At 46.5% G+C, this 71,696-nt stretch overlaps 1 protein-coding gene across 3 annotated transcripts; it reads left to right on the top strand.

Annotated features, from left to right (window-relative positions):
* The first annotated feature begins 29,501 nt into the window (after positions 1–29,501).
* On the top strand, positions 29,502–59,884 carry TMEM72 (transmembrane protein 72). 3 transcript variants are annotated; one of them, XM_053586260.1, is made up of 5 exons: positions 29,503–29,912; positions 48,335–48,401; positions 51,830–51,901; positions 53,439–53,578; positions 54,761–59,884. In XM_053586260.1, exons 1-5 carry the CDS (start codon positions 29,843–29,845, stop codon positions 55,237–55,239), a joined length of 828 nt encoding a protein of 275 aa, XP_053442235.1. In that variant the 5' UTR covers positions 29,503–29,842; the 3' UTR covers positions 55,240–59,884. The 3 variants fall into 3 exon arrangements, with proteins under 3 accessions (XP_053442236.1, XP_053442235.1, XP_053442237.1); XM_053586261.1 differs by lacking the exon at positions 51,830–51,901 and having other exon boundaries at positions 29,502–29,912; XM_053586262.1 differs by lacking the exons at positions 48,335–48,401; positions 51,830–51,901 and having other exon boundaries at positions 29,865–29,912.
* The last annotated feature ends 11,812 nt before the right edge of the window (positions 59,885–71,696 follow it).

The following is a 71,696-nucleotide window of genomic DNA, read 5'->3' on the forward strand; positions in this document are numbered from 1 at the left end:
TCCTTTTGGTTATTTTCCACTTTATTAGCAATTTCCTTCATTGTTTCCATCATTTCTTTCATTGTTTTCAACATGTGTATTCTAAATTCCCTTTCTGTCATTCCTAACATTTCTATACTGGTGGAATCATCTTCAGTAGCTACCTCATGGTCCCTTGGTGGGGTTGTTCTAGACTGGTTCTTCATGTTGCCTGGAGTTTTCTGCTGATTCTTCCTCATGAGTGATTTCTTTTATCTGTTTCCTTGCCCTAATTTTCCTTTCACTTCCTCTTGCTCTTTAAGTTCTTGTGCCTGTGGACTAAAGGTTACAGGACCAGAAGGGTGAGAAGGTTGAAGAGCAAAAAAAAAGGGGATGAAAGAAAGGTGGACCGAGTGATAAGAAAAAAAGAAAGATAGAGAAAGGAGAGGGGGTGGGTATAAGGAATATTGACAAAAAGAAGAGAGGCACAGAAAGAGGGAGACAGGGCAATATAGGTGTACAGTAGGGTACTTTGACACAACCTTAAAAAACCCCACCTTCTGGGGGTGCCCAGTTGCGTGGTTCCCTTGAGGTCAGTAGCTCTTTGCTAACCTGATCAGACACAGTACCCCACCTCCACCAAGTAGAGAGGAAAGACAAAAATGCTATAAATCAAACCAAAAGAAGCAAACAGAAAACTTTACAGGGATAAAATTGGGTGAAAAACCAAATTATATCGGTAGAAACACTAGCAAAAATGAAGTTGAAGTTATTAAAAAAGGCAGCAATGGGAAATTATAATTAAACTAGGAAAATTGAGAAAGAAAAAGGGATCTGTGTGGAAAAGATTGAGATTAAAAAAACAAAAGAATATTAGCAACGTCAAAATAAACAAACAAAAAAAACAACCAAGCAAAAAAAGAAAGAAAAAAATACACAACCAAAAACAAAGCAGTTTGTATATGTTATTGAATATTGTCTGGGCAACACGTGGTCTTCTGGGGTATGAGATGTTAGTCACAGTTCAGATACGACTGGAGGCTGCTGATTACTCAAACCCCAGCAGGTAGACACCCTGAATCTCTCTTCAGCCTACTTAAAAGGCACTTCGAACTTGTAAACTTGTTGAGCAGAAGCTTTCCCAGCTTTCTTGCTGGAATCGCTGCTGAAGTGGCTATCCACTTACTCAGTGTGCCAAAACCGGTCTCACTCTGCCCCTGAGGGTTAGGGCTACAAGGCGGCTCAGACCCCACCCTTAGGCTACTTGGTTGCTGGGTTACCAGCTCCCACCCGTTTCTAGCTCTGCGACCCTGAGGGCGGAGCTTGCCGGGGCAGATCGCTGACAATGGATCCGTGTGACCCACCGCCAAACACTATTAGCTCCGTCTGGCTCAGCGGCTCAGACTGGGGCCCTAGACAACGGCCAAAGTTCTCGCACTCCCGCTCAGGCCTTCCCCAAGGCAGTTCAACTCAGTGCCAAGTCCAAGGACATCAAAACAGTTCACAGGTAAGGCCTTTCTGGTTTGCAGTCTCGCTGCTACTGAACTTACAGTTGTGGGAAGGTTTAGATGGATTGAACACACGCGACCACTTGCCGGTTTTCCACGGATTTAGTCCTCCTCTTGGGGTCCAGAAGTCTCTCGCTGACTCCCTGTATCCTCATAGGAGTGATGATAGGCAGATCCCACCAGCCAGAGACGCCTGGATTCCTATCTCCCCCGACTCACGGTGCCCAGATGCAAGGAAGCTGTTACTCGGCTGCCATCTTGCTCCGCCTCCCCAGCATCCTTTTCTAATTAGAACACTGAAGAGTATAGGCATAGGTGGCACATTTCTAAAACTGATTGAAGCTATCTATGACAAACCCACAGCCAGTATTTTACTGAATGGAGTAAAACTGAAAGCTTTTCCTCTTAGAACTGGAACCAGACAAGGTTGTCCTCTGTCACCTTTACTATTCAACGTAGTGCTGGAAGTTCTAGCCAATACAATTAGGCAAGACAAGGAAATAAAGGGAATCCAAATGGCAGCAGAGGAGGACAAACTCTCCCTCTTTGCTGACGACATGATCTTATACTTATAGAACCCCAAAGACTCAACCACAAGACTCCTAGAAGTCATCAAAAAATACAGTAATGTTTCAGGATATAAAATCAATGTCGACAGGTCAGTAGCCTTTGTGTACACCAATAACAGTCAAGATGAGAAGCTAATTAAGGACACAACTCCCTTCACCATAGTTTCAAAGAAAATGAAATACCTAGGAATATACCTAACGAAGGAGGTGAAGGACCTCTATAAAGAAAACTATGAAATCCTCAGAAAGGAAATAGCAGAGGATATTAACAAATGGAAGAACATACCATGCTCATGGATGGGAAGAATCAACATTGTTAAAATTCTATACTTTCCAAAGCAATCTACCTATTCAATGCCATTCATATCAAAATATCAACATCATACTTTCAAGATTTGGAAAAAATGATTCTGCGTTTTGTATGGAACCGGAAAAAACCCCGTATAGCTAAGGCAGTTCTCTGTAACAAAAATAAAGCTGGGGGCATCAGGATACCAGATTTTAGTCTGTACTACAAAGCCATAGTGCTCAAGACAGCATGGTACTGGCACAAAAACAGAGACATAGACACTTGGAATCGAATTGAACACCAAGAAATGAAACTAACATTTTACAACCACCTAATCTTTGATAAACTAAACAAGAAAATATCTTGGGGGAAAGACTCCCTATTCAATAAATGGTGTTGGGAGAACTTGATGCCTACATATAAAAGACTGAAACTGGACCCACACCTTTCCCCACTCACAAAAATTGATTCAAGATGGATAAAGGACTTAAATTTAAGGCATGAAATAATAAAAATCCTCCAAGAAAGCATAGGAAAAACACTGGAAGATATTGGCCTGGGGAAAGACTTCATGAAGAAGACTGCCATGGCAATTGCAACAACAACAAAAATAAACAAATGAGACTTCATTAAACTGAAAAGCTTCTGTACAGCTAAGGAGACAAGAACCAAAGCAAAGAGACAACCTACACAATGGGAAAGGATATTTGCGTATTTTCAATCAGACAAAAGCTTGATAACTAGGATCTATAGAGAACTCAAATTAATCCACATGAAAAAAACCAACAATCCCTTATATCAACGGGCAAGAGACATGAATAGAACTTTCTCTAAAGACGACAGACGAATGGCTAACAAACACATGAAAAAATGTTCATCATCTCTATATATTAGAGAAATGCAAATCAAAACAACCCTGAGATATCATCTAACCCCAGTGAGAATGGCCCACATCACAAAATCTCAAAACTGCAGATGCTGGCGTGGATGTGGAGAGAAGGGAACACTTTTACACTGCTGGTGGGACTGCAAACTAGTACAACCTTTCTGGAAGGAAGTATGGAGAAACCTCAAAGCACTCAAGCTAGACCTCCCATTTGATCCTGCAATCCCATTACTGGGCATCTATCCAGAAGGAAAGAAATCCTTTTATCATAAGGACACTTGTACTAGACTGTTTATTGCAGCTCAATTTACAATCGCCAAAATGTGGAAACAGTCTAAATGTCCACCAACCCAGGAATGGATTAACAAGCTGTGGTATATGTATACCATGGAATACTATTCAGCCATTAAAAAAAATGGAGACTTTACATCCTTCGTATTAACCTGGATGGATGTGGAAGACATTATTCTTAGTAAAGCATCACAAGAATGGAGAAGCATGAATCCTATGTACTCAATTTTGATATGAGGACAATTAATGACAATTATGGTTATGGAGGGGGAAACAGAGTGAGGGATGGAGGGAAGTGGGTGGGGCCTTGGTGTGTGTTACACTTTATGGGGGTAAGAGATGATTGCAAGAGGGACTTTACCTAACAATTGCAATCAGTGTAACCTGGCTTATTGTACCCTCAATGAATCCCCAACAATAAAAAAAAAAAAGCAGAATATGTTCCAGCTCCATCCATGTAAACATGAAAGAGGTAAAGTCTCCATCTTTCTTTAAGGCTGCATAATATTCCATGGTGCACATATACCACTATTTATTAATCCATTCATGGATCGATGGGCACTTGGGCTTTTTCTGCGACTTAGCAATTATGAATTGGGCTGCAATAAACATTCTGGTACGAATATCTTTGTTATGTTGTGATTTTTGGTCTTTTGGGTATATGCCCAGCAGAGGAATTACAGGATTGAATGGCAGATCTATTTTTAGATCTCTGAGTGTTCTCCATATCTCTTTCCAAGAGGAATGTATTAATTTGCATTCCCGCCAGCAGTGCAGAAGTGTTCCCTTTTCTCCACATCCACGCCAACATCTCTTGTCTTGAGATTTTGTGATATAGGCTAGTCTCACTGGAGTTAGATGATATCTCAAAGTAGTTTTGATTTGAATTTCTCTGATGATTAAAGATGATGAGCATTTTTTCATATATCTGAAGGCCGTGCACCTGTCTTCTTCAGAGAAGTTTCTCTTCAAATCCCTTGCCCAGCCTGCGATGGGATCCCTTGTTTTTTTCTTGCTGATGCGTTTGAGTTCTCTGTGGATTCTGGTTATTACACCTTTGTCAAATATATACCCTGCAAATATTTTCTCCCATTCTGGGGGCTGTTTGTTTGCTTTACTTACTGTTTTCTTGGCGGTGCAGATCAAGTTTGATCCAGTCCCAGTAGTGTATTTTTGAAGCTGCTTCAATTGCCCGGGGGGGTTCTCCTCATAAAATACTCGCCCAGACCAATTTCTTCAAGGGTTTTCCCTGCACTCTCCTCTAGTTTTTTTATAGTTTCATGTCTTAAGTTTAAATCTTTAATCCAATGAGAGTCTACCTTAGTTAATGGTGAAAGGTGTGGGTCCAATTTCAGTCTTCTGCAGGTTGCCAGCCAGTTCACCCAGCACCATTTGTTAAATAGGGAATCTTTTCCCCACTGAATGTTTTTAATTGGCTTGTCAAAGATCAAATAGCGGTAAGTAGCTGGATTCATCTCTTGGTTCTCTATTCTGTTCCAGATATCTACTTCTCTGTTTTTGTACCAGTACCATGCTGTTTTGATCACTATGGATTTGTAGTAAAGTCTGAGGTCTGGTAGTGTGCTTCCTCCTGTTTTGTTTTTATTTCTGAGTAATGTCTTGGCTATTCGAGGTTTTTTCTGATTCCATATAAAACGCAGTATTGCTTTTTCAAGATCTTTAAAATATGACAGTGGAGCTTTAATAGGGCGTGCGTTGAAAGTATATATTGCTTTGGGTAGTATGGACGTTTTGATAATGTTGATTCTTCCCAGCCATGAGCATGGTATGTTTTTCCATTTGTTAATATTTTCAGCTATTTCTTTTCTTAGAGTTTCATAGTTCTCTTTATAGAGATCTTTCACGTCTTTTGTTAGGTAAATTCCCAAATATTTCATCTTCTTTGGCACTACTGTGAATGGGATAGTCCTTGACTGCTTTTTCAACTTGACTGTTGTTGGTGTATATAAAGGCTACCTATTTATGGATGTTGATTTTGTAACCTGAGATGCTGCTGTATTCCTTGATCACTTCTAGGAGTTTTGTAGTAGAGTCCCTAGTGTTTTCCAGATACACAATCATATCATCTGCGAAGAGCGAAAGTTTGATCTCTTCTGACCCTATATGGATACCCTTGATCGCCTTTTCTTCCTAATTGCAGTGACTAAAACTTCCATTACAATGTTGAAAAGCAATGGAGACAATGGGCAGCCATGTCTGGTTCCTGATCTGAGTGGAAATGATTCCAATTTAACTCCATTCAATATGATATTGGCTGTGGGTTTGCTGTAGATGGCCCCTATCAGTTTAAGAAAAGTCCCTTCTAGATCAATTTTCTTGAGTGTTCTGATCATGAAGGGATGCTGGATATTATCAAAAACGTTTTCTGCATCAATTGAGAGAATCATATGGTCTTTGTTTTTTTATTTATGTGCTGAATTACACTTATAGATTTACGTATATTGAACCAGCCTTGACACCCTGGGATAAAACCATCTTGGTCATGATGTATAATTTGTTTGATGTGTTGCTGGATTCTGTTTGTTAGGATCTTGTTGAATATTTTTGCATCTATATTCATTAGTGATACTGGTCTATAATTTTCTTTTCTTGTTGGGTCTTTTCCTGGTTTGGGGATCAGGGTGATGTTTGCTTCATAGAACGTGTTGGGTAGTTTTCCGTCTTTTTCTACCTTTTGGAATAGGTTGAGTAATATAGGTACTAATTCCTCTTTAAAGGTTTGGTAGAATTCTGACGTAAAACCATCTGGTCCTGGGCTTTTCTTTTTAGGGAGGTTTTGTATAGTTGATGCTATTTCTGAACTTGATATGGGTCTGTTCAACATTTCCACTTGATTCTGGCTAAGTCTTGGAAGTTGACGTGCTTCCAAGTATCGGTCAATTTCCTTCAGATTTTCATATTTCTGAGAATAAAGTTTCTTGTAATATTCATTAAGGATTTTTTGGATTTCTGACGAGTCTGTTGTTATTTCGTCTTTGTTGTTTCTGATTGATGATATTAGAGATTTTACTCTTTTTTTTCTGATTAGGTTGGCCAGAGGTTTATCTGTTTTGTTGACCTTTTCAAAAAACCTGCTTTTTGATTTATTGATCTGTTGTATTATTCTTTTGTTTTCAATTTCATTTAATTCTGCTCTAATTTTGGTTATTTCTTTTCTTCTACTGGGTTTGGGGTTGGAATGTTCTTCCTTTTCCAGTTGCGTGAGATGTCCCATTAAGTTGTTAACTTCCTCTCTTTCCGTTCTCTTGAGGAAGGCTTGCAGTGCTATAAATTTCCCTCTTAGAACTGCCTTTGTGGTGTCCCAGAGGTTCTGATAGTTTGTGTCTTCATTGTCGTTTTGTTCCAAAAAGTTGGCGATTTCTTTCTTAATCTCATCTCTGACCCATCTATCATTCAGCATAAGGTTATTTAAGTTCCATGTTTTTGTATGAGTATGCAGATTCCTGTTGTTACTTAATTCAAGTTTTATTCCATTATGGTCCGAGAAGATGCACGGAATAATTTCTATTCCTTTAAATTTACTGAGGTTAGACTTGTGACCTAAAATGTGGTCAATTTTGGAGTAAGTTCCATGGGCTGATGAGAAGTATGTGTATTCAGTTTTGTTGGGATGAAATGTTCTGTAGATGTCTGCTAAATCCAAATGTTGGATGGTTAGGTTTAAATCTAAGATTTCTTTGCTCAGCTTCTTGCTGGAGGATCGATCCAACACTGCCAAAGGAGTGTTGAAATCTCCAACAATTATGGAGCTGGAGGAAATCAAGTTACTCATGTCTGTTAGAGTTTCTCTTATAAATTGAGGTGCATTCTGGTTGGGTGCATAGATATTAATAATTGAGATCTCATCATGTTGAGTATTACCCTTAACAAATATGAAGTGACCATTCTTGTCCTTCCTTACTTTTGATGGTTTCAAACCTACTATATCTGCAAATAAAATTGCAACACCTGCTTTTTTCTGATTACCATTTGCCTGAAATATGGATGACCATCCTTTCACCCTGAGTCTGTATTTGTCTTTTAAGTTAAGATGTGACTCTTGTATGCAACAAATATCTGGCTTGAGTTTTTGTATCCAGTCAGCTAACCTATGCCTCTTTAGAGGACAGTTTAAGCCATTCACATTAATGGAGAGTATTGATAAGTCTGGTGGAATTTTGGGTATCGAGTTTTTCAAAGGTCCAGTGGACATTTTTAATCCTTTTGCCATTGTGGAAGTTGGAGTTTGATCCGAAGTTTCTGAGTGAATTTACTTTTGTGGTATAGGATTGGGTTGGTCATTGTGGAAGATAGGTCTGAGAATATCCTGAAGAGCTGGTTTACTTATGGCAAATTTTTTCAACATATGAATGTCATTGAAGTATTTAATTTCTCCATCATAGATGAAACTCAGTTTAGCTGGATACAAGATCCTGGGTTGAAAGTTATTTTGCTTTAGGAGATTAAAAGTTGATGACCACCCTCTTCTGGCTTGAAAAGTTTCAGCAGAGAGATCTGCAGTTATTCTAATATTCTTTCCTTTGTACATAATAGTTTTCTTTTGCCAGACTGCTTTGAGAATCTTCTTTTTTATGTTAACTTTAGTGAAGCTAATTATGATATGTCTGGGGGATGACTTATTGGGGTTGAATCGTGCTGGGGTTCTGAGGCTGTCTGCTATCTGAATTTCAGATTCTCTAGGCATGTCTGGAAAATTTTCTTTCGTAATTTCATGCAGAAGGGCCTCTGTGCCCTTCGAGGCCACTTCATCATTCTCAGAAATCCCAATTATTCGTATATTGCTTTTCTTCGAAATATCTGAGAGTTCTCTGAGTGAGTGGTCCATTTTTGCTCTCCATTTCTCTTCCTCTTTGAGAGATTGTGAGCATTCGAAGACTTTATCTTCAATGTCAGAAATCCTTTCTTCTGCTTGCTCCATTCTGTTGCTGAGGGATTCTACTGTATTTTCGTTAAATTCTTGAGACAACTTTTGAATTTCTCCTCGAATTCCTAATTCGATTTTATTAATCTTGTCTGCAATCCAAATTCTGAATTTGATTTCTGACATCTCAGCCAGTTGTTTATGAATGGGATCTTCAATCACATCTGCCGTATCTTTTCTTGGGAGGGTTGATCTATTCTGGTTATTCATGTTACCAGAGTTTTTCTGCTGATTCTGCCCCATGGTTATTTTACTCCCTTTGATTTTTCCCCTGGGGCTTTATCGAGGGCCCATGTTGTGGCCTGAGAAACTGGGTCCCTGTCTTGTGTGGTGGGGCTAAGTGGTTCTGTCTTGTTTTCAGCTGGTTTCTGTTCAATCCTATTGTAACGTTTACTCTGGCTTGAAGTCTCAGCTATGTGGAAAAACCAGCAATTAAGTCACCCCGCCCGCCCACCTCTGGCACTAGTTGGAAAAGGAAAATTAAACCTTCCTACAACCGCATACCCAGGGCACCGCCTGAAAAGTCCTCATTCTATTAGTTCAGTTCAAAAGGTTCAAATAGATTGTCTCAATTGGCACCTGTCTTGGGTGGGAGAGTTCAAGAAGTCTCTGGGAACTGGATCACAGGGGTCTGGTGACTCCTCTGATATGGCTTACTCCAGTGCTGCATGGAGTCAGGAGGAGCCACCTAGCAAATAGATCAGTCTGGGAAGGTTGATGTCTCCTTCCCCACTTTGCCCCTCCATCGGACCTAGTCACTGGTATCTCTGCAGATGGCTAACCCAGTTGCCTGTAGTGAACAGATACTCCAGGGGGTTTCACCTGCCTTAATTGCAAGGAAGTCTGCCAGGCCCCTGCAGTCTGCCGCTATCTAGCAGGAGGAGATGGGGCCTGACATCTTTGAGTGCTTGATGCAGGTGGTGGGAGGGAGGTGTTCACTCAGGCTTAGCCCCGTCCCTGATTGATGTTGCTAACAGAACAGAACAGAACAGACAACTTTGTGGTGTTCTGTCTCTGTTTCTGCTAAAATCGCCTACAGAAGACAGGCTGTTCTGAGTTCAAATGTCTTTGCTGCTGGAGGTTTGTGTCCGATTACCTCTCTGTGTTGGCCCTGCCCTGGAAGCTTCCCGGATGTGTGAGCAGCATCAGGCAAATCCTTTGCTCACTGGTGGCCTCCTCTGGTTGCCCAGGGAGACAGTGGGTGTGGCTTCAGAATATCCAGAAGTGAGCCATTTGGCAGTTAAAAAAAAAAAAATGGCTGTTGATTTGCCTCCAGGAACTGCCGCTCTGGTGTGGGCACCCAGCCAACCCTTTTCTCCTCTGTCTCATGTCCCAGAGTCAGCACTGGGCGGCCGCAGTTTATGCTCTGTCCACATCCCTCAAGAGATCTCCCAAGGATCCGGACTCCTGGGGGGCAGGCCCCCAGACCCCCGAGTGAGAGTGAGGGGAAGCTAGAGTTTCATTCAGTTTTATGCCTGGCCATATTGTTGCCCAGGGAGGGCTGCTGCACTGCACCACATGGAAGTGCCGCCAAGGCGTGACTCTCCCTCAGCTGAGTGCCCTCTCCTCGAGTGCCCTCTCCTCACTCGCGTGTCTCAGAGTCAGCGCTGGCCAGTCACGGCTCAGGCACTGTGCACTCCCCTCGAGAAATTACCCAAGGATCCGAACTCCTGAGGGACAGGCCCCCAGACCCCGAGTGAGAGTGGGGGGGAGTGCTGAGAGCTCAGTGGGGAAGCTAGAGCTTCATTCAGTTTTATGCCTGGCCGTATTGATGCACGGGGAGGGCTGCTGCACCGCACCGCAGGGAAGTGCCACCGAGGCATGACTCCCCCTCAGCCCAGTGCCCTCTCCACACTCGTGTGCCTCAGAGTCAGCGCTGACCAGTTGCAACTCTGGGACTGTCCACTCCCCTTGAGAAATCACCCAAGAATCCAAACTCCTGGGGGACAGGCCTCCAGACCTCAGTGAGCGGGAGGGGAGTGTTGGGGATTCAGGGTTGTCGGCAAAGGATTTTTAAAGTTTTATACAGTTTTATGCCCGGCAGGAGAACGCCATGGCACCCTAGTAGGGTAGGTCCAGTTTTTAGAAGGTCTGTCCCGTGGAGTGTAGTGGGAGGGCCTTTAATTTCTGCCTGTTTGTTTAATTGTGGGGCTCTTGAGCCGGTCTCATGGGGGAGGGTGACTCCCGTCCACTCGGTGGTGGATTTTGTACCTTTTGTTTGCGTCCTTGTGATCACAGCTTGCCTCAGCGGTGTTGATGTGCGTTCTTCAACCTTCTCTCTTGGTGCAGCTCAAATCCACCAGGATACTTACTAAATTCCTGTCCCTTAACTCTCCTTCTGGACGAGAGCCTCTGTTGAAAGCTGGCTTCAGTCTGCCATCTTGTCTCTCCCCTCAGGTTACTCTTTGTTGTGGGATTAAAACAGCAGGAGCTTTACAGTCATGGCAATTGAAGAGTAAAGGGGCCGGTTTGAGAAGTTCCTCTATGATCTCACCTGGTTTCTCCAGAGACCAGGTAACAATTGTGTGTGGGTTTTATTTGTTCTTTTGGGGCCCAGTGTGGGAGTTTAGTCCAAAACACTGGCCTACTATAATTTTTGTTTAACAATGATGTGTTGGATGTGCCTCAAGTTTAAGGGAAAAAAGTAAAAAGCCTTCTCAGTGAGGATCCTGAGTCTAGGGACTTGGTGGAGCTCTGTCTCTGGGGAGGGGAGGCGCTGAGTGATAAAGGACAAAATGGGGCCCATGTTCTAATCTCACAGGCCCAACTTTGCAATTCAGAATTGAATCATTTGCCAATGGGTTTTGATGCCTACTGGGCACTCTGACTTGACCTTGGCTTTCCCTGAATCCTGCAAACATGGCATCTCTGGATCACTATCTAGTGCCTGCCTACCCCAGTTCTGAGCTCCTAAACCAGTCATTCCTCTAACCCCATGAATCAAGTCCTTCAGCTCACCTCTGTTCCCCCATGTCCTGCAGGGGCAGGCAGACCAAAGGTGCTCTATAATTGTTGTAATACCAAGGTCAGCTATGCTGACTCAGAAAACATGATCTTATGTGTTTATGTGGGACTACAGGACTCCTGAGTGAGAGTGGTGTGGTCTGCATTTACCATCTCTTTGGTGGGTGGTATGAGGGGACATCTATCTCTCCCCCACCACCTTTGGGGTGTAGAAATTGTGTAATTATGTGATTAATATAGTCAATGTGTGTTGATCACCTGGATTCTTTGCACATAAGGTCATGTTTTCTGAGTCAGCAGTTTTACTTTATATATATATATATATATATATATTATATAAAACACCATTGTTAAACACAAATTATAGCAGGCCATTGTTTTGGACTAAATTCCTGCCCAACAGACCAAATAAAAATCAAAATGGAATCAGCCATGCTTATATATATATTTATATATCTATATGTATATATATATAAGCCATGCTATTTTATATATATATAAAATCTTCCCTGCCACGGACTTTCTCTTCTGCAAGAAATTCCAATAATGTGGGTATTTTGTGAAATGATTTATTAGGTAGAAAAAAATCTATAAGAAATCTTTGCTTCTCATCCATCTAACTTCTGATTTCATAACTCCTGCTTGAGACCCACTGGCCCCAAGATAGACCCCCACTTAGCTGGCCATGACATATCTCTAAGGTAAATTAGAGTTGAAGATATCTGCATATACTTAGCATCCCCGTGGAAACATCTTGATACGTATGGTTTGAATGTGTCCCCTCCAAAATTCACCTGTTGGAAATGTAATCCCCAACAGAAGTGTTGGGAAGTGGGGCCTTTTGGAGGGTATTGAGGTCATGAGGGCTCCAGCACTATGAAAGTATTTCTCTTCTGCTCTTCTTCCATGTGAAGACATAACATGCAGGTGCCACTGTGAAAGCAGAGAGACAGGATCAAGACAGCCTTGATCTTGAACTTCCCAGGCTCCAGAACTGTGAGAATTAAGTCTCTCTTCTTTGTAAATTACCCAGTCTGTGGTATTTTTTCATAGCAGCAGTAACAAACTAAGACACCACCTACCATGAGTTATGGAACTTTGTGCAACTTTAACGCTGCAACCACTTGAGGGAGACCCCAAGTGAGCCACAAAAACACCTAGTGATGGGCACACCCCATGACAGCAGGAATGAGATCAGCATGACATCCTGGTGCCACATCACAGGAAACAGCATCTGGGCCCAACCCTGGAGTCCTTCAATCTCCATCCAGCATAAAGACAGGAGAAGCTAGGCAGTGCTATGGACTGCGTAAGCATCCTGTAGGTATACTCCATTCATTATGAGTGTATAGCCCTTGAAATGAGAGAAAGACCTTCTTCAAAAGACAAATGACTGAAGCCATTATTAGAATGTTAAACAGAAATGAGATTGTGGCCAGGTATGGTGGCTCACACCTGTAATCCTAGCAATTTGGGAGGCCAAAGCAAGAGGATCCCTTGCACTCAGGAATTTCAGACCTGACTGAGCAAGAGCAAGACCCAATCTGTCCTAAATATGCAAAATTAGACAGGCTGTTGTGGTAGATCCTTGTAGTCCCAGCAACTCAGGAGGCTGAGGCAAGAGGAAGGCTTGAGCCCAAGAGTCTGAGGTTGCTGTAAGCTAGGCTAATGCCACTGCACTTTATCCTGGGCAACAGAGTGAAAACCTGTCTCAAAAAAATAAAATAAAGGAAACAAGATTAATTTTGTAACAGACATGTTTACAAATCAATTCATGCAAGTTCATCTAACAAATGCTTATAGGACATCTGCTATTAATCAAGCATGTGTTGGCCACTGGACAAAGGTGACCGAGTTGTATTAAACATGGTCCCTGACCCCCAGGAGCTCATAGAACAAGGGGTGATCTGTTCAATCCCATGTTTGGCATCTTATAAGTATTCAGAAATATCAGTGGCTAGGACAATGACAATGATGATGACAGTGCCATTTACCATCATCAGTGAGATAAGGGAAACCATCAGGGAACAAATGAATTTTCTGGCAGTGCAGAAGTTAGAAGCTGAACAGCCACTTCCATAGGGGTGGTCAAGGAAGGGCTCACAGGTGAGCAGACAAGGAGACAAGATGCAGAAGACCAGGAAAGTATCTGGGCCAATTGCAAAAGGCCTACAGGTCTCCTGAGAGTTCTAACACCCTTCTAAAGAACTAAGGGGATCAGCCAAGGACCGACCAGAATCCTGGCCCAGGGAGCATGTCAGTTTACATTAAAGCCTTCACCAGCTCCATTTCTATGACTGATCTTCAAGAAAAGTTATGTCATTGTTATTGTTCCCCCAGCCAAGGCCCCTTCCCGTTCCAGCCCTGTGTATTTGATATTGAGTATCAGAAATGAAGGTCGATTGATTGCAAAGAAAAATACTTCTGCACAGATCTGTACAATGTCTACCATAAATCTTAACAATTCTTTGGACATCTCATAATGGAAAACTGCAGACAATTTAAAATGGCATTTTATGAGATTCCAGGGGCTTTTCAAAGCCACGTGCACTCTAATTTTCCATAAATGAAAAGGATGCCTGAATTACAGATTGAATGCTGAGTGTATGATGCTTTTTATTTCATTTTCATGGAGAGTTGTCTCCATCCTGACATGTTGCGATGGTCTGTCCTTCAGGTTCTCAGACTCCACAATCCAAATTGGTCTGGATCCAAATCTGAATGCAGCTTTCCCCAGTGTGCTCAAGCCCTTCCCTATGAGAAAAGGAAGCAATCTCTGTTTGAGGGCCCTGATGTAGGTATGAAGGTCTCTGGGGCCTATTCTGACCCAGGAGACCAACATCATAGAGGATGGGTGCAGTGGGGACAGGCCTGTCCTTCCCTCGTCCTTCTCTTCCACTTATCCATCTCCCTGGCCTTCTCCAGCCTCCTGCATTCCCAGAAGACAGCATATCCCATTGTGTGGACACAGAGCTTCTTTTGATCAGCTGGGTTTTGTTTTTGTTTTACCTACACTTTCCTCTTGCAGGAAGAAGGTTAGGGCCCTAATTTCTTCCAGGGAGCAGTCAAGTGAATGACATCAAATGGTGTGCATACAGGGCAGTAAGAGGGCTGTGACACAGAGCCCAGGCCCTGGGCTGTTCAGGCCACCACACTGGATGCAGAACAGAGCTTCCATCTTCCAGCTCTGCAAGAATGATACTGCAGGTGAAATCAGTGGTCAGGAAACGCAGAACCCCATGTAAGACACAACCTGTGCTCCCTGCAGAGGCCCACAGCAAGGTCTGCACTGGCTGTGGTAAATACATCACAAGCATAGGTGGGGCTAGATTACTGAAGTTGGAAGGAGTTGGGCCCCAGGAGGACCCAATCAGAGAAGGGGTCACCTCTGTGCAGTTACACCTGCTGTCATGGGGATGGGGTTGAGGTGTGATTAGGTGGGAGCTGGAAGGTATTCCAGGTGAGAAAATGGGGTGATCCCAAGTAGGGGGGGACTGTTGCTCCAAGTGCACCTATTCAGAATCCTGGTTTGGAGCAGGAAAAGCCTTGATGCATACATGGCCCCCACTTGCCTAACAGGCAGCCTAAGGCGTTGGAGAATATGGGGACCCACGGAAAACAGACAAGGTGGCATCTGTGCTTGCTTCTTACCAGGCTCAGGGCCAGCCTCAGAGGAAGAGTGTCATTTCCTTCTTCAGTTGGCACAAATATCTTTTATATGCCAGGTCCTGGGAGTATGGGGGTGAGTGGCCCTGGCAAATCCCTGCCCCGAGAGAATGTCCATTTCAGTAGGGGGGAGACAAACAAAAGTAGATACACGAATGAGATATGTGTATATGTTCTGTGAAGGAAATGAGGGAGAGTGACAAGCCCAAGGCAAAGTCCCTGTGCTCTTGTTTACTCATCCAAAACATGGGACCAGTGATGCCACTAGCCCTACAGGACCAGGGAATGACACACCACCATCTATCTACCTCTAGATCTCATCCCCCTTCCCAAGCAGACGCCCTGTCCCTAGTAAACAGCAGCTCTGTACTCTCCCCTGCCCCAACTCCTGGTAGCCTCTATTTTCCTTTTTGTCATTATGAATCTCCCTATTCTAGGTCACTCCCTGTGCATGTAATCAAACCATATTTGTCCTTTTGTGTCTGATTTATTTCACTTAGCTTGACTGAGAAGAGGAATTGCTGGATCACACGGTAATTCTATGTTTAGCTTTTCTAAATTTTATTTAATTTTTATGGATTCATAATTGTACATATTCTGGGGCCCATGGGAGTATACAATGTGCAATGATCAAATCTGGATAATCAGGATATCCATCACTTCAAACATTTATCATTTCTTTGTGTTGAGAATACCCCAGATCTACTCTTCTAGCTAACTTGGAATATGCAATAAATTATTGTTAACTGCAGTCACGCTACTGTGCGATGGAACACGAGAACTTATTCCTTCTATCAAACTGTAGTTTTGTGCCCCTTAAAAAGCCCTGCTTCACCCTCTATCCTATCACCCTCTCTAGTCTCTGAGGTCTATCATTCTGTTCTTTACCTTCATAAATAAGATCAGTTTATTTTAGCTCTCGCATATGAGTAAGATCAGGGGTCATTTGTCTTTCTGTGCCTGGCTTATTTCAGTTATACATGTAGCTTAAGGGATTGTCACTCTGTTTTCCAAGGTGACCACACAATTTTTCATTCCACCAGCAGCTCTGATTCCTCCACATCCTCCTACATCCTCTCCCATGCTTGTTAATTTTATTTTTCTGGAAACAGCCATTGAATGGGTGTGAAGTGGGCCTTTCCTCTCTTTTATGCAATTACAGTGAAACACTGCTGGTTGCTTTCTGCATGTGTCCATCAGATGCTCTCATCACTCTCTTATACATTTATGGTGCCCTGTCTCTGTACTATGCACCATCTCCATACTAAGGCACCATCTCTGTACTATGCACTCTTTCTGTATTATCTGCCATCTCTGTGCTGTGCACCATCTCTGTATTATGCACTCTTTCTGTATTAGCCATCATCTCTGTCCTATGTACTATCTATGTTTTATCCACCACCTCTGTGCTACACACCGTCTCTGTACTATGCACCGTCTCTGTACTCCGCACCAGCTTAGGCTCTCTATACCTCATGGGCAACTGAAGGCCCTGCCAAAGTAAACTCAACAAATTCATAATTGTAGGATTCTTTCCTAAGAAATGGAGGTGATGGGAGCTGCCTGACTGCCTGCCTAGAAAGCTTGGTGAATGTCACTGTTGGTTCTAGGTAGAGTTAGTGGCAGCTCTGTCCTCTCACCAGTGTCCCCTTCCCCAGCCTGACACCTTTGTGCCCCAGAAGAGAAGGCATAAACCGTGCCATGGAGGACCGCAAGGACAAGGGCAACTCCCCAGACTTTGCACTCACATTAACTAATTTATCTTCAAAATAACCAGAATCAATGTGAGTAGATGAAGAACAAGAAAAAAAATTACACCGGGCCCTGTAAACTTTCCCTGGCCACGCTTGCCTGGTCTCCTCCATCTGATCCTTCACATATCTTAAGCTTGAATTATAAATAATCTAAGCCCAAGATCAAGACAATTTCACAAGCATAATTTATATCTCAAAATCCAAGCAGGCACCAAACAGCAGCCGATGCTACGGATATAAATTCCAGCTTGTTCATGAGGTGACCTTCTATGGTGAAAAGAATGGACAAGAAGGTGTTGCTCATCACTAACAAGTTGCACGCCTTCAGATCTCCAATCCTTACAGAGGACACTCTCAGGGTCCTTGGCAAGCATTCTGGGAGGAGAGGGAGGATGTCCGCGTCCTTGCTAATGGATCCTTTCCCCTGCTCAGCAAGTTTTCACTTCATTTTACAACCTCAGGGTATCGGCGCTGGAAGGACGCTTGCAAACCTCATTGTGCAGAAGGGGTCATAAAGACCCAGGTGAGCGGGCTCCCAGCTGCCACTCCCAGGCCTGCATCATGTGTTAAGAGCAGCACCTGCCCACCAGCCATTCCTCAGATGGGCGAGGGCACCCTGAGATCACTGACAGTCCTGTTCTAAGAAACTGACATTTGTGCCCCAGCTGATTTACTTGGCAAAAACAAAATATTTATGCACCAGTTAGGAAGCTCAGACATAATACCTGCCTCTGTAGAAATATGAAATATGTGTATATCATTGTGCTTCAGAGGCCCCCAAAGGAGAGGAGCCAGGCAGGACCAGAAACAAAACTTTCCCTTGTGAAGCATTAGAAACAACCTTGGAAAAAGGCACCACGGCCAGCTGCCCAGAAGCACATGGCCTGCTCTCCCATGCAAGAGCGCATAGGCACACCAAGCTCCAAGGACAAGAGAGAGGTAACAACCCTCTGCAGAGGGCCATGGCCATCCTGAGTGGCCGCTCCAACTCTTCTCCAGGAGTCCTTCCCAATGTCAGGGCACCAGGACCAACAATGGCCTTAGGAGGATGGTCCAGGCTGCCACTTAGTGTGGGCTGCGATTCATGACAAAGGCCAGCAGGTAATGTGCCCATTACCCCACAACATATGATAGGCTTGGGCTGGGAGACAGCAAGTCCACCCTGCCCGCCCCCCAACTCCTCCTCTGATAGAACAAGGGAGAGGAGTTTGCAGGGGGCAAGAAATATTTTGAGCACAGGTGCCCGCTGCTTAGGCAAATGCTATGTCTGAAGAATTTGGGGCTCCCTCTTGAAGCAGGTGGGTTTGGGCACAACCCTTTAAGCTGAGAGCAAGGTGTCCTCAGCCCCAGCACACTCTTTGCCCTGGAGAGAGGTTCTCCTGCTCATCTCTACAGCTGCAGCAGAGGGCAGCCAGCTGCCGGGACCATCCCAGTGCAGACCAACAGTGAGGATGGTTGCTCCCCCCCACAGCATGTCACAGTGGCAGTGCTCTCACATTCATCCTTCAGTTACCAGGTCCTGGCAGGCGCTGCTCCATTTTCCTGGCCATAGGGGCTGCAGAGAATGAGAGTAGTATGATGCCCCCTCATCCCAGCAGGGCAGGCGTATCCTGGCCAAGGAGTCCCCTCACCAGGGAGCTATGACAGGCATTCACGTTCCAGGAACAAGAATCACTTGGTGCCCAGAAGAAAAATGCCACCATCACAGGCTCTACTTGCTGATTGGCAGCCTAGGCCAAGAGAGAATTCGGGACCCCAGAAAGGAGTGAAGTGGGTTCTCCCGAGCTTGGGGATGGGTTGGATTTCTTTCCACAAGTATCTGCAGCCCTGATCAGGTCAAAGGCCCCCACATCAACTTAGCTGAGTAATAAACATTCTATAACTGACTTAAAACACAGCTAATTACTAGCTCACAATTGGGTGGGCTGAGAATTTGAACTAGACTCAGCTACAAGGTTCTTCTTGTGCCACAGCTGCTGGGTCAGCTGGGAGCTGACCAGTCTGGGAGTCCTCACTCAGGACAGCTACCACCATCCCCCCTCCTCAGCGGGCTCACGTGAACCGGCTCCAATGGCCACTGAGTGGGATTCTGGGAAAGAGAGGGAGAGAGGGACAGAGGAAGGAAGGAAAAGCACAGGAACGTGGAAGCCTTGAGGCCAGGCCCAGGGCTGGCCCATCACCATCTCCACCGTGTGCTGCTGGCCAGACCCAGACACAGGCCAGCCCAGACACAGGAGAGGGAAACTGCTGCACGGCTACATCTAAAGGGTATGGACCCAAGAAGGAGTGAGGAACTGTGGCCATTCTTGCCCCCTGCTGCTACAGCCCCAATAACTGACCCTGGTGATACACAGGCACTCACCTTCGAGAAACCTCTGGAGTTGAACAGACAGAATGTCAGAATGCCAGGTGACCAGTGTGGAGTGAACCAGAGGGCCTCTTCTGAATGTCTAGGCCATTTAAAAACCCTGAGATTCTTACTCAACTGGACAGAGTGTATCTTCTGCCACCAGCTCAGTGGTCAGAAGTAAGAGCAGACTGTCTAATTTGGAGAGATTAACAATTCTTATACCCAAGTGTTATGGACTGAAATCCATACTCACTAAAAACAGATGAAGTGGCCTAGGCTCAGAGAGGTTAAGTAACTTGCCTATGGTCACATAGCTGGTAAATAACTGAGCCTGAACAGCCTCCCTGCTTGTTTTCCACCACCACAGCTCATGATTCTACAGGTGCCTGGAGCTGAAGGAGAAAGGCTCACTCACGGATCTTGGTATCCAGAGAACAACCCTCAGTGAGGCATCGATAGCTACAGAGAATGAGGCTGGGTTTCACAGAGCTACACTCGGGTTATTATCCAATGTCAAGATCTCTGTCCCTCGGGGACAGCCCCATACACAGAGAGAACCCTTGCAGCCAGCACCCAGGACTCAGGCCACCTGTGTCCCTTACTGAGGCTGTTTGGAGGCCATTCCCCTGCAGACCCACCTTCCTGCATCCCTGTCTGAGCCAGACATGCAGCAGACATCCCAGGGGGCCCCGCTGAAGGCTTTTCAGTTCCTCCTGGTCGATTTTCTGGATCACATTACCTTTTCAGGGCATTTGCAGCCTGACTGCTGAGGAAATTGAGCTCCCAGTCCTCCAGAGATGGCCCAGAGTGTCTGGGAGGCACCAGCAGTCTAAAAACAACTCCTGGGCAGCCAAGCACAATGCCGGGAAGGCCCAGCTTGTGGCCCAGCCCAGAACCACAGCAAGGGAGGCAGAGCTGGCTGTTCTGGTTTCATCAGGGTCACGTGGAGGACCAGTTAAACCCAGATCACAGCTGGGACCCACCCTCAGGGTTTCTGATTCTACAGGTTGGGTGGAGGCCACAGTCTGTGTGTGTAGTGAGTTCCAGGGGAGGCGCATACTGCTGGTCCTGCCGGCATCCTCTGAGAACCGCTGGTCTGCAGGCTGCTGCTTCCTACCTTTCCCACAACCATAGCTTTTCCTCTGATGTGAGGATGCTCTGCAGGGCTAAATAAAGCCCCTGACTTTGTGTGCTTAATGTCCAGTAGACAATAAGAGTATACGGAGGAGGAACAGAGGGTTCAGGGGAACAGAAAATGTCCAGCTCCTAATCCCTGGCGCCCATGAGTGCCACGTCACATGGACAAAGAGAATTAACGCTGTAGATAGAATTAAGATTGCTAATCAGCTGACCTTCAGATTGACCCAAGTCATCCAAGTGGGCCCAGGGTCACCAGGTGGTGCTCCTTTCCTGGCTGGAGGAAAGAAATGAGATAAAGGAGGGAGGGGAAGCTTGAAGGTGAGAGGGGCCAGACCACACCTGCTCTTCAAAGATGGAGAAAGGAGACCACAAATGAAGGAATATGGGTGCCCTCTTCAAGCTGAGAACAGCCCTCCTCTGGCAGCCAGCAAGGAAACAGGGACCTCAGTCCTACAGCCATGAGGAACTGATTCTATCAACAAGCCTCAGTGAGCACGGAAACAGGTCCTCGCCTGGAGCCTCCAGAAAGCAACACAGAGCCCTGTTTTTGTTTTTTGCAGTTCTGTTAGAAAACTTTTTACTTCTTAAACTTTACTGACAGAATTCTCATTTTTCTTGACAGAACTTCGTCATCTTTTGCAAATTATTTTAAATGAAAAAATCAAGAATGTTCTGAGATGTTATCACTAACAGCACGGATGCAGATGGGAAGACGCGGTGTTCCTCTCCTAACTTCACAGCAGCCCTTACCCTCCAGGGTGGGTGGGCTTCCCTAGGACAGCACAGCCGGTGGGCTTCCCTAGGACAGCACAGCCAGCACCCTCACAGAGGGCCCACAGACCCTCACGCCTTTGAAGCTGATTAATGAAGATACCCTCTTCCCCACAGTGGCAGCACTGTCCACAGCAACTGCATACCTTAGACGAAAATATTGCTTCCTCCACATGTTGGAATCTGCTCCTGCGAGCCTTAGATATTTCACCTCCTAAATGCTACAAACCTAGGCAGGTATTTAGTCTCACTGAGTCCCCAGAGAGGACCAATGTCAGACACCAATTCCTAGAAATCTGCCTTCTTCCAGAGGACTAGTTCCAGGGAATGTTTAAAATCTCCCATGACCACACACTGTAACATCTGCATCTTGACAGCTCCTCCCTGGAGACTGGGCTGCACCAGACAGGGGCGCCTGATGGATGGTCCGATGAGGCTTGCTGGCAAAGAGGTGACCCACCACCTGACCTGCCTGGCCTGGCAATTCCTCACACTGTCAGTCTTTGCTTCCAAAAAGGCTTAATTGAAATGGAGTTCGTAATAATGAAGACCTCAGTTTCAGAGATCCGACTGCCTCTTTGTAAACACAGAAAAACCAATGCCCAAAAGGTGTGGCTTTCCAAGCTCACTCTGACCTTTAGCACCATTTGGAATTCAGCCCCAGGTAATCTGGCCAGAAGAGCACTGCACCATCCCCTCTTCTGGAACAAGGTGGCAAAGGACATCTGCTAAGGCCTCCTCTGAGCAAGGTGATCAGACCCAGTTGCTCCTCCCATCCTCCTGGCCCCATTCAAGAGTGGGCAACTCGCCCTACCCCACACAGGTGAATGCCCAGTGAACTGGGCAGCTCTACCATCCTGGAAACTATAGACTGATTTACAGGGCATCTGACAAGATAATCGCTTACAATAACACGGGTCCTGCTTCTTCTCTGGGAGCACAAGCTCTGCACAGACTCTGGACACTGCCCTCATGGTGAGGGAGGAAACATGGATTGCACCTAGCTTAGATAAGGAAGGAGAGGTGAGGGACAAAGGTGAAGCCCCCTGACAGCATCTCAGCTGTTCACTGTTCCCCAGTCGGACATGAGGCTTTGCCTGCCTCCTCTGGTGTGCTGGCTGAATTGATTCTAAAGAACTGAAATATAAATGGAGGCCTCCTTGTAAAAACCTCCTTCCTTCAAGCATCTGCCATCCCTGAGTCTAAGAAGCTTGCCAGCTGGTGGGAGATGAGAGCTCTAAGCTAAGGAATTCAAATACAAGGTTGGGGGGGCTTAGAGGGGAGATGATAGCTCTGCCGGTGGATATCAGAAAGAACTCTGGAAAAGGTGACCCTGACATGGACTTGGAGCAAGAGTGTGATGGTGATGAGAAGAGAATAGTGAAGAAGGAAAAGCAGGAGGAGTCGGAAACAAGATATTGCAGACAGAACATGAGCAAAGTAGCGTGAAAGCATCTGTGTGGTGGAGGATGGAGGATGGAAAGATGGTGTGAGCAGCTTACAGAGGGTCTGGGATTATGGGCATAAGAATTCAGCCTTTATTCTCTATGCAATGGAAAATCATGGAGAGTATTAAGCAGAGATGTAACACGTGAAAACCTGCCATCTTCAAAAACAGCTCAGGCACCAGGATGGAGGATCAGCTGGAAGGGGGTGGTCTGGGAAGACTCTGACAGTCTGGGGCAGCAATCTGCACAAGAGGTCACAGAGGTCAGAGCAGCCCAGGAGAGGCGGGGAATAAAGGAGAGAAGATCATGTAGATTTGGTGGAATTGGGAAAGAGGAAGAGGTGTTGTCAAAACAGATCTTGGTTTTTCCATTGTCTTCCTCCAAAGGATCTTTGGTGGCAGGGGTAATAATGAGCCTAGTGGCCAAGATATAAAGTCAGAAAATGGAAAAGAATTGATGTGAAAAGCCAAAGTTTGATTTGGAACATGTGGAGTTTGAACACAGAAGTGACCAACACATGGGTGGAAATTTAGCTCCACAGATGAGGAGAGGGGCTAGTGCCAGGATCTTGACTAGGAGTGACCCTCACACCAGTAATGCTCAAGTCAGGGAATAGAAAAATAACCAGAAAGTGGGCAGAGAGTGGGAAGAAGAAAAGAGGGTTACGAATGATGTATTAGTTAACTGATACTGAGTAACAGATTACCTGAACACCTAGAAACCTGAAGCAGCAAACATTTATTATCTTGAAGCTTCTGAGGGTCAGGTACTAGGAGCAGCAGTGGTTCCAGAAGACTCAGGGTCTCTTATGAGGTTGCAGCCACTCTGTCTTCTGGGACTGCTGTCATCTGAAGGCCCAGCTCAGCCAGGGAATCTGCCTGCAATCTCCCTCCTGGGACCGCTGCTGGGCCTCCCTGCAGGGCTCCCCATGGTGGCCACTGGCTTCCCCAGAAAGAGCAATCCATGGGGGAGAAAGTGACCAGGGGAGTTTCTTTTATAGCACAGTATCTGGGTTGATGTTCTGGCCCTTCTGCTGTATTCGGTCATTGAAACCAACCCTGGTACAGTGCAGGAGGGGACTGCGTAAGAGTCTGACTAGAGGGGTGGCAGGGAGATTGCTGGAAGATGCCAGATCACCAAGCAGGGAAACAGCAAAGAAAGATAACCAAAGGACCCACAGAACAAAGAAAGAATGCAAGTTCTGATGTGTGTAGGATGATTACCAAAGAAAAATAGATGAGGGAGATTTTCCAGAAGGAAGGAATGATTTCAAATGCTACCAAGCCTAAGAGGTGGAACTGAATGAGCATGGCCAGTGCGGTCGGCTGCAGTGACGTGGAAACAGGAGAGGTCACACACTGGCAGATGGAAGAGCGAATGGAAAATGGAGAAATGGCAGGGAGTGGTAAGTTTAGACCCCTTTCAACTGGTGCAAAGAGGAGAGACCACGTGTGGTTTGCAGGGGAAAGAAAGCAGGGCTGTGCCCCATAGCTTTGAACTTGGTTCTATTTGTCTGGAGGGAAGGGCTGGAGGGGAAAGTTGGAAGATACAGGACAGAAATAGAAACTGATGGTCCGAGGTCTCAGGGGACATAAAAGGACAGAGATTGAAAGTTTTAGTATAGGTTGAGAGGATTAATTTCTCTTCCTCCAGTGCAGCACTTCTCAACCTGTGGATCACGACCACTTTGGGGATCTCCTGCATATCAGACATTTACATTATGATTCATAACAGTCGCAAAATTATAATTATGAAGTAGCAATGAAAATAATTTTATGGTTGGGGTCACCACAACATGAGGACCTGTATTAAAGGGTCACAGCATTAGGAAGGTTGAGAACCACTGCTCCTCTGGTGGAAGGGAAGGACAGGTGAGCTTGAGGGCATGGTTAGGAGGGATGTGACAGGTCTGCAGGGTGCTGGTTGAAGGGTCTCTATTTTCTGCTACGGACACTGAAATGAGGGGTGGTAGTGGTGCAGGAGTCAAAAGCCGAGATCATCAGGTCTAGGCACAGGCACTTGCTTAGAGTTATCCCAATGACCTGTTACCATTGTGTGGACGCTTCCTCACCCCAACAGCTAAAGATTGACATACTCACATTTCATCTTCTTCTGACTTCTCAAGCTCCCCAGAGCCCTCCCAGACATCTGGAATTTTTGCGCTGCTATCCCTGGTGTACAATTTATATCCATCCCATATGGCTCTGCAAAGCATCCATTTATAGTTCTTTTTTTTTTTTTTTTGTAGAGACAGAGTCTCACTGTACCACCCTCGGGTAGAGTGCCGTGGTGTCACACGGCTCACAGCAACCTCTAACTCTTGGGCTTATGCAATTCTCCTGCCTCAGCCTCCCAAGCAGCTGGGACCACAGGCGCCCACCACAACGGCCGGCTATTTTTTTGTTGCAGTTTGGCCAAGGCTGGGTTTGAACCCGCCACCCTCAGCATATGGGGCCGGCGCCCTACTCACTGAGCCCCAGGCGCCGCCCCCATTTATAGTTCTTAAAAGAAGCTCTAGGCAAGGCCGGGGCCAAGGGAGAGCTATGGCCTGACAGCCAGGGACATTCGTTCTCCAGCACCACCTCAGGAAAAGGTGGGAGCCCTCACTGAATCCACCATCACCCCAGAACTAGGTGCAGCAGGGACATCAAGTCCTCCTGGGGCACCTGCCCAAGGCTGCTGGAGGGTCTTCTCTCACTCTGCAGCTTCATGCCCAAGGCACCTGTCAAACCCCAGCCGCAGCACAGGGGCCACACTGGAGACCTGGCTGAACTCAACCTCCCGTCACTTCTCTGTGTGACCTTGAGCAAATGCACTTGCCTTCATATGACTCTGCCCCTTTACCTGGAAAATGGGAAGAGTAAGAAGAAAAATAGGTTGTATGCATAGCACTTGGCTCTATACCTGGAATGCAAACACCAGCTATTTCAATAGTCATTTGCATCATCACTATCCTGGAGGCAGGACATTGCACTGCCAAATGCCCTGGATTACTAGAGATTTATTAAATCAGCCATCTTCCTATTGTTCCAACACATGAGATTCTGCTCAGAGTGCAGTAATAATACTATGGTGAGCCCTGTAATCTTATTTTAGGCATTGGTGCAGTGGGTGGAATTCTCTCCTAACAAAACCAATGTAAGACTAGCCACGGGGTAGGCAGTTTTGTTCTCTTACGATATTAGCTCCTACTTCCTGGTGTACCTTCTCTAGATAGGTGCTTTTGACCCAGTGCATTAGACCCAGTCAGACACCTTCCAGACACTTTCACAGGTAAAGGAAATTAGCACTGAGTGAGAGTAAGGAAGTTCCCAGGCCACACTGAACAGCAGAGTTGCCATCTATACTCCGCCTCCCCTCCCCACACTGCATCTCTGCCTGGACCCCCAGGGATGGCGTGCAGGTGGTCAGAGAGCTACCAGATGAGTTCTCTGCCCAGCAAAAGCCTTCTTCTAGGTGCACTTCTGAGGATATTTATCTGGGTTCTTTCAGGAATCACAGATGTCTAGCATCACAGACACCCCAGATCTGAATGCCCCAATCAGTGCATGAGAACTGCCCAGAGCACCGTCCCCCACCCGGCACCCACACAGCCCCCAGGAGACATCTGCCCCCCACCAGCAGCCCTCCCTCTCTGCTGCGCGCACTTACTAAAACATCTTCCCAGGCCAGGGGCAGAGCTCATGCCTCTAATCCTAGCACTCTAGGAGGCCTCAGCAGGGGGATTGATTGAGCTCAGATGTTCCATATCAATCTGAGCAAGAGTGAGACCCCATCTCTATGAAAGCTAGAAAAATTAGCCGGGTGTTGTGATGGGTACCTGTAGTCTCAGCTGCTTGGGAGGTTGAGACAAGATTGCTGGAGCACAGGAGTTTGAGGTTGCTATGAGCTACGATGACACCTGGGCACTCTACCCAGCGTGACAGAATAATACATGAATAAATAAATAAATAGAGAGGGCTGTTTCCTGGAGAGATTCCTGCACAGCCCACCAGGCAGCTCTGCTTCTCACAGGCAGAGAGAATATTTATTTATATTTATTTATAAATACTAGTTGTCTATGTTTTGAGATTTGGGGGAAAAAATTAAGAAGAAGTTAACTGATGACTCCATACTGAACCTCAGAGTGAAAGCATTCTATAATAGACATACTCTCATTTGACAATGTGAATGTTACTTTTTTGCATTATTATTATTATTGCTGAATAAAATATAAATAAATTAATTAATTTAATTAAATAAAATATCTTCCCATACTTTGAGTTAAAAACTCCAGCCCACTACTTCTCCCCACTAGCCCAGGTGTGGACTCCTAGGATGCAATGGAAATTGCTTTTTTGTGTAATATCCAGGTCACACCACTGTCCTGAGCAGCCGGCCCCCTGGCACTCTGTGCTTCACAAACTGCTGTAATTTGAGATTCCCTTCCTGCCACCCAGAGTACTTTTCCAGATGCTCTCACAGCCACAGGGCCTCTGTCCTTACCTCTGTCCCTCCTCCTCTGCCTCACACACACCTGTGAGAAGCAGAGCTGCCTGCTGGGCTGTGCAGGAATCTCTCCAGGAAACAGCCCTCTCTCTTTTTCCAGGGCCCATTAGTGACTGCAGGGTCAGGGTTGGGTTTCTGGGGCTTCACCACCTTCTCATCCAAGTTTTATTTCAGGATTCCTGGCTCCCTTTTCTCTGAACTCTGAAAGGTCTGAGGAGTTTGTCTGCCCTGGCAGCCTTCTCCCTGCTCAGGGGGCTCCACAAATGGGCTTAATGGCGTAGCAGAGGCCTCAGCTCTGCCCGAGGGCTCTCTGCGGTTTCTTCAAGAGGGCCCTCTCTGGTGCCTCCACATTTCGCTTTTGTAACAGGCCCTACTCCCCTTCCTTCCAGTGCCTTTTAGGAGGGCAGCCCTGGTGAAGCCCTAACCCTCAGCCCCACCGCTCAGTCTCCCCCAGCCTAAGCTCCAAGACAGAAAAAGCCCCCCGTGGAAAAGGCTGTGCAGAGAGCTCAGCAAGCACAATCCATCCTCAGTCAAGCTACAATCAGAAACCTACCTCAGCCCCTCCCACACTTAGGAACGTAAGTTTAGCAGCTCCAGAACATCCTCTGGTGCCTGCTGGTGCTCACCTCATGGACCATAAGCTAGTCATGCGCCTCGCTGGACCCTCCTCATCATGAGATAGCTGACCATTCTGGCCAGATGGACCCAAGAGGAGGGAATGCCAGCACACACCCCTTTGTTTGACCAAAATTGGGTCACACTGTCCTTCCTAAAACAGTCTCTGGGAAGGTGAAAGCTGTGGCCATGACCCCTGGACTGAGTGGACTCCACCAACCCAGGCCTGGAAAGAGTCCATATCTTCAGAACATACAGGTGTCAGATATAAGACAGAATCAGCTGCTGCTGGCCAGGATAAAGCAAGTGACTGCTGTGTGGCCAGCCAGAGCTTCCCAACCTGCACAGAGAGAGAGGGGATGGAGCTGCTGGGGCTGCTGGCACCCACCCACCCCCCACCCCCCCCAGTGGCTCTGTCTGTGCCATGCATGTGTGTGCTGCAGAGACCAAAATACCACCGTCTGGAGAGCAGGGTGTGTGGTGTCAGGACACATCAAACTTTGACAAGCTTGGAATGGATAGTTTGCTTATAAACACAGTCTGCTAACCCAAGAAAAAAATATGTACATTGTACATTTCTAAGCTCAATCTTGAGGATGAGCCAAGAGATTTTTTTTTAATTCATATAAGGGTGAAAAATACCAAAAAAAAAAAAAATATATGGTAGTCTTTATGGAAAGCCATAATTCCTGATCAAGTTAGCTAATCAAATTGAAATAATTTTAATAGCAAAAAATATCTGCTTATTACATGAGGGAGCATCATCATCAAGGAAAAAGCAAAACAAACTATTCCTGAGTTTTCCAATACTACACATGGTCCTTGACTTACATACCGTGTTCAACTAAATGATCTTTGATTTTACAATGGTGCAAAAGCAATGCACGTTCAGTAGAAACCATACTTCAAATCTTGAAATTTGATCTTTTCCTGATTATAAAAAGGGCTTTTCGTTTCATGATTTTGCCCAGACGTAGGCTAATGTAAGTGTTCTGAGCATGGCTAAGGTAGGCTAGGCTAAGCGAGGGTGTCTGATAGCTTAGTTGTATTAAATGTATTTTTAACTTACAGTAGTTTCAGCTTATAATGGGTTTTATCAGAATGTAAACCTGTCATAAGTCAAGGATTGGTTTGGTTTTTAATTTATGGATGTTTTTTGGTCTATCCCACATGAGCAAAGGGGTAAAATATTTCAGAAAAACACCCAGGAGGAAAACAAAATCTTGGTATCATTCAGTCCAGTATGTCAATTAGAAAGTTATAAAACAGTGAAAGCCCACCATTGTCCAATTTTGGCAGCTGGGTTCCTTGGCACAGCTCCGAGGACACTCATACTTTTGAGAACTACCAATCTAGCCAAAACCTCTCATTTATTTTCTTCAAAATTTACTAAGGCTCACAGATACCTTTGGGTTTCCCCAAGGTCACCCAGTTAATTATTGACATAGCAATTTCCCTCCCAAAGAATCAAAGTAATTTCCCCATCCCATGTCAGAGATTCCTGTCAAGGATAAAGGCAGGCCTCTGGGTGGTATGGCCTGAGCTAAGAACGTCTGGGCAGAGTCCAGACCTGCCCCAGGCTTGAAAAGCTTTCTAATCCACCTATAGACAGAATAATGAAGCTTGGAACTCATTTTACAAGTTGTTTCTCCTGGAGGCTTAAAGACATATCCCTCTGCCACACGCACACAGATGCAGAGCTCCAGGTGCACGGTCCCATCTTGAGACAAACACCCCAGCACCCCTTCCCGAGGTGTAAAGTCCAGGGGTGACTTTCTAGGCACTGCCTGGTCAGGAAGGGCCTGGGCTGGCTCCCCGGCTCCCTCCTCCCAGCCAGAAACAGTTAATTGCCAGCTCCAGGCTGCCTCCAGCCCAGCCCTCACCACCGATCTCAGGCGGCTGCGCCAGGCCAAGCGGCTCCAGGCCAGGCTGGAGCTGCAGAGTAGCAGGGTCATTCTTCCAAGGTAATGATTAAGCTGAGTGCCTGGCAAGGGCACCAGCTGAGGAACCAGGAAGGTGAGCCCTATTCACACCTCGGCTGGGCTGCAGTGGCCAGGACTGGTTTGGAAAGGCAGGGCCCCAGTCGGGGGGGGCCCAAGCTGGCAGCCACAGCCTCCTGCCTGCTCACGGTTGTCCGGGAGCATCCCAGGGCCAGAGCCTCTGCAACCTGCCCTGCTGGGACTCTACCTTCAGCCCCATCACCATGAAGCTCCAGGGGTTCTGGACTGGGCTGGAATACACCTGCCGGCTGCTGGGCATCACCACTGCTGCAGGTAAGACCCACCTCCTGCTGCCACTCCCTGCATGGTGGCACAGCAGACAGAGCTGCCGAAGTGGTGGGAGGTGGCCAGGAGACAGCGAGCACAGGTGGAGACCTCTGTGATTCAATTTTTCCCAAGACTCCCAGAAAAACTGCTCTGCAGAGCAGCAGCAGGTGTAATGGGGTGGGCTTCAGGCCAGGAGCCTGGTGCTGGATCGCCCAGGACTTTCAGAAGTCTCAGGGTTCACATCTGTGAAATGAGTCAAGGGGCTCCGCCTCACCTCCTCGGAGGGCAGTTGTGAGGGGGACATGGGGATGAGGTGAAGGCAAATGTGGTACTCAGGTCCTCCCCTGTACTGTAGTTATAAAAATGGTCAACTGAACTGACCCTGCTTTACTCAAACCACAGTTCTAGCTGAGGGAGTGAGAATTCCCACCAGCCAGCTCTGCCCTGGGACAGGCTGAGCCAGCCTGTACATGGAGGTTGCAGGCTCCCCTCCAAGCCATCCTGGGCCTCATTAACAGAAAACTCTGGAGGAACCCAGGCCCCGTCTGTGACCTGACTACTGGACTCCACTGTGGGCTCAGGGGCAGAGATAGTTCCCTTTGCTGACTCCTCTCTCTCATCCCGCTGGTCACAGGGCTTCCCAACCAGCCAGGAAAACAGAGAGTGAGATCAGATGCAAGTGCCACAGTCCTGAGCCCTGGCTGCCCATGCCCCTGAGCAGACCTGGGTCCTCTGCAGGGCCAGTTCTGTGTTGAGAAGTGAGAAGGTACTATTCTGAGCCCTTAGGCCTAGGCCCCATCATGTCTAGGTGACAAAGAGGAGACACAGGATACTGTGGACGCTCCCTATCCACACCCTTCCCAGTCACTGGGGAAAAGCCTACTTGTGATTCTTGCCAAATAGGAAAGACTCAAGTCGTGCTGACTCCAGCCCCAGCCATCCTGTCACTTGCCCCATGTGTGACCTTGGGGGAAGCACCTGGCCCCTAGGACTATACTTTCTGAGCTGTAGGATGGTGGGGCTGTGGGCCAGATATTTTGACAGATCAAGGATGTCAGGAACTGAGACTAACTTAGCTAAGTGAAAGTGAAGATGGAAACCTTTGAGCAGAAGCCCTCATGACACACTCCAGAGCTCAGTGGGGTGGGGGATCATTTGGGGAAGCACGTGGGTTCACCACATGTTGGTTAGTAGGGTCTTTCAACATCTAGGCCATGAGTTAGAACCGGAAGGCTGCTGGGTGATCTAATCCCACCCCTCCTGTTACCTGATGGAGCACCTGAGCTCAAACAGGGATGGTGACCTTGCCCAAGGTCACACTGCAAGTCAAAGGAACAGTCAGTATGGAAACCTGGTCCCTCAATTTTCACAAAGGCTGGGGCTCTGGCCAAAGCCTTCCCTGCCTTCCACGGTAGGAAACCCTGCCCAGTGGGCACCAGGAAGGGGTCCAGAGCTGCTCTGCAGAGCACTGAGTGGGTGAGTTGGTGGAAGAGCCAGCCCAGCCTCTCTCAGACAACGATGTCACCTATGCATAAGGAAGTGGCCGCCAAGATCCCCAATAGCCCATCCTGGGAAGGGGAAGGTCACCCTAAATAGGTTTCCGGGTCTGGGCTTAGAATCCTTGTCTACCACTACTGACAAGGCCACCTTGCTCCTTCTAGGTCTTGGTTTCCAAGTACGTAAAATGCCGGAAATCCCAGTGTCTGTTTCCCCAGCCACACTCCACCCAGACTGGAGGACAGCCTCCTACTGAGAAGCTGTTTTAAGATGTTTTATCTATCTTTCTAATGGATTAGCTAAAGATAGTTTAAGAGTCTGATTTACCTCAATCAGCAGAAAGGTCTGTAGCTCTGCTCCCGACACACACACAGAGACATACACACACATTCATAATGCTCCTCTTAACCACATCCTTATCTCTGTGCAAAGAGCTGCTGTTAATGCATGGGATGGACCAGCCTCTTGGTTTTCACATAAGATCCAAGCTAAAAATAGGCCATGAATTGCCTTCTAATGGCAAGATTTCTAAATGATCCTCTGGGGCTTTCTAGAGTGCTGAGCATGGGTGGGAAGCAACAGAGAGGGGCTTTGGCACTCTTGGGCAACCCTCGAATTTCTCCCATCATCACTGAACTCCTGGCCTATTTCCAGTGTGTAAGATTTACACATTCCTTATTCTCTTAAGCCTCTTTATTGTTAAAATCCTCTGTTGAAAAATTCAGGCTTCATTTACAGGGACACTGCTGCTGGGGAGGAAATAAGACTCAAAGCAGTGGCTCTCACTTTGCAGAAACCCTGACGAGGGGATCTAGGGTGACCCCTTATCCACCTGCAGTTAGGGCATGCCAGTTTTCCAGAAGATAGAAAGGCCTATGACCCAAGGGCACCCAGAATGTCACCTGCAGGTACCAGGCAGTGCCTAAGAGCCTTCTCCCTGGATCCCTGCAGACGGGATCAGTGAGTGGAGGAAGAGCTGTGGGAAATGCTGAGGGCACCAGGCCCAGGTGCCACCACCAGGAGGGCAGAGGCCCTGCACTGGGCTGCCTCCTCCTCCCCTTCCAGGCCATTTGGATGAGCCTCCTTAGGATGTCGAGCAGCCCTATCTGCCATTGCTGCCCCACCCTAACCTCCAGCCCCACACCACGGGGTTCAGAGCAGACAGCTCATTACCACTGTCAAATAGGGTAAACAGGCCATAGGCAAACTGCACCCAGCCCAAGTGTTTCTGAAATTAGAAAATTCTGTCCCTTTGGTGCAGTAGTGTACTTCCAGGTCATCACAGACCACTCCCACCATTGTCCCACACTAGGCTCATTTGCATCATCTCCCGGCCAGGGAAGGCATCAGGCTGCATGTGCATCTGCGCCTGGTTCATGACTCTGCACGCACAGATGTGCCCTCTACGTTGCTCAGTTGCTGAGATGTGGTATCAGGTGTCACCCACAGAAGCAGACACAACTGGAAACTGTGCACAGACCTGTGCAGTTGTCAGAATACCTGCCAGTCCATTCCTCAAGCAGGTTCTCCTGTGTCCACTGAAAGATACGCTGAGTGAGAAACACAGGCCTCAGGCAGGTCGCAGACCACTCACTGGAAAGGGGACTTGGGAAGTGGGTTTTAAGTGAGATGGGAGCACAGGGGTCCAGGGCACTCCTCTTCCATAAAATGAGAAAGGGTCTGTCCCCATCATCATCTAGGAAGGCAGGGTTGGCCTCCCTTTGTACTTCAGCTGCCCTCTCACCCTTCATCCACCAGGGACTCTCTGATAACCTCTTCACCGCTCCTCAGCCAGGAGGAGAATGGGAAGAGCCCCCTGCACAGGAGCCAGTGACTCTCTCAGGCCCTGAAAGCTCTTCCTCCAGCCCCGTGTCCTTGCACACAGACGTCATGGGCTTCCCCAATGTCCCCAGGCACTTGGGTGAGGCTCCCAAGGTTCCTCAGAGCACAGAAGCTAAGCTTGAGGCTTCTCAATGCCGACACTGGAGGGCTTCAATTCACTTCTCCAGCCTCTGCTGGGGCAGTGATCACCAATGATAGGCGTTATCATTTGAGTGTTCACTGTGAGCCAAGCTCTGTGCTACATGTTTTAAATGCAGTATTTCATTTCTCTCTCCTAACTATCCTCTGAAACATCATCAAGCTCAGCCTCATACCCATTGTACAGAGAGAGAAACCAAGGCTGATGAGATGAAGCAACTCACTCAAGGGCTCACCACCAGGAAGCAGAGAGGCGAGTTTCCATTTGATAGCAGTCTACTCCTGAGCCCCCGCTCCTCATCACTGTGCCGTCCACCTACATCAAGTTAGAGGGCATGTCCCTCCCGCCTTATCTTGTGAACCCCAAGATGCAGGGATACACAGAGGCTCCCAGCATGCACCCTGGTGCCCCTGCCCTCTGTTAGCCCTGTCCATGCATGAACTCAGGCAGGTGGGGTCATGGTGAGGACAGACACAGCCCCAGGAGCACATAGTCAAAGACCACCCAATCTAAGAACACTGATACTCAGCCTACCTGCCTATTCAGTCTCAGCATAATTGCCTTGCATCCTTTAATTGGCACCACCACGACACTCTTCAGCTAAAGCTACTCCAGGACACTCTCCAGAGACAGCCAAATCTGCAAATATTTCCAGAGAGAACTATCACAGTAGGGCCTGGCATCTGTAAGTGCAGGGAGGGGACTGGAAGCATCCCTCGTGGTCCTTTTCTTCATGCTCAGACAGGCCTCTGTCTGCTGGTTCTGTGGCCTCTTCCAGGCTACCTGAGCATGCTGAGCCCCAGTTTCTTCATTTGTAAAATGGGATTAAGCATTGGTGTGTCTGTAGCACATATCAGGGGTATTCTAAAAGGAAGGGCTCAGCAGAGCCCACAAGGACATGGGGGATGGAGACTAAGCCACTTGCCAGCAAATCTGCCTGTTCTGTGTGCTGTTTCTCACAAGTCAAGTGCTTGGGGGCAACCTAGGATCATTTGCGGGTTTTGTTTTGTTCCAGGTTTTTGACCCATTAACCTGCTTCTCTACATGAGGGACACAGCCATATTCCCAGAAGCCCCCATCCTCACCTCATACTGTTCAAAAGGGAAAACTTACTTGTATAGATTAGGGCAGAAGAAGCATTTAAAACCCAGGTGTTATCATCACTTTTTAAAGGATACAGCAAATGTATAGTTTGACCTTAGCCCTGCTCAAAGCTTTCAAGAGAATTAATGTTTCTGACACAACATCTTGGTCCCTCCATGCTAATTTCCACCCTCTTAAATGTATTTCCCCGTGACAACCTCTGGCCATTTGAGAAAGCTTCACATACTCCAACATGTCTACAAGTGACTTACTACCTAAGCGAGACCACATTGTGTTTCCAGATCTTCCAAGTGAATGATGACAGTTTTTCCTTTTCTAATACAATCGTCTCCTTGAGTAAACAAAATCTCCCTCCTTCTGTTCTGCCCACCTACCACTGAAAGACAATAGGATTGGTTTGAGCACTTGTTTCTTTATTTTTCTGTGCCTGTTCCTTCCTCCTAGATTTAAGATGAAAAATATGGCATTCCACTTAGAATTCATCCACTTGGCAAACATTTGCTGAGTTCCCAGTCTTGCTGTGTAGACACATGGATTAAGACTGCAAGAATCTCTGCCCCAGAGCAGCAGAGGCCTACCAGGGAGGCAACTAGTAAATGCACATTCAAGCACCAGGCAGGGCAGTGTAGTGTTTGGAGAGAGGATCCGTGCCCTGCCCTACTGTACATGATCTTAGGCACATCATATAACCTCTTCAGATTTCAGTTACCTTATCTACAAAATGGGGATAACCACTGTCTCTGCCCTCTGTGGCTGTGAGGATTCAATGAAGCAATGATTAAAGCAGCAAACTGCCCGGCACATGTATTCTCACTCAGGCTCACTCAGTACAGGTTAATTTTGGAGGAACATGCAGGACACAGAAACTATGTACTATGTAATAGAGTGATCAGCTCCTCTTCTGGGATGGAGAAAGAGGGAAGATCAGAGGAAAGGAGCAAAGCAGCACATGACCAGAGAGGGAGAGGCTAGACTATAAAAGCCTTTATACTGGGTGACATTTTCCTTCACATCTGAGCTTGGGCTGTTAAGATCAGCCTCCAGGAACTTGGTTATTTCTCCATCACATCTAGTGAGCCAAGCAGAAGGAAGATGGCAACCCTGTCTTATTTTTCATGATCTGACAATTCTTTCAAGAATGCCCTTGAGACAATTCTGTTCTGTTCGGCCTCTTGAAAAGGCTGTGAAGGAAAGGGACATAGTCAAGCATAAGTGGCTGATGCTATGGAGAAAGAACTCTACCTTAAGCCAAGTCAAAGTCAAAGTAAGAAGCACGGCGTATGTGGCGTGGATAGAAGACAGAGGGAGGCATGGTCGTTATCTTCTAGAAAGCTGCCCTGTGGAAGAGCGACCACATGTATTATTTTTGAACACCAAGAAAGAATAAAAATCAAATACCTGGGGTACCCCTGACATCAAGACCTAGGAGAAATTTCTTCCAGTGGTCCTTACAAGGAAGATCCTAGTCTAGGACCCAAGGAAGACACTATCCCCAGTAGTACCAATGAGTTCCTCCTCATAAACAACATCATCACCAAAAAGTGGGGTATTATCCCAGGTGGTCTAACAATGTCATCACCAAAAAGTGGGGTATTACCCCAGATGGTCCCACAGGCAAAATCTATCAACATTTAAGAAAGAAATAATATCTATTCCAGAATAGATAGATAATATCTATCATTTGAAAGAAGGGAACACTTCTCAACAGTCTATAAAATCAGTACTTACATGGATACCAAAACTAGGCAAAGATACTATAAGAAAATAAAACTATAGACTAATAACCCTTCATCAGCACAGATGCAAAATAATTTAAAATGTATTAAAAGGATAACATATCATAATGAAGTGACATTTATCTCAGAAATGGAAGGCCGTTTTATTTGAAAAATCTGCTATGGACTGAACCCAAATTCATGTGTTGAAAACCTAACACCCAAGATGATGGTATTAGGTGATTAGATCATGAGAGCAGAGCCCTCATGAGTGGAATTAGTGTCCTTATAAAAAAAAGTGCTGAGAGAGTTTCCTTGCCTCTTCTGGCATGGCAGATACCAGTGAGAAGACACTGGTGGTGCCCTCAGACACCAAATCTACTAGCACCTTGATCTTGGACCTCTCAGCCTCCAAATCTGTAAGAAATAAATTTATGCTATGTATAAGCCACCCCGTCTTTGATATTTTGTTACAGCAGCTCAAGTGAACTAAGACATTATATTAACAAACTAAAAAAGAAAAGCTGTGTTATCATTTATTTAGATGATAAATACAGAGAAACCTTTTGACAAATGATGAAACCTATTAGCAAACGAGTAACAGAAGGAAATCTCTTCAGCCTAAAAAGGACATCTGCATCATCTATAAAGAAAGCATACACCTACTTAAAAGTAAAAGACCAAATGTCTTTCTCCTAAGATTGGGACCAAGACAAGTAGGTTCACTCTCTGGACTTCCAGTTAGCATTGTGCTGGAGGTTCTAATCAGTGCAAGAATGCAAGAAAGAGAAACAAAATGCATATAGATTGGCAAGAGATACTAAACACTCTTTATTCACAGAGGATATCACTGTTTGCAGAAAATCGGATGGAAGCTACCCAAAAGCATACTAGAGCTAATAAAGGGATTTGCAAGGCTGCAGAAGACAAAACCAATAGACAGCAATCAATTGTATTTCCATATACCAGCAACAATTAGAAAATGAAATTCTTTTCAAATAACGTCAGTAATATGAAATACTTAATGATAAATCTGACAAAAGATGTTAAAAAGAGATCATGTGTACTAGAAACTAGAATGTGTTGCTGATAGTAAAGAAGAACTAAATAAATAGGACCTTGTTCCTCAGACTAAACAGGGGTCCTCAAACTGTGGCCCGCGGGCCACATGAGGTCGTGTGATTGTATTTGTTCCCGTTTTGTTTTTTTACTTCAAAATAAGATATGTGCAGTGTGCATAGGAATTTTTTCATAGTTTTTTTTTTTTTAAACTATAGTCCGGCCCTCCAACGGTCTGAGGGACAGTGAATTGACCCCCGTTTAAAAAGTTTGAGGATGCCTGGCTCTAAAGACTCAATATTGTCGAGATGTAAATTCTCCCCCCAGTACTCTAAAGTTTTGATGCAATTCCAATCACAGTCCCAGAGGGCCTTTTTTCTAAAACTTGACTGGCTATTTCTAAAATTCACATGGAAATGCCAAGGTTCTAACATAACCAAGACAACTTTGTAAACAAAGCGCAAAATCAGAGGATTAACACAACCTGATTTTAAGTCTTGTTGAAAAGCTACAGAAATCAAGAAAGTGAAGTATTGACACAAAAGAACAAACAGATCATGGGAGAGAACAAAGCCCAGAAACAGTCCTAGACATGTACGAACAACCAAGCTTTGACAAAAGTACAAAGGCACTTCAGTATAAAAAGAATAGTTTTTCAACAAATGATATTAGAATAATTGGATATCTGTTTACCAAAAAAAAAAAAATGAACTTTTGCTGATACTTTGTACCATATACCCAAAAAGAAAAAAAAAGGGAGGGGGGACTCAAAACGGGTCACAGATCTAAATGTAAAGCTTAATACTACAAAAATTCTAAACAATAGGACAAGACCTCAGTTATGGGGTAGACGAAGATTTCTTAGACTCATTAACAAAAGTTTAATCCATAAAAGAATTCGTAAGTTGGACATCATCCAACTTTAAAATTTCTCTTTAGAATGTAATGTTAGGATAATAAAAACACAGCCAGCAAAAGAGATATGATGACAAATAAGCACATGAGAATATGTTTCACATCATTAGTCATTAGAGAAATGCAAATCAAAACCACCATGAGATAAGTTTGCATACATATTAAATGGTTAAAATTTTAAAAGTCAGCATACATTTAAATTAAAATTGCATACATTTAAATTAAAATTTTAAAAGTCAGCATACCACGTGTTGAAATATTAGCAAGAACATGAAACTCTCATGCTAAGAGATTGTAAAAATGGAACAATCACTTTGGAAACAGTTTGGCAATTTCATAAAAAGTTAAACATCTACCTGCCATACGCTCCGGGCAGAGAAAACATATGTTCATACAAACATTGCAAATGAATATCATAGCAGCTTAATTTGTAATATCCAAAAACTAGAAACAACCCAAGTGTCCATCAAAAGGTGAGTTATAAAGAATGTAGTATGGTTCAGCAATAGAAAGGCATGAAATATTGTTACACTCTGTAACACGGGTGAGTCTGGAAACAATCGTGCTGGATAAAATAGCCAAAGAATTAAGTACATACTGTATTATTCCATTTATTTAAACTGCTGGAAAATACAAATTATATCTGTAGTGACAAGAAGCAGATTCACACCCAGGGGTAGGCAGAAGGGTGGGAAGGTAAATTACAATGATGAGGTGCAAAGAAATTTGAGGGGTGATAGAGATGTTCGTTTTCTTGATTGTAGAGATGGTTTCATGAGCATAGACATATGTCAACACTTATCAAATTGCACTTTCAATATATGTAGTTATATGTCATTTATCCCTCACAAATCTTTCCCAAAGTGGGTATATCAGTTAACTGTGCTAAAATAATACTGTGAAACAACTGCAAAACATTAGTGGCTTACAGCAATAAGCTCTTACCTCACACATCCAGGTGAGTAGGCTAGGCAGTTTCGTTAGCATTTTCTGGGTGTGTTCCTCCTGTTGGCTTGGCTAGGCTGGCCTTGGCTGGGGTGATAAGGGAGACTGCCTCTGTGTCTCCCCTGCCCAGGCATAAGCTCATGGAGGAGGCAGAGGCACCAGAGGACAGACCAGTTCTTGAGTCCAGCTCATGGCTAAACTTGAGTCCAGTCACATTGCTGAGCCCAGATTCAGGAGGTGAGAAACAGACTTTTCCCTAAGTCAAGGGACTGTGAAGTCACATAACAAAAGGACTGGATACCAAGGAGAAAGAAGGTTTGGGGAGGTCATTGCAATCTATCACAGGGACTTCTACTGGGTCAAAAAATAAATAAATAAGACCCCTTGGCTGTTCTGCTTTAGTCTACAGCTCATGTTTACAAAACCTAGTAGAGATGGGTGGACTCTTTTACCTTTGAGTAATTTTCCCCAAACAAGCTTGTGAGAGCATTAGAGGGTGGTGAGTGCCGCACCACACTCTGAAGTCTCTTCCGACTGAATGTCCAGAAATTTCTATCATGAAATCTTTTCTAACACTATCACAGAACCCTGGCTCATATATGTCAGATGATCTCAACAAGCAGGTAAAATTCCCTGCTACGCTTAGTAGTACCTGCCACAACTTCTGAGTTAAGAGGATTATGGCTACTACCTTATCGTCACAGTGAATTTGTATCAACTAGTTCCAACATCTCTGTGTTCTTAGAAATGGTACAAATCTAGCTCTTCACCTCTGAAAGCACTGTGACTACTTCTGGGCCATCCCCAGGTATTGACATCAGCTTGCAGCGTCTTTCCCTGAGATCTCTGAGATGTCCTTGGAGATCCTGAAACCAGTGGGCAAAAAAAAATGAAGAGAAGCAATAAATACCACAGAGTGCTTTGGGAGGCTGCCTTCAGCAAACTCAAACTCAACCCCTGTGGCCAGAATGGACAAGCAACAGTCAACCAGGATGCCAGCCTGAGGCAAAAGCAGCACCAGCCCGAGGCCAGAGGGTATCTCCTCATCAGGCAGCACCGCAATCAGCCCCAGGCTCAGGAACACGCTGGCCTGAGCCTCTTCGTGTCCCTAGCAGGGTTATAGAGGGTGTTAAACAAGAGATGTTGAGATAGATGGGAGGATGGGTCACACTAGATGTGTGACATCTCGTTGCATCACAACTAGACCTTGAGAAGTGACCAAGACAGGAAAATCAATGAAAAGCATCAGTGCAAAGGCAAGAGCTCTTTGGCCACAATAAAAATGTGCGTTAATGGAAGCAGAGGATGAGAATAAACCCTCTTCTTCCCCTTGAGAATACTGATGGGAAGAGTCTGCCTCTTATAACAGGTCTACTAGCCATCAGCTACATTTGCACAACACTCAATCATTTACTAAGACTGAACAGACTGGACACCACCATTATGCATATTTTTATTATCCTTGTTTTCCAGAAGATGATGCATACCAGAGTTTATGTCTTTCCTGAGGACCTGGGACTCAGCTTTCCTGTTGCAAATCTCCTGTTCTTTCTGCTACAGCACAGCCCTGCCCTAGCTTTCATCCATCCTCCCTGGGAGAGCAGAGTTCCAGGACTCAAACAGTGTTGCCTTGCCCACGGCCTCTTGGCCCAGGATCCCTGCTAAGCCTTAACAAGAACAAACTGCTCAGGCAGGCAATTCAGAAGCAAGCCTTGGCCTCTGGAAGAAGAAAGTGCTTGTATTGAGGCTGGACCCAGCTCAGCTAGAAGGGACAGAGATTGGAAGGGAGGAGACCCCAGGCTGAGAGAGGACAGGCTTGCCTGTGAATGGCTCCGTCCAGGTGCAATGCAGGGGGAGTGGGACAGAGGTGTGGGTGGGCTGTACTGGGGTGGGAGGGTAAGCATGAGGTGCTTCTGTTGGGCAAGGCCGAAGGTGACTGGGGAGCCTGAAATGGAGATGACAAAAAGGGACAGAAGGACTCACTGGTGTGACGACAACATGTAGTAGCACTGGGCGGCAGCCCAGCATTCTCTGTCTGCAGTGGAAGGACAGCAGGGCAGGATGGAGGCAGTTCTGGGGGGCAATCCTTTGTTGTAATGGGGCTCTAATTGTGGGGCAGCAGGCAATGTCTCATTGTTTGTCTTCACTATAGAAGGTCAGCTCCTCTGTCTGGGGACCCAGCTCAAGGAAAACATCCAGGGTCATTTCCTAGAATGAGTAGCAGACGCATGCTGGCCAGTTTCAGGCTTGACTAGAGCCCTGTGAAGCCAGAGTTTCAGACAGACCAGCCAGGCTACCCTGGAAGAAGGCAGGAGGCCAGTGTGCAGCCAAATTCCATAAGTAGCCACAAGTCCTCAAACCCTGGGCCACCTAAGTGTCTGGGGTGCCAGGACCACAGCTACTCGCTCTCAGGGTCAGGAAAGGGCCTAGCCCACCCCTGCAAGGCCCTGGAACTGAGTGCCACCTCAAACTTTGAGTGGCCATCACCTTAATTTTACAATGAGGGCCCCATTAATTTTACATTGAGCACCTCTTTATTTTAAGCTGAGCACCCCACGCCCACCCAGGTCCCACCCACACTCCTGCCTGCACCTCTAATGCTGTGCAGACACTGAGCCTGTGGACGGATGATGCAGGACCTAGGAGCCTGGGTGTTAGCTTCCTGACAACCACGCTGAGAGCTGAGAGAGAAGGCCAGAGACCCATGTGGTCTTGGAGGAATGCTCGCTCCTGAAGAGTCAAAATATAGGCTCAGGTCGTGGGCTGGTCTCCCTGACGTAGCTGAGGTGGTTCCTCTGGTGCTTTGGCTCTGACTATTTCCTGAGTTCATGCATTTCTGTGATCTTGCCCAGCCCTGGAAGCTACAAGAGAAGCACCAGAGTCAAGGTTTTCCCCCTTTCCTATGCATGGAGGCACAATTCCAGACTGTACCATCTCCCCAGCTTCACCCCGCCTTCCTCCTCCTTAAAGCCTTCCTCCTTCCTCCTCCTTAAAGCCTTCCTTGGTTCCCATGCAGAATAGAGACACCCTTGTCCTATTCCCAGAGCACTGGGTCTGCTTCCACGCTCAACATCTCTCCATTTGTGGGGACAGACTTCCCAGGCTTCAGTGGGTATTTACTTTGCAACCGTGTGCCTTCCTTAGGCCTGGCACAGAGGACACACTGGGAATGAGGGTCTGTGACTGCAGGAGACTAATGGAATGAACTGCCCTGGCAGAGGAGATTCCATCCATGGCTGCTCCTGACTGTCAAAAGAATGCTCTGCCCAGAATGAGGGCTCCTTGCCAGGTGCCTAGGGTAAGGGACAAGTAGACTGTCTCCACACTAACCCACAGCTTGAAGCAGTGAAGAGGTGGCTTCCTGCCTTGGGCTGATGTAGATATTACAAAACTCCATCCACAGCTGGCTGAAGAAGGGGCACAGGGGTCCACGGCCAATAACAACAGGGATGACATCTCTCCAAACAGCCACTTCTGTGCCCACAAAGGGCCTAAGGAAATGTCCTCCCCACATGCATCATTCTCACACCAGTCCTCCCCCAACCCCTGCCTGGGGCCTCAGGACTACTGGGAATTGAAGCCACATCCTAGCTTCTCATGGCCCTTGACTGTTTGTGTTCCATCAGCAAGATGCTCCATCTCCAGGAGACTTGTTTGCATGTTCCCATGAGTTGTAGGGTTGATAGTTCCCACCTCAGGGCATGTTCAGATTAAATTGCAGGCAGAGGATCTGCTATGGTGCATGGCAGGTGGTGGCACTTTGTTAAAAATCAGCAGGGTTGGATCGAATGGGAGGTCTAGGTTGAGTGCTTTGAGGTTTCTCCATACTTCCTTCCAGAAAGGTTGTACTAGTTTGCAGTCCCACCAGCAGTGTAAAAGTGTTCCCTTCTCTCCACATCCACGCCAGCAACTGCAGTTTTGAGATTTTGTGATGTGGGCCATTCTCACTGAGGTTAGATGATATCTCAGGGTTGTTTTGATTTGCATTTCTCTAATATATAGAGATGATGAACATTTTTTCATATGTTTGTTAGCCATTCGTCTGTCATCTTTAGAGAAAGTTCTATTCATGTCTCTTGCCCATTGATATAAGGGATTGTTGGCTTTTTTCATGTGGATTAATTTGAGTTCTCTATAGATCCTGGTTATCAAGCTTTTGTCTGATTGAAAATATGCAAATATCCTTTCCCATTGTGTAGGTTGTCTCTTTGCTTTGGTTATTGTCTCCTTAGCTGTACAGAAGCTTTTCAGTTTAATGAAGTCCCATTTGTTTATTTTTGATGTTGTTGCAATTGCCATGGCAGTCTTCTTCATGAAGTCTTCCCCCAGGCCAATATCTTCCAGTGTTTTTCCTATGCTTTCTTTGAGGATTTTTATTGTTTCATGCCTTAAGTTTAAGTCCTTTATCCATCTTGAATCAATTTTTGTGAGTGGGGAAAGGTGTGGGTCCAGTTTCAGTCTTTTACATGTAGACATCCAGTTCTCCCAACACCATTTATTGAATAGGGAGTCTTTCCCCCAAGGTAAGTTCTTGTTTGGTTTATCAAAGATTAGGTGGTTGTAAGATGTTAGTTTCATTTCTTGGTGTTCAATTCGATTCCAAGTGTCTATGTCCCATTACTGGGCATCTACCCAAAAGGAAAAAAATCCTTTTATCATAAGGACACTTGTACTAGACTGTTTATGGCAGCTCAATTTACCATTGCCAAAATGTGGAAAGAGCCTAAATGCCCACCAACCCAGGAATGGATTAACAAGCTGTGGTATATGTATACCATGGAATACTATTCAGCTATTAAAAAAAATGGAGACTTTACATCCTTCGTATTAACCTGGATGGAAGTGGAAGACATTATTCTTAGTAAAGCATCACAAAAATGGAGAAGCATGAATCCTATGTACACAATCTTGATATGAGGACAATTAATGACAATTAAGTTTATGGGGGGGGGGAAGCAGAAAGAGGGATGGAGGGAGGAGGGTGGGGCCTTAGTGTGTGTCACACTTTATGGGGGCAAGACATGATTGCAAGAGGGACTTTACCTAACAATTGCAATCAGTGTAACTGGCTTATTGTACCCTCAATGAATCCCCAACAATAAAAAAAAAAAAAAAAAAAATCAGCAGGGTTGGCACAGCCACATCCAAACCAGATGCCTCTGGCTCCCTGTGACCAGCCCACACATCTGCCCTCCACTGCCCAGAAAAGGCCAAAAATCCAACTGGCAATGATGGGGCATACCCTGTGCTTATTTACTTGGGAAGCCTCCTTTTCAGAGACAGAGACCACATTGCCTCCTCCCAGGCCCCTGTGCCAAGTGCCCTGCTGTGCAGACAGGGGGACAGGGCCACCTGAGCCACACCATCAGGAGCCAGAGCCACAGCTTCAAGCCAAGGCCAACAAAAAGACTAGCAGGTGCCAGTGAGCCAGGACAGGGGGAGGCCAGGAGCACTCAGAACTGGGCTCTGTCCCTTAGCCACTGCCAAGTGTTGCCAAAGTCTCTGAGCCCCTCTGCCTGGCGTCAGGGAGCTTCCTGAAACAGCAGTCTGAACATGGCTGTCTTCTGCTTCAAAATACCCAACAGCCCCCACCACCACCACCCCGGCTTCAGTCCACACACACTGTCCACCTCACTGTGCCCCTGCTCCAGAGGCAAACTCGCCTCCATGACTTGTTGCCGTGAGAGTCCCCTTCCTGAAATGCCTGGACACTTGCACATGTCCGTTTTCTGCCTACCTTGCTGGTCTAGCTGGGTTTAATCATTTTTATGCCTTCTTTCCCAGTAATCCCAGGAAGAGCCCCTTGCTCATCTGACCCCAGAGCTCTTAGGCGAGGACCCCCTTCCCTGCCGGTACAGTGTGGTTTGCTGTCCTCGCTGTGGGCACTTTGTTCAGTTCAAATGCATCTCCCCTGCTAGACCAAGCACACCCAAATATGACCTAATGCCTGACTGCAGCCTACCTTGGGCCTGACCCCAAATCACCCCCAACAAGACACCACAGAAGAGCAGATGGCCTCATCATAGGAAGAGCAGCCAGGAACATGCCAAGGAGTATGTGCATGCAGCTCCCAGCAGACACAGCCTGAGATTGAGGCCACAGACAGACCATGTGGGGGACAGAAGAAGGACATCGTGCCTCCAGGAATATGAACCCCAGAACTGAAGGGTCAATCAAAAGGAGGCAGCCCAAAGGCCGGGTGCAGTGGCTCACACCTGTAATCCTAGCACTCTGAAAAGCCGAGGTGTGTAGATTGCTTGAGCTCAGGAGTTCAAGACCAGCCAGAGCCAGAGCAAGACTCCATCTCTAAAAATAGCCAGGTGCCGTAGTCCCAGCTACTTGGGAGGCTAAGACAAGAGGATCACCTGAGCCCAAAAGTTGGAGCTATGAGGCCACAGCACTCCTACCAAGGGTGACAAAGTAAAACTCTGTCTCAAAAAAAAGGAGGTGACCCTTTGGCCCAGGTGTCAAAGAGCCTTATGTCCTCCCATGGGAACCCCACTGGATCCCCTGAAGCTGCACCCGGGCTGAGGATGTGTACTCCTCACTCCCTACACCCTCCTCCTCCATCCAAAGGGCATCCTCTGTCCCCAGGCGTGCAGAATCTGCGCAGCTGAGGTTGGGACCAAGCTTTGTGGAGAGTGACCCCACTCCCCTTGTGCACAGTGGCTGGCTGGAAGCTGGGAAAGCTGGCAGGGCAGAGGTTAGGGGCAGTGGTTGGAGGGACTGAGGAGCCACCCTTTTGCATCGGTTACCTGACATCTATTAGGCAAAAAGCTGTGTGTTCCAGACTTGTTATTATCTCTAATCAGAGCAACGACTCTGAGATATAACTTATTCTGCCCATTCCACAGATGAGAAAACCCATCTTGGATGGGTTAAGTACTCTCCAGTTTACTCAGGAAATAACACACAGAACTGGGATTCCAACTCACCTCTTGTTTCCCTACTGCTGTTACCTTGACGTTTTAATGCAAACCAACACTGCCTCTGCAGTGCTCATCCAGTGCCCCCCTGACTGCTGACCCCTCATCTCAGTCTAAAATATACAAAACAGAAGGCATCAAAATAGCTCTCCATATCCCCAGATGGCTGTGACTCAGGCGAAGGAGTTCAGTTCCCAAAACTCTTCCCTGCCATCTGCTGGTCATCTAACACAAGCCCACCCAGAACCGCCCTGACTACCCAGTGAAGGAGCCCCACCTTCCGCGCAAGTGCACAGCCCTACGCATCAGCCCTGAGCCCAAGGTCTTCCCCAAGCTAGGGTGGGAAGACTTCCTCCCTGAAGCGGGCTGGACCCTTGTACCAAAAATGAGTGAGTGATTCATTGAGCACCCGTGATGTGCTTGCCATCAATTAGCTCACTGAGTCCTCATAACATTTACCTGCAGGAGGTATATTGGTGAAATGGAAGCTTAGCTATTACTGGCAAATATGAGATCTGAGTTAGGCATCCATGGTTTGCTGCTTGGTTGGTTGGACTTATATGCTCTGTGCCTCAGTTTCCTGTAATGTAAAATGGGAGTAACAATAGTACCTTAACATGAAATTTTTGCAAGGATTAAAGAAGTTAATAAATCCTAAGTGCTGAGAATAGAACAAAATACATAGTGAAAACGAAATACATGGCCATTTGCTAGCACTACACATGCACACACACACGGAGAGTCATATACCTCACAATCACACACATAAACTCCCACACTTGCATATAGGCACACTCACATGCCCGCTCAGACACACATACACACATCCACACACCCACACTGGCAGACATGGGTGCCAGCAAACTGTGTACTTTCAGGAGCCAGGAGTCTCAGCCTGGTCTCTGAGTCCTCACTTTTAGCTTGTGTCCTACACAAGGTTGCGAGTGAGCTACACAAGGTCACCGAGCCTCATTCTCCTTCTCTGTAAAGTGGAGAGAACAGGACTCCCTGTGCCACGGGGCTGCTATGAGGAGCAGGCTGTATGTGTGAGCATCACATGTAAGCTCTTCAGTGTCCTGCAAGGCTGGACTCCACTTGGGCTGACCCAGCTTTGCCATCCCTCACCCAAGCCAGCACGCCAGAGCACCCGAGCCTCCCTCCACCTCTCAGGAAACAGAACCACCTCCCTCCCTGCCTAGATCAGAGCACACTGCTCCCTTCTCCCCAAGTATTTCCACCACCATCTCCTGGAATGAGGAGGAGGATGCTGGTGGCTTCACTGAGACAGCATTTCAGCAGTGGACAAAGGGTTCCCCTCAGCTTGGAGCACCCAGGGCAGCAGCCCCCTTGAGCAGCAGCAACAAAGCTATGACCACACACAGGCTGCCAAGGCCAACAGCCCAGCCACGGTCTTGGGCTGCCTGCGAGGGAGTCAGGGTGAAGCCACACTCCAGCACACAGCAGGGTGTGCCATCAGAGCCCAGAGAGAGAAGTGCTGGGTGCCCAGGGTGTGACCAGTCAAGGGCAGAAAGAGGCGATCGGTGGACTGATGCACTGCCCATGGGATGCTTCTACCCTACTGGACAGGGTCCCAGCTGTGCTGGTGGAGGGAATCCCTGGGAGGAAAGCACTTGGAGCCAGAGAGTCTGGAGAGGCAAGTCTGAGACTAAATTAACCCTGAGCAAATGGAATGTCAATACCAACTGCCAAGAAAGGGCAGGAGGGGAGCCCAGGAGGAGCAGCATCTCCGGCTGGAGTGAGGCCCCAGGGGGTTAATCAGCACTTGGTCCAAAGCAGTGAGCCTAGAGTGCCAGATGCAGGAGCAAGGGAAGCAGAAGCCACGACCTGGGCGAGGGGACCGGCTGGGCGGGCTTCCTGTGGCCGAGCACTGCAGCCAGACACACAGCACACAGTGGCATGGGCCACCACACGGGGAGGATCACAGACATGGAACTGAGGAGCTAGTGACATGTTAGTGTGGGCAGCCCCTGGGGGCAGTACGGGTGGATGCATGACCAAGTGGCAGAAGAGGCAGCACCTGCGCTCTGGCAAGGGGGGATCAGAAGATCTCTGGGGCTCTGCCTGGGGTTTCCAGGGATGAATCCAAGAGGTTCCCAGGTCCCTTGTACCTTCCCAGCCACCGCTGCCTATGGCATAAGGAGAAGAATCCATCCTGGTTCTGAGTCTTCATGGAGAAGGCTCACTCCGTAGCCCAGGAGCCCTCAGCAGGGCAGAGCTATGGTGTGGAGCACCAGGCCCACTGTGCCATCTCCTCTTGACCTCTAGTGTTGATCGGCGTGGGAACTGAGACCTTCCTCCAGGGGCAATTCAAAAGCCTGGCTTTCTATCTGCTGTGAGTATGTGTGCATGCGCCCCTCCCTTCCTGTAAGTTCTGCTCCAGCTCACCCTCCATCTAACTCAGAGCAGCCCCCTCCCAATTATTCCATCCTATCCCAGAGGTGGAAAGCTTCAAAGAGGCTTTCTAGGATAGCTCCTGATTTGGGCAGACCATCCCATAAACCAACCAGTTATCCTTTAATCTGCCCATACATACACCCACCCATTCTTCCCCCCACCCATCCAATCATCTATCTATCCATTTACCCATCCATCCACCTACTCACCCATCCATTAACTCAACCAGTCACTAATTGACACATACACACACACATCCATTCACCTACCCATCCAATCATCCATTCATCCATCCATCTATCCATTAACTCAAACACTCACTCACCTACCCACCCACCCATCCATTTGCCCACCTATCCAATCATCCATCCACCCATCCATCCATGCATCTCTTCAATCATTTCCTTATTTGACAAACATCAACTGAGCTCTTGTTGGGGGAGAGGAGTCAGGTCAAGAGAATACATACTTAAACTTCTATACATGCCAAACACAGTTAAATGCCTTATTTACACTTGGTTATTTAACTCGCACCACCATGGGAGAAGTGCTCATTGGCCTAGTTTACAGATGAGGAAATTACAGACAGCTGACAGGGAAGCAGCTGTCAGTCCACATCACTGGAGCAGCAGGTCTCAAATTCGCACCCAAGCCCCTTTCATTCCCCAGCTGCGGTCCTTTCTTCACCACTACCTGACTCTGCAAACACCTTCTGGAGGGAAAGAGATCACTTAGCAATGCGATGGGGGGAAGAAGAAAGACAGCATCCCTGCAGCCCCATCCTTGAGGGGCTACCAGTAGTTTCTTCCTGATTATACAAGAAGCCTGTGTGTTTCAGCCCCCCAGGGGCTGACAGGTTTACTGAGCTGAGAAGTTGTGGGTAACAATTGGTAATAATTGGTCCAGGTGGGTCCCAGGGCTGTTCCTCTGCTCTCCCTCAGCCTCCACCTCCACCCTCATCACAGCAGTTGGCCTGTGTCTCCCTGTCCATCCCACCTTCCCCTTTCTGCTTGCCTCAGGCAGCCTCTTTCTATGCTTGGTGGCTCCCAGCCTTGGTGCTCCCTCCAAGGCCATTTCCAACCTAGACACAGAGAGCTCTCCAACAACTTCCAGCAGCCCCCACCACCTCCAGTCCACACCATGTCATCTCTAGTCACTGCCTTATTTCTCATCATCATTTACAACTGGGGCTTCTCACTCTTTCACAAACACACCTGCAGCATCTCACCTCCATGCCTTGCCAATTCCATGGAGCACCCAAATACCTCCTGCCCAATTTAGTATTCTCGAAGCTGAATGTTCCTTTCTAGCATTCCACCCTGGGAAGCTGCCCAGAGCTTGGAGCCCCTGCTGACTAGAAGTGACTTCACTTTGCTCTGAATGCCCTCTGTGTCTTATAGACTCTTTCCTTGGCCACAGAAGCAGGCAAGCCTTCATCCTCTGTAGTATGAGCCTACATTTCAGGTCAGGTCCATGGCAGGTAAATGCAAACTGCTTTGCCCATCTGGCCACTGGGTGGTCCGGTCCAGCCTCGGGTCCTCTTCCCCTCACTTTGAACTAGTTTATGTTTTCTGCCTATGGCCTGCCCTATCTGTCCCTACCAGCCATTCACTAGCACCAGACAGGAAGTCTAAATGGGTCACTTTATTCCCCAAGGTTTAATTTTTCCCTCTGTCTCTGGTATAGAAAAAAGCAATGCTGATTATTGTACAAGGCATGTGCTTTTGTGTGTGTCTTAGACACACAGGTTCTATACTCTAAATGCTGGGTCCTAATCTTACCCCTGCTACTAATCAGCTGTGTGACCATAGACAAGAAGTTTAACCTCTCTGTGCCTCAGTTTTCTCATCTGTAAACTAAGGGTAATTATAGTACTTACAATAAAATTTTTGCAAGGACTGAATGAGTTGATATTTGTAAAGCCTTTACAACAGTGCTTGGCCCATAATTATCAGTATATAAATGTCAGTTATTATTATAAAACTGAGCCATAAGAGTTAGGCAGACTCTGGGAGGCTTAGAGAAAGAGTCAGAGAAAGTTGGGATCAAGTCCTACATGGTCACAAAGAGGGAGAGAGAGAGAAGATAACTAGCATTTATATAATCTCTGTGCCAGTTCTGATCCTAAAGGCTTGACGAATATCAACTCACTTAATTCTTATAATAATTTTACTACTGAAGCACTATAACTACCCTCAGTTTACAGACAAGGCAACTGAGGCATGGAATGGCCTAGCTTTATACCTGTGGTCACACAGCTGATGAGTAGCAATGGCAACATCGTGGCTCTGAGCCACCTTCCCACACAGCAGCAGCAACTCTCACTCATTCACTGCCGTGTACATTTATGGAGCACTGAACAGTAAGCCCAACCCAGGTGGGGCCTGGGATACGTGGAGGGAATGCACAGACGGGTAGCCCTGGTCATATCATGGAGAAGCAACAGGTCACAGACAGACTTGAGAGGGAAGAGGGAGGCCTTTCAAAGTTGAGTAGCTTGTGCAAAGGCCCCGCAGCACCTGATAGCTTCTTGTATAGAGACAGAAATATGAAGGTTTCTGAATGGCTTTAAAACACATACTCAGAAATTTCACTGTATCAGCCATAGAGACTCTCCACAAACATACCTATAAGCCCCATTTCCAAAGGTTCTGATATGCAAACTCTAGGGGTAACCCAGGAACCTATTTTACATATTCCCCAGCAAATTCTAACTGGAGAGTTCCTGGACCACACTGGAAGCGTTCTGGGTCAGGAGGAGTATGATGGAAATCAAGGGTCAGAGGAGCCCTCGGCAGTCTGGTGTGACAAAGGGAAGGAGCAGGAGACAAGGCCAGGGTCAGGGAGAGCCAGGGGAGTGCTTCAGGGGTCTGGCAGCAGGGCTGAACCCAGGCAAAGCCGGAAGGCCAGAGAGAATAACCATGGTTCCAAAGGAAATTAAGGGGTACAATCAGCAGTCCTGGTGACTATTTGGATGATGGGAAAAGAGGGGAAAGGAAGAGCAAGGAACAGATCCAGCTTTAAGGCTGGAATACCAGGCAGTGGGTATTGGGTCTATGGCCAGTAGATAGAAGGACGTGCCTGTCAGTGTCCGCCCAGGGTGCCAGGGTGCAGCCCATCCCCTTGCTGCCTGCAACTTCCTCCTCCCTAGTCTCTGAGCCCCAGATCTCACCTCCTCCACCACGTGGCCTGGCCCAGGACCATCCCTAGTGAGTGTGATCTGAGAGACACTTTTAGATCAAAACAGCCCGATCAGTCTGCAGGCCATAGATGCTCAGGAGGCCCAGGTATTGTGAGAAGACAACCCTTGGGATAGCGAAGGGAGGGTCAGAAGGGCCAGCCTCCCTCACCTGTCTCCACCTGTAGGTTTACAGGAGCCGCTGTCTCTGTATGCGAAGGGGCGTACTTTGTGGCTCAGCTGCTGGCCAACTGCTTCCAGTAAGTAGCCTCCGGAGAGGCCCCTCCAGCACCGCCACCCCGGCCCCAGACACCCCAGATGTCTCTGCCCAGGAGGCCATGCCTGGGGGATGTCCTGCTCTTATAGTTACCATGACAGGTTCCCCTACACTGTACAGCGAGCCCCAGCATAGAGGTGGACTCAGGCCCATGGGGCTCAGTCACTTTTCCCTTGTTCCCCACCAAGGGAGCTGGCTGAGCCACTCACCGGCTGAGCACACTCAGGGTCTGCTCCTGCCCAGAATCCCCTGGGAAAGGCCAGCTCCCCTTGTCATCAGTTCCTAGGAATGACCAGTCTCTGGGCACCTGTGTCCATACTACCCACCATGGGGTGAGGACCCTGTACAAGGCCCAGCTTAGAGTGAGCAAACTGGGGTTTGGGAACTCTGCCTCTTGCTAGAACCAGGGACAAGTCAGGGGCCACACACCCATTTGTGGAAACGAGTGCAGACTTTAGGATCCAGTGAGGCCATGTGACCACAGAGTCCCCTCTGCTGCCCAGCCAATGCTCAGCAGAAGCTGTCGTGAGTGGCAGAGAGCGAGCCAGGCCTTAAATCCAGCTGTCCAGGTAGCCTGCAAGGCCGCTGGCTGCCGCTCAGGCTCACCAGCCCCAAGACAGTAACCTTTCTGGGGGTTCCCCCTTTCTACTGAATTTCACTGCCAAAGGGTCCTTGAAACTTCCCCGGGGTTGGGGCTAAGGCAACGGAGGAAGGGACCCTGAATGTGAAGGGGAATTTTACACACTCAGGACGCCAACACAGAGATGACCACCATGGGGCAGGAGTGAGCTATAGCAGCCCAGGCCTTTGCGTGTGGGAGGGCGCTACCCTGTCCAGAGCCTCTTCTCTAGGCCAGTTCAGAGGATGAATAAGATGAACCTAAAGGCAGGCATCTTCCTCCTTTGAAATCTGGAGGCAGTGACGCTGAAGAAACCTCAACATCAGGCACCTGCCAGGGCCATGTGTGCTCCCTGTGTGCAGTGAGGGAAAAAGCCCTTCTGGACCAATGCTGTCCCAATGCCTAGGCAAGGCTCGGGGAGCAGGTCACTGCTAGATTTCAGCCCGTTTACCTACCTGGCCAGGCCCCTTAATGCAGTGCATCATCTGCGCAACTGTCCAAGTGGGTGGCCCCCATACCACACACCTTCCCTCCTTCACTGTGGACTTCCCAGTGGGCCCTGGGCCTTCTTCTTTCCTCCTCACAGCCTCTTGCAGCATACTGACAGCGTTTACCTTCCACCCTCCTTGACCAGAAAAACAGGGCCAGTAGTCTTTCAGAAAAATTGTGAACCCTCTAGAGGGACTCAGAGAAACTGACAAAGTGTGGAACCTATAGTAAGGGCCCCAGGGCCCCTCCAGGACTCCAGCCACTGCAGGGTGTTCATCCAGGGGACACTGCAGAGAGCACAGCCACAACAGGACTAGGGCCCAGCCCTGCCCCTCCCCTCCCCCGCCAGCCTCCCATATGGCTGGAGTTCTCCTAGGCTGTGTACCGCTAACCCTGGACTTCCATCCCACAGGTGTGAGCCAGGGTCCCTGGCAGACAGAGCAAGGGAGAAGGCCCACTGGCTGGGCTGCTTCCAAAAGTTCCTGGCCTACATGCTACTGTCCGTGGCCTGCTTCCTCCACCCTGTCCTGGTCTGGCACGTGACCATCCCAGGTAGGAACCTGGGGCAGGGTGTGGGCAGGGTAGTCAGGCATGTGCCCTCCACAGCAGGTGGGCTGAGTCCTGCTCTGTATCTCCCCAGTGCCTACCCAGGTTTGGCGGGCACTCCATGGTGCCCCAAAAGACTTTCCAACATCGTCTCCGGTTTCCCCTCCCCCAGTGCACCTACTAGTCAGCCCAGTTTTGGCTGCAGAAACCAGGATTCACTGCTCCCACCTCTTTGGTTTTGTCCATGATCTTTTCTGCTATTTCCTATCTATTAAAACTGTGACCCTCATCACCAACCCATCTAAAATACAGAGAAGCTGACCCTCCAGGGAGACTATGTTGAAAAGCAGAGCTGCCATCCTTCTTGCCATATTTTTCCAAGTGCCTGTCTTAGCCTCTCCAGGCAGACTCCTGAAATGGACTCAGCACTGAGCAGGCCAGAACAAGGCACAAACCCTCGCTGCTCGGACAGGGAAACCCACACAGGAGGCTCTGGCTCTGGGAGGCACCCATAGTTACTTTTCCACTTGCTCTGGGCAGGGCTGAGCTCCCAGCAGACTGAGAGCCGAGCTCAGGTCTCGGAGGCAGCATCCATGCGGGGACCCGGAGGGAGCCCAACACAAGGCCTGCCACACCCAAAGAAATTTGCATTTTATTTTTTGTTTACTGGGTAACAGTTGGGGAGGCTGAAATAAAAGGGGATCTCCCTGCCAATTTCTGGGAATGAAAGGAAACCCAGTTCAGCAATCAGGACCCAATATCCAAAATAGTGTCTAGGCAGCTGAAGGCAGCATGGGTCTAGCCCAAAGTTCTGTCCTGGGATAGAGACTAAGCCTGGGGACAGAATCCAGGTGGGCTGCAGCAGGGCCACTGTCAATAAGAAGGCCTTGGGCTGAGGGAACAGAGAGGGCCCTTGAGGAACAGATGGAGTCCTGCCTTGATTTCCAAACTGGGCCCAGCTGCTCGGCTCCACAGCACTGGCCCTACTCACATCCTTCTGCGGGGGTCCAGCCTGCCCCTTGAGTCCTTATGGAATGCAAGGACATGCAAAGTGTAAGGACTGGAGCCACAGAGGCCTGAGAGTGACCACACAGCCCTGGGATGTGAGGGCCCTGTGGCACCACAGGCCCACACAGCCTCTTGTTTTCTGCACACGTCCAGCACTCTGACCTTCCACCTCTCTTCCAGGCTCCATGCTCATCATCACTGGCCTGGCCTACTTCCTGCTAAGCAAGCGGAAGAAGAGGAAAGCTGCCCCCGAGGTGCTGGGCCCCCCGGAGCAGTACACAGACCCCTCCGGCAGCGCCATGAGTACCACCGGTTCTGGGGACACTGAGCAAACCTATACCTTTCATGGGGCCCTCAAGGAGGGGCCCAGCTCCCTCTTCATCCACATGAAGAGCATCCTGAAGGGGGCCAAGAAGCCCAGCCCCCTGCAGGCCCCAGACACCCTGATGGAGCTGAGTCTGGAGCCGGCTGACTCCCTGGCCAGGAAGAAGCAGGTGCACTTTGAAGACAACGTGGTCCGAATCATCCCGTCCCTCACAGAAGGCCTGGACGAGGGGGACAGCGAGCCAGAGGAGACCACCTCCGACACAGCCCCCATCATCCCTCATGCCCAGGCCCCACTCCTCCTGTCTTCTTTCATGGCCACCGACCTGTTCTGAGCTGCTCCTTCCAGCCTGGGAAGTCTCACTGCAGAGACCCGTGATCCTGCCTGGAGTTTCCTGATGTCCTCGGGCCCTCCAGGGAGCTTAGGGTCTTCACAGGTCAGCTCCTTACAGGGTGACCAGACATCCTCGAGGCAGCTGGCCTCCGGGGCCACTGGAAGGTGTAACAGCCCCAGGGCTGGCAGAGGCCCAGAGGGAGGCACAAACAAGGCAGGCACCAATGGGGCCAGCCCGGCTCCTCCCTCCTGTGCCACCTGTGGGGAATCCCTGTTTTTCCCGAAGAGAACATCACTCCCACTTCACACAGGCTACAGGTCCCACTGCTTCCGCCCCAAAAGGGACGGAGCCTCTGGGCTTCCCTTACTTCTGATTTGGAGTTCGGCACTCAGCAAGGACCCTATGGTCCACCCATCTCTGATGCCACAATGCAGCTCTGAAGGCCCAGAGATGCGTCAGCAGTCTCAGCACCTCAAAGGCTAGCCATGGCCATGGGTCCTGATATTGTTCACAGAGGGGAGGAGAGGCTGAAAACCCTCAGGGAGGGAGCTGCCAGGCAGTGGGCCACATTCTCTGCATGCTCAGGGGCTGGGGCTGACCAGCAGGAGTTATAGGGCTGCTCAGGGCAACAATGCCTCTTCTGTGCTCACTACGGGAGAGCCAGGCCAGACGAGCACAGATCTTCCCAGAAGCACAGCTGGGTGGGGGGGGGTCCCTGCATCCCCCCCACATGGCCCTGTCCAAGATTCCAAGTTGATGATGCAAAGCGACATACCGAAAGCCTGTGACAATCTTCAGCTGTAAATGCCAGAGCACCGGAAGCAGTGAGTGCCCACTGTGTGCAGGACCAGAGGCAGTAACTCAAAGGGTCACATACCACAGAGCAGTGGCCCTGATATGCTTAGGTGCCTGTAGAAGAATAGATGGTAAATATATGTTTATTCAAAATGGGAGGGAAGAAGTGCTGGGCAGAGGAAAGGGCTGCAGGCAAGTTCTCTGCTGTGGGGCTACAGAAGCGACAATTAACCCAGAATGAACAAAGAAATAGGAATTATATATTCTCTGTGAAAGGATTTGCAATATAGTTCCTACTTTTTAAAAAAAGTGACCTTTGGAAGAGCAGATGCTATTCCGTGTAGGCAACTGCAGGGAATGCGCAATCAGAAGGAAGGATCCTGCCGCTCCCCAGGCCGAGTGAGTGAGCTGATACCAGGGCTCTGGGGAAGGAGTTCAGACCATACTTTTTCTTCACACTTTAGATGGGACAGTTGTGTCTGTTCTCAGACACTCTTCAACATCCTTCACAGGTTATTTTTCAAAGGTGAGGAAATAACGGCCAGCCAGAAGTTGGTATCAGTCTGGGACCTAAATCCAGCAGATGTTCTTAGCAAGCAGAGCTTTGCCTGCAAGAACCCAGATCTTCTCTCAAATCAAATGACAAGTGGCTAACAAATTCATTCCTGTAAGCCTTCAAAGGTGAGAGCTATAGAGTTGTTCTGTAGCTGCCCCGGAGGCAGGACCTCAGGCTATGATAGTCCAAAGTCAGAGAAGAGTGAACAACATGGGGATAGGTGGACAGGGACCATGCCCCATTCCTGACGGGCTGGGAGCCAGGAGAAGGGTAATGTGATGGCCACAGATGCCCACATGGCAAGAATGTGGCCAGCCTCAGGAGCTGGATGTTCCTGAGCTTCAGAGCAGGTCCATACGCGGAACCCCAAGCCAGCAGAGCTGGATGGCCAGGTCATAAGAAGCAAACCTAAGAGTGTGGAGTCAGAGCTGTCAGATCCTGTTTAATAAACACTCTGTACAGCTAAGTGCTAGAGTGTTATTTGTGGAAGGATGTGTCTCAGAGGTGAGGGTGCATTGGGAGTTCCTGTGATAACCTGCAGATGATTCTGACACGTCAGGGCTTCCTGGTGACATCACCAGTTAAGGGAGAGTCTGCTGGTGGGCAGCATCAGAGGACAATGATTATCTTACCCAGGTTGGTAACGTAAACCTCTCAAACATTCTTCCAGCTATCAAAAATAAAAAAGACTGGAATGAGATCATTAAATAGACCTGAACCTTCACCGTCAGGACACCCAGCATGGAAGTGGTGCCACCTTATAAGCCGATGAGAACCACATGTCTACAACCACATCCTTATCCATAGTATCCCAGCACAGCAAATGGAATCATCCTCATCCTTGCTGAAAAACCCAGACCACAAGAGCTGACCCTGTCGCAGCCCTCCTCACTCTGAGCAGAAAGCAGAGCAGACACGCTGCAGACACAGAAGGGAGCAGCTGGGCATAGGTAGAGCACCAGGCTGTTCAATCTGCCACGGACACGATGCTGGTGAACCTTGGCTAAGCCCCTTCACACCTCTGGTTCAGGATCCCCTATCGTGTGGGAATTACAGCAATGACCCACAAGATAAGGGGAAAGTGATATTCAGATAACAAATCACAAGTTATTACAAGTGCACTGCATCCCTGTTACTGCAGGTGCCTCGCCATGAGGAAACACCACCTGAGTTGTGTTAGGGCAAGGTCAAGCTGGTACAAGAGTTCCTTTCTCAATCTGAGCCTGGGGAATCCATCCCCCAACCTAGACGAAAACCATAGTGGACCCCACAGTCACAAGAAGCCACACCCTGGGAGTCACACAGTATGTCTTCTCCCTCTGTCCCATCAGCTCCAAGATGGTATTCTATATTTAGTTTTCTTAAATATATTTATTGTGATATAATTTATACAAGGTCAGATAGCCATAAAAAGTGCTACATACCTCACTGCTGAATATCACTATGGTCACCTTTGAAGTACTCCCCTTGGGGAGCTGTACATGGACATCAGTGCCTAGTCCACTCTTTAAAGCAATTTTGGAACTCTTTTTCTGAAACAGCCATCAGAGCTATCCTTATACAAGGTCTGACAATTAAGTTCATGAACTCATCCTAGAAGAAGCGCTACAGACCTCATTGCTGACCATCACTATGGTCACCGGATGGCCAAGGGGAGGAAGGAATACTTGGAAGGTGATCATAGTAATATTCACCAATGAGGTATGCAGCACTTCATCTAGTACGCAAACTTAATTACCAGAACTTGTCTACCATAAAATTCACCAATTCAAAGCATACAGCTACCTTGTTTTTAGTACATTCATAATCTAATTTCATTACAATCTAGGTTCACATTTTCATTACCCCAAAAAAGAAACTCAGCCCAGTACCGAAGAGCAGTCATGCCCCACCTCCCATTCCCTTCCCTAAGCAACCACCAATCTACTTTCTGTCTTGGTATATATGTTCCTAGTCTAGGCATTTTATACAAATGGGATCATATAATATGTGGTCTTTTGTGACTTTGTTCATTTAGCATGCTATTTTTGAGGTTCATCCATGTTGTAGCACATATCTTTATTTCATTTCTTTCCGGGCTGAGTATTCCATTGTATGGAAATACTATCTTGTGTTTATCCATTCATCCATTGATAAACTTTGGAGGTGTTTCCACTTTGTGCCTATAATGAATAATGCTGCTGAAAACATTGTGTACACACTTTTGCGTGGACATATGTCCTTATTTCTCTTGGGTGTACACCTAGGGGTGGAATTTCTGGGTCATGTGGCAACTCTGTGTTTTACTTCTTGAGGAACTTCCAAGCTGTTTTCTAAAGGGTCTTCTCTATTTTACATTCCCATCAGTTTCTTATTTCCTTGCCAACACTTACTATTGTAAATCTTTTTTATTATATTCATTTATCCATTGTGATTTTTATTTGTATTTCCCAAGTGACTGGTGTTGAGCATCTTTTTACATAATATTGGACTTTTAATATCTTATTTGATAAGTGTCTATTCAAATACTCTGCCTGTTTTTTAATCATGTTATTTGTCTTTCTTGTTTTGAGTTGTTAATATATTCTGGATACTAGACCCTTATAAGATACATGCTTCACAAATATTTTTTTCCATCCTGTGAGTTCCCTTTTCACTTTCTTGATAGTATCCTTTAAAGCATAAAAAATTTAATTTTGGTGAAATCCGATTTATCTTTTTTTTTCTTTTGTTTCTTGTTCTTCTGTGGTCGAATCTAAGAAATCATTGCATGGCCAAATGGCATGAAGATTCATTCTTATACATTTTCAAGTGTTTTGTAATTTTAGCTCTTACACATAGATCCATGATTAATTTTGAGATAATCTGTCTGTGTACTGTAAGGTGGAATCCAACTTAATTATTTTACATATGGACATCCAGTTGTTACAGCATTTGTTCAACCAGTAGACATTTCATTTGTTAAATCAAATTGTCTTGACATCTTTACCAAAAGTGAACAAGCCATAAATGTATTTATTTTTAACCATGCAACTCTTGTTCCATTGATTTGTTTATCTTTATGCCATTGCCACACAGTTTTGAATACTGTAGCTTTGTAGTAAGTTTTGAAACCAGGAAGTCTAAGCTCTGGCCCCAAACTTGTTCTTTTTTAAGATTGTTTTGGCTATCCAGGGTCCTTTGCACTTCCATTATGAATTTTAGGATCATTTTGTCAATTTCCAAGAAAAAAAACAAGCTGAGATATTAATGGGGATTTATTTGCTTTGACTATAAGTAATTTGGAGGAGTATTTCATCTTAACAATATTGAGTCTTTCTGGTCTGGGAATGTGGGATGTCTTTCCATTTATTTAGATCTTCTTGAATTTCTTTCAACAATGTATTTCCAGTGGTGCGAGTCTCAAATTTTTTTTATTGAAATTATTCTTAAATATTTTATTCCTTTTCATGCCTTCAACAATGGAATTGTTTTCTTAATTTCAATTTCAGATGCCAGTATGCAGAAATATGATTATTTTTTATGTGTGTATCTCATACTTTGCAAACTTGCTGAGCTAATTTATTAGTTACAGTAATTTTTAATAGATACTTTAACATGATCTACATATACTATCATGTCATCTGAAAATATGAAGAGTTTTACTTCTTTCTGTCCAATGAGAAACATTTTATTTTTTTTTCCTGATTATGTCTGGCTAAAGCCTCCAGTACAATATTAAAGAAGTTCCAAGAGCAGTCATCCTTGTCTTGTTCCTGATCAGTTTTTCACCATTGAATATTATTTTAGTGATGGAGTTTTTGTAGATGTCCTTTACTGGGTTGAGGAAGTTTCCTTCTTTTTTCATTTTTTAATTTTTTTTTAAAAAGCCTACAGCAGGAAGTTTCCTTCTAATTCCAGTTTGTTGAAAGTTTTTTATCATGAAACAGTACTGGATTTTGTCAACTGATTTTTCTGCAGCTATTGAGAAGATCATGTGCTTTTTGTTCTTTATTCTATCAACATTAATTGAGTCTCGGCTATTTAAGCAATCTGTATTCCTGGAATAAATTCTACTTGTTCATGGCATATTATCCTTTTGTATGTTGCTGGATTATGTCTTCTCTGTTGATATATATTGTTGAGAATTTTTGTGTGTCTATTTATAAGGGTATTTGGTCTGCAGTTTGTTTATTCTATGTGATGTCTTTGTATTTTTTCTTCTTTTTTTTTTTTTTTGAGACAGAGTCTCACTTTGTCACCAATGGTAGCGTGCTGCAGCATCACAGCTCACAACAACCTTGAACTCTAGGTCTCAAGCAATGCTCTTGCCTCAGCCTCCCAAGTGGCTGGTACTACAGGCGCCTACCACAACACCCGGCTATTTTTAAAGACAGGGTCTCCTTCTAGCTCAGAGCTGATCTTGAACCTGTGAGCTCAGGCAATCCACCCTCCTTGACCTCCTAAAGTGCTGGGATTACAGGTGTGAGCTACTGCACCCAGCCTGATGTCTTTGTCTTATTTTGGCATCAAGGCAACACTGACTTCATAGAATGAGTTAGAAAATGTTCCCTTTTCTTCTATTCTTTGAGAGTTTGCAAAGGACTGGTATCAATTCTACTTCACATTTTGGTAAAATTCACCAGTGAGCTATTTGAGCCTGAGCCTAATTCAAACTCTTCACTAGATATATATCTTCAGATAAACAAAAAAAAAAATCTCCTTTGAATCAGTTTCTTTAGTTGGTGTCTCTATAAGAATTTGTCCATTTCCTCTAAGTTATTAAATTTGTTGGCATTATATTATTCCCTTATAAATTCTTTTATTTCTATGAGAGCAGTAGTCATGTCCCCTCTTTTTATTCCCAATTTTAGTAATTTGAGTTTTCTCTCTTATCGCTTAGTCAGCCTAGCTAGAGTTTTGCCAATTTTGTTGGTCTTTCCAAAGAACCAACTTTTAGTTTCATTTACTTTCTCTATTGTTATTACATTCTCTATGTAGTTCTGTTCTAATCTTTGTTCTTTCCTTCCTTCTACTTACTTAGCATTTAGTTTACTCTTCTTGTTTCGAGTTTCTTAATGAAGAAGTTTAAGTTATTTATATAAAACATGTCTTCCTTTTTAAAATACATATTTACAACTCAATTTTTCTCTCATCACTGTTCTAACTGCACCCGATATATTTCATATGTTGGGTTTTTTTTTATTAATCTCAAATTATGTTTTAGTTTCCCTTGTGATTTTTTTTCTTTAAACCATTGGTTATTTAGGAGTGTGTAATCTACACATTTACTTCAATATCATTGTAGATGAAGAACATACTTGGTATAATTTCAATCCTTTTAAATATATTAAGTTTGTCTCATGGAAATGTTCTATGTGCATTCTGTTGTTGATGAAGTGCTCTATGGAAGTCTCTCAGGTCTAAGTGGTTCGTACTGTTGGTCAAGTCTTCTATGTCCTTGTTCATCATCTATGCAGTTGTTCTATCCATTATGCAAAGTGAGGTTTATTAAAGTCTCCAACTATTATTATTAACTCATCTGTTTCCCTTCAGTTTCCTTAGTTTTGCTCCACATGTTTGGTTACATGTTACATGTCTACTTATGTTACATGTACACTGATACACTGACTTTTTACCGTTATGAAGTGTTCTTCTTTAGTAACATTTTTTTGCTTTAAAGTTGGTTTTTGTCTGGTAGCATGGTAGCCACTCCAGCTCTCTGATAACTGCTATTTGCATAGTATTTTTTTTATTTTTAATTGATCCATTGTAATTGGACATATTTATAGGACACAATTCAATGTTTCAATAAGGGTAGTAAGTATACCCAACTATCCATTGGATAGTTAGTGTAACTATCCAATCAGGGTAGTTAGGGTATCCATCACCTCATCCATTTATCATTTCTTTATAGTGAGAACATTCAAAAGCCTCTCTTTTAGCAATCTCCTAATATACAATATCTTACTGTTAATCATACTCGCCCTACTTCATATTATTTATTAAAATATTTGTTTTACTCCTTTTCTCTCTTCTCCTTCTGATATTCTCATTATGAAAATGCTGTTGTGCTGTTGTGCTTAATAGTGTCCCTTGTTAGTCTGAAGCTGTGTTCATTTTTTTCATTCTTTTTTCCTCTGTTACTCAGACTACATAATCTGTATCAATTTATCTCCAAATTTGCTGATTCTTTCCTCTGCTACCTCAGATCTACTGTCAAGTGAATTATTAATTTCACTCATTTTACATCTCAAATCTAGAATTTCCAGTTGGTTCTTTTAAAAAATAATTTCTATCTCTTTACTGATATTCTGTGGTAAGACATCATCATACTTCTCTTCATTTCATTAAACACAGTTTCCTTTAGTTATTTGAACACATTTTACAGTAGCTACTTTGCAGTCTTTGTCAGTGCGTTTCCTGCTTTTTATTCCCCATGTATCACATTTTGTTGTTTCTTTTCACATCTCAAACATGTTTGTTAACAACTAGACATTTTAAATAATATCTGGTAGCCTGTCTGATTTCCTGTGATTGTTTGTGTATTCATTTGACTTGGCTGTACTAATTCAATGAAGTCAATCAATTTTTCCCCATTGTTCAGCTTCTGATGTCCCTGCTTAGATTTTTTTTTTTTTTTTTTTTGAGACAGAGTCTCAAGCTTTCAACCTGAATAGAGTGCTGTGACATCACAGCTCCCAGCAACCTCCAACTCCTGGGCTCAAGCGATTCTCCTGCCTCAGCCTCCCAAGTAGCTGGGAATACAGGTGCCCGCCACAATGCCGGGCTATTTTTTGGTTGCAGCCATCATTGTTGTTTGGCGGGCCTGGGTTGGATTCAAATCTGCCAGCTCAGGTGTATATGGCTGGCACCTTAGCTGCTTGAGCCACAGGCGCCAAGCCCCTGCTTAGATTTTTTTTTTTTTTTTTTTTTTTTTTTTTTGCAGAGACAGAGTCTCACTTTATGGCCCTCGGTAGAGTGCCGTGGCCTCACACAGCTCACAGCAACCTCCAACTCCTGGGCTTAAGCGATTCTCTTGCCTCAGCCTCCCGAGTAGCTGGGACTACAGGCGCCTGCCACAACGCCCGGCTATTTTTTGGCTGCGGTTTGGCCGGGGCCGGGTTTGAACCCGCCACCCTCGGTATATGGGGCCGGCGCCTTACCGACTGAGCCACAGGCGCCGCCCCCCTTGCTTAGATTTTTTTTTCCCTTATTTTTAATCTTTTAGCCTGGTTATCTAGGAGTTTCTTCTGGTCACCGTAAGCCACTTATTGATTGGCCCCTTTCACCAGATAGATACTTACCTTTTATCATTGGTAGAGGGAGGAATTTACATTTGTCCCATATTCAGCTAAGGACCATTCATTTGGATATTCCTTCACTGTTTACTCCTGAGAGGGCACAACCTTAGCACACCAAACTGTGTGCCAAGTTGCCAGATATGTGTGTGGTGTTCCTTTTATGCCTGGCTTTCTGTACGTCTCCCCTGGTCCAGTATTTGGTCACAGGGTGTGCTCAAGCCCCGTGTGCCAGTGAGGCATCTACCTGTTGATGGATCTGTGTGCAGATTGGGGAAGTTTGTGGGTCTTCCTCACATCCTTCTCTGATTGGTCCTGTGTGGTGAGCCTAGTACTGGCACAAAGACTGCCCACCCCCAGACCTGATTGTGATCCCCAAAGGACTTTTCTTGCCTATATTTTTTTCCAGTTCTCTGTTGAACTTCTGGTTGTCCTACCCTTTTGGTTACCGCTGCCAGTGCCACAGAGTCCTGAGCACACTTGGTTGAATCATGAACACATTTTTGGTTACTCTTCACCAAGCTCTTCATTGCTGTCAATAACTCCCTGATGCATTCCCTGCTCTGCAAACAGTTCTAAATGAAGCCCCTCCCCTGAGTCAGAGCTATGAGCTCATCAGGCTTACCATCAGCTTTTTCCCAGAGCAGAACCTCTGCAGCACTGCACAGGAACTGGGGGTGGGGGCGATCCTGTTTCCCTGGAGTGACAGCTCTGCTCCACAAGCAGATACCGAGGGGAGTAGCCCCTGGCACTCTCAGTTGCCCCTCCCAGGGTAGGACCCTGTCCTGGGAGTGAGTTGGGCTGAGGCAACCCTGAGACTCAGCCAGCTGCTCCTGGAGCAGAGCTTCCATGGTTAGGCAAGGGGGCTGTGTAGAGGAAAGGAGCTTCAGTCATCTTGGCTGTGCCTTCCTAGTGGAGTGCTTCTGCAACACAGGGGAAAGAGGGATGAGAAAACACTAGCATCTTGCTCCTCCCAGAGTGAAGTGATAGCCTAGGCTGGAAGCCAAGGAGAGAGAGGAGGTTTGTCCAGGGTTATACCTGCCCAGGGCAAAGCACCTGTGGCAGGCAGAGTTTCCACAAGTCAGAGGTGAGATGAGGTCAGGGAGCAGGCGTGCTTCAAATGAGTCCCTGTCACTGTTCTTACCAAGATTTAGCAGATTTTCTTCAATGAATGTTTCTGCATTTGCTGTGTGCCCTTAGGGCAATCACCAGAGATTTAAAATAATTAATATTTACAGTTTTCTCCAGTTAAATAGTTGTTTTTCTGCAAAGAAAAAAGTGTCATTTAAGCCACTTGTCCAGAAGTGCTGCTCCTATTTTTACTTTTTTTTTTCTTTTGGTATGACCACACAGAAATAGTATGCATTGATGAGAAACTTTGAGCATCAAGTGCTTAAGACCTAGACTCGAACCCTATATCTGGTCTTCACCAGCTATGTGGCCAGAACTTATGGTAACTAACTCCACTGATCCTCTGAGCTCCCAACCCCCATTTGTAAAAAGGGGACAGTAATAATCCCAACCTCCAACAAAAAGTGAGGATTAAATATGATGTTATAAGTAAAGCATTTACAGGTTCCTCCTGGCCTTTAAATGCTCCTTTCTTGGGACATGGGTGCCTACACCTACTCTGGGACCATTTGCTCCCTCCTCCTCTTCTGGAATGCAACTCTCTGCAGGCTGCAAGTGACTCTCATCAGACCCCACCTTCTGCTCTGAGCACAGCCTGGAGCTGATACCTGACCCTGATACCTGGCCTACCACATGCTTACTTAAGAAACAAACATGACCCTCTTTTCCTGGAGTTCTGCCCCACCCCACTCCTCACTGATCTCTCAAAGGAAACATACCCTTTGGTATGTCCAAATGGGAAAACCTCTTGCTCTGTCCCCTGTGTGCACAAAATTTCATGCTTTTTCTGCCAGCTGATCAGTCATCCAGCTGTCATGTGCTGCTCAAAGCCCTGGGCTCAGCTGCTGGCCTGCTGGTGGATGGTCAGCTGTTTGTATACCTACAGAGGAGAGGAAAGGATAGTGTTCTTGGAGATAAAGCAGGCCTGTCCCTGTTGGGTGCAATTGGGCCCTCTCATGGGACCTGTCTGGCTGGCTGAACATCTTGCCATTACCAGAGAAGAAGGAAGAACAAAGTCATGATCTTAGCACAGAAGAAAACAGAAATTTCAATAAGCCAAACTGCAGTAAGTGGAATGTTATGCCCTGTGTTTCATGTTATGACAAAAGTTAAACAGCTGCATAGAGAAAAAAATGGCATGCTGGAAGTATGGTCCCACCTGGCTCTGTTCATATGTAACCTAAAGGATGAAGCCATCCCAAAGAGTCCTGCCAGCTCCAACTTCAGGAGTGGGCACACTGCAGAGCAAGCCCAAAGAAAATCCAGCACTCAATCTAAAGACATGCTGTGCAATTGTTTTTACAGCATAAGCTTCTAGAAAATTTGCATAATCACTTAAGACAGCAATCTAGGGGAACTGGGGAGCCTATTGAGGAAGATGTAAAAGCCCTCTGAGGCAATATTTACCACCTTGTGAATATAGAAGCCTCTGCGAGTCTCAAATTAAAGTTCCCTTTAAAGAACAGATAGTGAGTAAAGGGAATAGGCCATGCTTTGATAATTCATTTGTCCCTAAATAGCTGCTGCTATATGAAGCTGCACGTGGTCCTGAGGGGGTGAGGGTGTCACCAGCCCACTATCACTTCAGTTTCCAGCTTCCAGGAAACTGGGTGAGATATTTGTGGCCCCCAGTCTTGGGTTCCTCTTTCCAGAGTGTATTTTAAAGCAGCAGCCCCAATATAAACTTAAGAGAATAGACAAGAGACACTTTAACTCAGCAAACACTTATTAAGCATGTACTGTGTGTCCCAGGCAACTCACAAGGAGCTAGGGCTGACAGAATGAGTCCAGCTCACGGATCCCACAGCCAGGCCACCGAAGGCAGACACAGTGCCTCAATAATAGTGCAAAATGTTGACTGCCATGAGAGAGAATTAGGGCAGAGGGAAATCTAGGAAGGCAGATTTTAGTTAAGCCTCAAAAACAGGACTAGAATCTTATGGGGCATATCATTGTCTGTCTTGCAACAAGCAGAACATGGCCAAATTTATCAAAGTCTAAAACAGGCGGATATATTTTCCATCCATAACAAAGAATGTAAGGTAAAGAGCCATATCAACAACGACAACCGTAACAGCTGAGAGAGCTGAGCCCTGAGTGTATTCAGTGCTCTGCAGGTTTCATGGCTCTGGTCCTCAGAGCCTGTGAGGCCAGGTTTGTTACAACCCCACTTTATAGATGGGAATCCACAGTGTGGAGAATTGGGTATCGTACACCCTGGCACACAGCTGAGAACAGTAGATCCTGTATTTATTCTGGGCTCCAGAGAAGAGATTCTTAATGCTATCAGAAGACCAAAGCCTGGGAATAGCTGCAGACCTCACCTGCCCAATGGCCTGGGCCCTTCCTCTGGGCTCTCTCTTCCCATCATTTAAATGAAGAGGGCTTTACCCAGGTGACTCTGAGGTCCTGACTGCATCAGTTTGGGCTGCTATAGCAAACACCAGAGACTAGGGAGGCAGGGGGACTTAAACAAGAGCAAACATTTCTTTTTTACATTTCTAGAGGTTCAAAGAGTAGATCAGAGTGTCTGTATGGTCAGATTCTGGTAAGGGCTTGTTTCCTGGTTCACAGAAAGCCACTTCTTTGCTATATCCTCACACAGGGAAAACAGATCAATTGTTCTATTTCTTTTCTTAAAGAAGCATTAATCCTATTCATGAGGGCTTCCCCAAAATGATTCAATCACCTTCCAAAGGCCCCACCTCCTAATACCATCACACTGGGAATTAGAGCTTTGACACATGAATTTAGCAGGGACACAATTCAGTTAACAGATCTCAGCGGACCAGGTCATCTGGGACTCTAATTTTTTGAGATCGGGCTCAGAGTTAGAGGCAAGGGGTCAATATTGATGGTGAGAAAGAAAAGAGTGATAGATAGGGAGGGGTAAGTGAAGGGAGAGAATAGGGCACACCAACTAAGATAGAGCAGGGCAACCGAGATGGTCCTCACTTTGGCTATAAGTGCTGTCCACTCCATGTCCCCTTCATGTTCCTATGCCCATGGGCCACTTCTGTTCTGAATACTGAGCAGCCACACCCAGCACACACAGACCAGGGGAAGCCTGGGCTCTGCAGGCTCTTGGCCTGATCTGTGCTGTGTCTGTCCACACTTTCAGGGACCTGGCACCCTTTGGATCTCCCATGCCAGGACTCTGCAACCTCTGAGCCCAGAACAAGAATCCCAGGCTCAGCATTTTCTCCCTTTCTCCATGCAGGTAAGAAGTGGCCAGGAAAATGTCACCTTAATGCTTAGGAACATAGTACAAACATCCAGGATACCCCTCTGGTTCCTTTCAGGGGCCCAGGTCTCCTGCTATTTCTGCTCATCCTGCTACAATGCCAGGGACTTACAGAGAAGGTCAGCAGAGAGAACTCTGCAGGCACCCGGCATCCTGAGACCACTTGTTCCCTCAGCCCAGAGCTCGCCTCAGGCCACTTCCCCCAACTCCCAGCAGCTGGGAGGGGCCTTTCTGGCCTTTGGCCCAGCTGCCACTCTCCATTTCTCTGTGGGCAATTTTAGTTCCCATTTCTCTGGTTTGGGTGGCTCCCTGTGCTCCTGGTTACACTACCTCTCTCTAGCCCAGTCCTCTCCCAGCTACCCAGAGCTTCACTCCTCATGCACAGGGCTCACCCAGACCTCTGTCTCTTTAGCCTGTTTCCTCCACTCCCCCTTCAGACCTAGCTCACAGATAGTGACCTTGACCCCAGGAACGGAGCCCTTGTCTGCTAGGACTCTTCAGGTTTGTTACAGGCATTGCTGGGCTTTTTCCAGTGGTGCTGCCAATCCCCTGCTTGCTGGGAGAGCTGGAACTTTCATGGCTCATCATCCTTCTTCCTCCTGGCCAGACGTGCACTTCACTCAGCCAGTCATGGTGGGTCTGGCCTCAGCAGGGTGCCCACATCCCAATTTCAATGAGAAGTGAGGGGAGATGACCAGGAGGAAAGTTTCCTTTCTTCAGTACTAAAAGGGGCCTCAATGAAGCACACACTTCCTCCTCTTCCACTGACTGTGGCCATGTCTGCAGGGAAGCATAAGAATCATTTGCAAATACCAAGGGGAACTAAACCAGTATGCCAAAGAAGGCAGAGAACAAAGATGGAAAGAACTAGGGTCCTTGAAGATGACCCACGACAATGAATTAACCATCCCAACCCGGAAATACGCATTCCCTGGGATTTTTATCATGTGAGACAATAAAATCTCATTTGTTTGGGTTTTTTATTCCTCATAGCTAAAAGCATTCTAACCTGTGTAGTTTATCCACTTCCTTGATCAGATTTGGCAGAGAGAAAAGGTCTGATGTCACCATGAACTCTTCCTTTACCTGTGGATCAAATCAGGCCCTCTGCCTGTTTTTGTATATAAAGTTTTATTGGAACACAGCCACACTCATTTTTTACATATTTTCCATGGCTTCTGTTCCTTAAACAGTTGCAAGAGAGTTTTCAGGTGTGGTCTGAAAATATGAAATTATTTATTTTCTTGCCTTCTATAGAAAATGTTTGCCAGTCTCTACCATAGACTCATTCAAATAACAGAGAAGCAAAAGTTTCTCAAATATTGCCACTGGTTACATGGGTACATTAAAACATGAAATCCTAGGGGGAAAAAAGAGGTGCTTTTACATGCTGAAGAATCTTGGAATACCCAGGCATCAGCCACACCCTGCCATAGAACCTGTCCAGATAGGTGAGTATGAGCTATTGCTCAAATTCCCTGCAACTACTAACTGAAATGGCTAATTTTATGTATCAACGTGGATAGCCCCCGTGGTGCCCAGTTGTTTGGTAACACACAGTCTAAATATCAACGAGAAGGTATTTTTTTAGATGAGATTAACACATAAATTAGTACTCTTTGAGTAATGAAGATTACCTGCCATCATGTACCTCATCTAATTAGTTGAGACCCTAACTGCAAAGATTGAAGTTTTCCAGAGAAGAAGAAATTCTGCCTAAAAACTGCAGTACAGAAACCCTGAGACAGACTCAGCACTACAATTCAACTCGTAGCTCAATCTCCAGCCTGCTAGGGCCTGCCTGAAAGATTTCGGACTTGCCAGCTCCCAAATCACGTGATCACATGAGGCAATTAGTCCCTAAAAATCTATCATCTATCATCTCTATCTCTCAATCCCAGTAGAATATATATGTGGGGGGGGCGGGGGGGAGTCCCTGGTGAACCCTAACACACTGGTCATTCTAATTCTTCCCCCACCATAAGGCCAATAGCTCATTTGTTGTAGTAATTAGGGGAGAGAGAGAGTTTTGAAGGTCAAAACCAGAAATGAGTTCCAAATGGAGATAAAACTTAAGAAGTTTAGCAAGTTTATGGCTCTCTCTCTTTCTCTAAACACACAGGGCCTTAGTTAACAGTTACAAAGACTGGGAAGGCAACTTGGGCATGGGCAGCCCCCACCAAACCAGGGGCTTAACAGAGGTGGCTTTGATGGTAGGCTGGGAGGTGAAATCAACTCAACTGAAGCATCTCTTAAAAATGAGGTCAACAGGTCAAGCCTGGCTAGCTGTGGGCCAGCTTGCCCCTTACCCCTTGAGGAATGTTTTACATTCCTTGGAAGCTGCAGACTTAGAAGGAGCCATCAAGGAGACAACAGATCCCTCCAGGACACAGGAGCTGACACATTGTCTATCTGGTGGATTTTCCCAGGGTGCCCTGAGGATGGTCTGTTTAAAATACAGTTCAGAAGCTAAACAGACGTCCCTTGTTTGTGCAAATGGGCTGTGCCCTCTCAAGGTTCTCTTTCTTTTCCATCTGGGAGGTCTCTACTTCCTTTGGCTGTTTCGCATCCTGGCTGGAGGGAAGGTTCTGATAACTGACTAGTTCACAGCCTTGCCTTGCTGTTCATAGGAATTCTGCCACCCAAACAGCAACACACCAGGCTCTTTGTGGAAAAAAAATCCTTTCTCAAGACATTCTCCTTTGAGAAGTGTTATCCTTCTGCAACAGATAGGTCTGCCCTGTACTGGTTCATGCCTAGCTCTCAGAGTCCAGCAAACTGCCTTGTTTTTTGTTAAATGAATAAAAATATTGAATAATATCATATAAATCCACTTTCTAATGTTATTAAAACTATAATTATGTTGAAAATACCATTTGTTCAGAAATCTAGCACTGCCATAATTATTTTTTCCTTTTTTTTAAGATGTTATCAACTCACGGTGATTACAATGTCTATTAATAATAATCAGCTTTCTAGCAGCCCTATATTGTCTGTGTCCCACCGTAGCACAACTCCAGGCAAAAATGTTGGGTTAGTGAAGTAAGGAAGAGTAGGGAGGTGCCACAGGTCCCGGGGAAACTTGGAAAGTCTAGGAAAGTAGCCCCTTCCCCAGCCTTCCAATGTATACTGTGTGTTGAACCAACATTTCTGTATTTTCAGTATCAGGAAGATAGAGAGGAAAGGATGAACAGAAAAAGCTTCCAGCTCATCACCAAACCAGGCTTATTGATTCTCTCTGCCTGTGAGTTTTTAGGCCATCCATGTCCTCACATGTTTTTACAGGAGACAGGGATTAAGACAGCCATCCTCTTTTCTCAGAGGCTAAGTGAACAAAGGGCTTGAGCAGTTATTTTACCCCAAAAGGAAGTTTCAGCAGCAATTTTTAGCTACATCACCACTTAAAGCAAGCTCCCTCACTCCTAGGAAACCCTGTATCAAGTCTGGGATACAAAAACTTTTCCAAAGCACA

Source organism: Nycticebus coucang, chromosome 3 (genome assembly GCF_027406575.1).
Source record: "Nycticebus coucang isolate mNycCou1 chromosome 3, mNycCou1.pri, whole genome shotgun sequence".
Taxonomy (NCBI): Eukaryota; Metazoa; Chordata; class Mammalia; order Primates; family Lorisidae; genus Nycticebus; species Nycticebus coucang.

Bases quoted from the DNA above. Each gene is read 5' to 3' on its own strand.
- TMEM72 (XM_053586260.1), top strand. From the start codon at position 29,843: ATGAAGCTCCAGGGGTTCTGGACTGGGCTGGAATACACCTGCCGGCTG. The intron at 29,913-48,334 runs GTAAGACCCACC...CTTGACCTCTAG, and splicing joins GGGCATCACCACTGCTGCAG to TGTTGATCGGCGTGGGAACT. The intron at 48,402-51,829 runs GTGAGTATGTGT...CTCCACCTGTAG, and splicing joins AGCCTGGCTTTCTATCTGCT to GTTTACAGGAGCCGCTGTCT.